Source organism: Rosa chinensis, chromosome 7 (assembly GCF_002994745.2).
Source record: "Rosa chinensis cultivar Old Blush chromosome 7, RchiOBHm-V2, whole genome shotgun sequence".
NCBI lineage: Eukaryota > Viridiplantae > Streptophyta > Magnoliopsida > Rosales > Rosaceae > Rosa > Rosa chinensis.
In genome coordinates, this window is record NC_037094.1 from 42,228,456 (window position 1) to 42,300,544 (window position 72,089).

A 72,089-nucleotide genomic window follows, 5' to 3' on the forward strand; every position below is an offset into this window, starting at 1 on the left:
TAGTTTTCTTTGATGATATTCTAGTCTATAGTCCGGATTTTTCATCTCACATGGCTCACTTGGAAGAAGTGTTTAAAGTGTTACAACAAGCGCAATTGAAGGTCAAATTAGCTAAGTGTTCATTTGCCCAAGAATCTGTACAATATTTGGGCCATGTCATTTCAAGAGATGGAGTAGCTGTGGATCCCAACAAAATTGAATGCCTCAAAGACTGGCCCAGACCACAAACAGTCAAAGGCCTTCGTGGGTTCCTCGGCCTAGCTGGGTATTACAGGAGGTTTGTTCACCAATTTGGGCTCATAGCCCAACCGCTTACATCCCTCCTCAACCATGACAACTTTGCTTGGACCGCAGCTGCAGAGGATGCCTTCAATCGCCTCCAGCTCGCCGTCACAACAGCCCCTGTCCTGGCCATGCCCGATTTCTCCAAGCCTTTCACGGTTGAAACGGATCCAAGCAGCATCGGCATTGGTGCGGTCCTGTCACAAGAGAAACACCCCATCGCCTATCTTAGCAAAGCTCTTTCACCAAAAAATCAAACACTCTCTGTGTATGACAAGGAAATATTGGCTATACTTTATGCAATTGATAAATGGAGGCCCTACTTCCTTGGCAGTCAATTCACAATCATTACGGACCATCAGACTCTGAAACACTTACTTGATCAGCGCATCTCCACACCATCATAGCATAAGTGGCTCTCCAAATTGTTGGGCTATGATTACAAGATTGAATACAGGGCCGGTCACCTTAACACGGTTCCGGATGTGTTGTCCCGCCGCCATGAGCTTTGCGGTACAAGCTGTCTCCACTCCAGTCTTCGACGGCTTAATCCACATTCAGCAGGCCTGCATAAAGGACCCTGAAGCACAGGCTATCATCACCGCTCTCAATCAAGGCCAGAAGACAAGAAAAGGTTTCACCTTGTTGAATGGTAAATTATGCTACAAAGGGAAATTATTTGTACCTCAAACATCTGAGTGGCGAGCCAAAGTGCTTCAGGAATTTCATGCTTCCCTAGAGGCGGGTCACTCCGGCTATCTCTGGACCCTCATCCACTTATCCCGCAATTTTGTGTGGCCGGGTGTACATCTTGATGTCAAGACATTCATAGCCGCATGCGATCAATGCCAGCGCCAGAATTAAGAGGCCATTAATCCTCCGGGTCTCCTCCAGCCCTTGCCGGTTTCGGAAGACATTTTCTCTAATATTTCCATGGATTTCGTGGATGGGCTCCCTCTTTCACAAGGCATGAATTCCATTCAGGTCGTGGTCGATCGCCTTGCCAAGTATGGCCATTTTATTCCCATTACCCATCCATATACAGCAAGCCAAATTGCCGAAGTCTTCCTCCGCGAGGTGTTCCGTCTCCATGGCATGCCCAAATCCATAGTCTTTGACTGTGATCCCATCTTTCTGAGTCGGTTCTGGGAGGCTTTCTTCAAGCTCCACGGCACTAAACTCTGCAAAAGCTCCGCTTATCATCCTCAGTATGATGGACAGACTGAGGTTGTGAATCGGTCCTTAGAGCATTACCTCTGATGCTTCGTCGCCGACAAACCCACATCATGGCACAGCTTGATCCATTGGGCTGAGAGGTGGTATAATACCTCCCACTCCACCATTCGAATGACCCCCTTCCAGGCCTTGTATGGTACTCCACCACCATCAATGAATCGATACCTACCTGGTACCACAGCGGTTCATACGGTGGACACAGCGTTGCGTAATCAGGATGATCTCCTTGAATCACTTCGCCACCACATGACTCTGGCTCAGAACAGGATGAAACAGCAGGCTGACAAGCACTGTACGGAGCGCGAGTTCCAAATTGGCGACTAGGTCTTCCTCAAATTGTATCCTTATCGCCAACGCTCGCTCATCAAGCGACCCTCTCACAAGCTAGCACCCAAATTTTATGGGCCCTTCAAAGTAATCGATCGGATTGGGAAAGTAGCATACAAGCTCGATCTGCCAGCCTCTTCGAAGATCCACCCCGTTTTCCACGTCTCGTTGCTCAAGTTACGCCTCGGCGACTCCGCCCCCACCTCTCAGACTCTTCCCCAGTTTGATGATAAGGGTGAAATTGTTTGGGCACCTGACAAAGTGCTTGATATGGCTGTCGTGCAGAAGAAAGGTCGCTCTGTTACACAATGGTTGTGCAGTGGAAAAGGATGCACAAGGATGATGCCGCGTGGGAAGAAGCTCAATCCATAGTGGCCCCGTTCCCTCAGTTTGGCAGCTGAGGTCGGCCTGCATTTTAAGGGGGCGGGACTTGTTAGGAGTAGCCCAGCTAATCCCCCTTTAATCTCTTTTGTATTGGCCCAATAGGCCCAAGTGTTGCTTAGCTGGAAGTATGCAATGGTGGTCCTGTACCATTGCTGTCTTCTTCTTCTTTTGTCCGGATGCGAGGTCATCTATATGTGTAGGCAAACTAGCCAAGGCTGATTATGAAATATGATGATTGTACTTTAATTTCTGTCTTTCCTTTCTTCCTTAATCTTGGCACCCAGCAAGAGGAGAGGGAGAAAAGAAGGCTTAGAGTGATTTAGATAGGTTTGATATGATTTTCCTTAATTGTTCCATGGGTTTAATCACTAACACGTTGTTTCTATGAGACCCATCATTGTATTGGAGGGAAATTACTTGCACCACTATTTCTTCAGTACTCTCTGTATCTTCTCTAAACCTCCAAAGCTTCAACCTTTTTGGTGAAATCTCATCTTCAGTATATGAACTTTCCAATCTGTCCCTGCTCAACCTAGCTGACAATCTCTTCAACCAACCCATTCCTCTCCATCTCTCTCAGTGCATTTCTCTAGAGACTTTGAATCACAGCAACAATCCCAAGTCAGATTTCTCAGTTTGGTTATTTGAGAGTGCTTGACTTGAGCAAAAACGATATTGAGGGAAACACCCTTGGAAGCTTTGCAAAAGCCCAATAGAGAAATTTTTTTTTATAAAAATAGCTCTTTGAAAAAGAAATTAAAAAAATAGTACGATTTGTCATTTATTTTAATTTTAAGGGCCCTTATCAAGTAGTGGACAAACAGACCGCTTGGATTGCACAGCGTGGATTTTCTTTTTCCTTAAAATAATTTTCAGAATTATGAAAAATTCATAAAATTGTAATAAATAGTTCATATGTCTGAAAAATTCTCACGGACTCTGCGCATTGCATAGTTTATTATCAAATCCATAAATTGAAGGTGTGTGTATATGCGTATATTGGGTTGACCATTTTCGACTTGTGTCTAAGACTACGTGATAAATAGGGTCAATTTTTACATAGTATCTAAGGCTACATGATAAATACATTGGCAGCGTCAAATTTCTCGATTATCAATTTCAATTTTTTGGCTCACACAAGATACTCATATGTTTACTGATGTGGTCTAACTTGTTTATTAGTTATATGAAAAAGTATATCTTCCATAACCAACAAGGCATGGATGAAATAAAATTTATTAAAATCGACCGTTGGATGTTATCATAAAATGAAGAAATGGCTATGGTCAAAATATCAGCTATTTTCGTCGTCGTTTGGGTCGCAATATACTAAATCAACCATAAACCCTAAATACCACATAAAACTAATACGATTATAACCGCTCATTCACAACTTCTTTTTTTGATCTGTCAGCTCTCATTCTCTTGTGGGTATGAACTATATCAATCAATGTAAAATTTTCAGGAAGTTTATCTCTTTGTGATTCAGTTCGCCTTAGGGAAATATAAGCATATAAATGGTTGACCGTTTTCTTTGATGTCGAAATAATGGCGGATCGGGCTAATTTTTTTACATAGTACATACTAATACACTATAAATATATGGGTACTGTCAAATTTATGGATTTCTAGTTTCTATTTTTTGGATCGCACAAAATTTTTATATGCCTACTAATGTAGTATAACTTCTTTATTAGTTGTGTTAAAAAAAAACCTTCCATAAGCAACAAGGTGGAGGAAATAGATTTTATTAAAATCGACCGTTGGATGTTATCATGATAAGAAGAAATGATTATGGTCAAAATTTCAGCGGTTTTCATTGTCGTTTGTGTCTCGATCTACTAGATCAACTGTAAATCCTAAATACAACGTAAAACTAATATGCTCATAACCGCTCAATCACAACTTCTTTTTTCGATATGTCAGCTCTCACACTCTCGTGGGCACAAGTTGTATCAACCAATGTAAAAATTTTGGGAAGTTTATCTCCTTGTGGTTCACCTCCCCTTAAGGCAGTATAAGTGCATAAAAGTTGACCGCATTGTTTTATGTCGAAATGATGGTGGATCAGATTAATTTCTTTTTATATAGTATCTATTAACATGATATAAATAGATGGGTAATGTCAAATTTATCGATTTTCATTTTTGATTTTTTGGATCACACAAAATCCTTATATGCCTACTAATGTGGTCTAACTTGTTTATTAGTTGTATAAAAAAACATTCCTTCTATAAGCAACAAGGTGGATGAAATATATTTTATCAAAATTGACCGTTGGATGTTATCATGGTAAGAAAAAATGATTACGGTCAAAATTTCATCTGTTTTCATCGTCGTTTGTGTCTCGATCTACTAGTTCAACCAATACCATATAAAACTAATATGCTCATAACTGCTCATTCGCAACTTCTTTTTTCAATCTGTCAGCTCTCACACTCTCGTGGGCATGAGCTATATCAACCTATGTAAAAATTTTGCAAAGCTTATGTGATGCCCCGGAAATTCGTAATTATTTTCCGAGGATTTTCCGGAATTAATTTTATAACAGTTGGACGATTTCGTGGCTTGTGGACGGAGCGGAAGTGTTTCGGACGAATTTTTATTCGAAAAGTATGGTTTTAGGGGGTTTGAAAAGGTTGACTTTTTATACGTTGGGATTCTCCGAAAACTTCCTTCACGAAAGTTGTAGAGCGCGTCGATACGAGTTTGTGGATATGTAGAACGCGAGAATCGGAGTTCGTATGAGAAAGTTATGGCCATTGGAAGGAATTTCCATTTTGGTATAAATAGAAGTTTCCCAAGTTGGAAACTTACTATTTTCATTTCTTCCATTTTCGGAAGTTACTTCTCTCTCTCTTCTCTCTCGGCTGCTACCTTCAGAATCGAAATAAACTGCCTGACCCGACCCGAACCCGGCGTTCCGACCCGGCTTTTCCGGCCAACTGCGGCGGTCTCCGGCCGTGAAACTTGACCAGCAGGGTCGTCTCCTCCGTCTGGTCGTCCCTCTGGTGGTCTCTATCGCCGATTCTTCTCCACGGCGGCGCTGCAAGGCGGTGCAGCCTTGTGTTTTCGGACCCGGCCGGAAAACACAACTCCGGCGACTTCATGGCTTCAACGATTCCTTGGTTGAGCTCAGAATAGCTTCGCTGATCGATCCTTGGTGGTTGTTTGGATCGATTCACGTGAAACTTCGATCAACTCGGATTGGATCACTGTTCACGGCTTGTGAGGTAGTTTTCGATCCCTTAAGCTTGTTTTCTGACTTCGATCCAGTTATGAAAGTTCACAAGCATGCTTAGATGAAGCTTTTTGATGTTGGGAGTTTTGTGAAATAATGAGTTTTTGGCCGGCGGCGGTGCACCACCGTCTGTGGTGGCGTTCCGGCGGTGTTCCGGCCACTTAAGGAACTGGTTTTGGTATTATATATGTTCTACTCGTTGATACGAGCGTTTTGATATATAATATGCAAATTTTGGAGTTCGTATGGAATTGTTATGATTTTTGCAGTTTCATACCGATCGATTTATTCGATCCTTGAGGATTTGAGCATCCGATCGACTTGTGATTTTGACATATCGATCGTATAAGTGTTCCGGAGACATTGGATGGTCTCGGATGTGGTTTCGCCTCATTTGGCGTCACCTTGGGAATTTTGGTTCGATTTAGGGTTTCGAACGTTATCCCTTATGATTCGTTGACTGAATGAGAGCTGTAATTCCTTAGGTACGTGACGTAGTACTCCTTGGACGGCTATTTTGTGGATTGGCTGCCTTGTCCTGAATTGAAGACGCAGCGGGAGTTTCGAGGTGAGTAATCTCACAAGGTTCATTAATGAATGGAATACCTGTATCGTTTGGTGAGTAAATCTCACGATATGTGTTATGAGTAGGATCGATATTTGTTATGAGCAGGATCGATATTTGTTATGAGTAGGATCGATATTTGTTATGAGCAGGATCTATATTTGTTATGAGCAGGATCGATATTTGTTATGAGTAGGATCGATATTTGTTATGAGCAGGATCTATATTTGTTATGAGCAGGATCGATATTTGTTATGAGTAGGATCGATAATTGTTATGAATAAGGTTGATATTTGTTATGAGTATGATTACCCTATCGTCTTGGAGTTATTAGGTTAACTATGACTATAGTTGGTATTAGTGGTTTTCTGTGTGGATGGATGACTATGTGTGTATATATATATATTATGGGATGTATATATATACATATATATTCATGTATTAGTGGCTTCGTTGTGAATCTCTGTGATGATCGCTTTCTATGTGATGACCAGCGAAATCTCTGTGATGATCGCTATCTATGTGATGACCAGCGAAATCTCTGTGATGATCGCTTTCTATGTGATGACCAGCGAAATCTCTGTGATGATCGCTATCTATGTGATGACCAGCGAAATCTCTGTGATGATCGCTATCTATGTGATGACCAGCGAAATCTCTGTGATGATCGCTATCTATGTGATGACCAGCGAAATCTCTGTGATGATCGCTATCTATGTGATGATTGGCGATATCTTTGTGAATCTATGTGATGATCCTTGAAATCTAAGTGATGATTAGTAGGATGATGCAAATCTAGGTGATGATCGGTGGAAATCTGTGCGATGATCAGTGTGATGACTGCTCGGTAGCGGAGCTGAATTGTTATTAAGTTAACAAAGATCGAGAGGACTGCTGTGATGGTTGGGGCTACCTACAGACGTCAGAGTGTGGGACTTCGATGACTACTTTGTCTTGAGCTGTTTGACTTAGTGTGACCTCCTGAACTAAATTATATGCAGGGGTTACTATGAATTGTTTTGCTTGTTTTGATATGTGATTGCCTTGATTTCTCCTTGATTGTATTGATTGATGGTTTGATTTACATTAAGAGCCATAGCGGTTATGAACTGTACTCTGTAGTGAGGATAGGAAGGTGATTCGTTGTTCTTCACCTTTGATGTCATGTTGATGACAAAAACTCCTAGGGGGGGGAAATGGGAAATGAGTGTGATGTTGGAATTCGCCGTAGTGCGTTAGGATGGCGTTAAACATTTCTTGAGGAAGTCTTGTTTGACCGAAATTTGTGTAATTGGATGCTAGGATTGACGTTATGAGCAGAAGGCTTTTGTGAAATTTGTGTAATTGGTTTTGAGTTACTCATACGAGCTTCATAAGCTTACCGGGTTTGTTGTGTGGAACCCGGTGCACTATTCAATGGAATGGTGTAGGGGTTAATCCTGCAGGTCGAGGAGATCGTGGCTGAAGCTGAGGTGACGCCTGTGCAGCTTTATGGTAGGAAGCTATCTTTGTGACTTTACCGTTGTTAAGGACTTCCGTTGTATAGTTACTCTGAGCTGCATTTACGTTTTATTTTGTTGTTGACAATTTATTTCGTAAGCATTGTAATATATAACTCTATGGAGCGAGTTTATATTAACTTTGAGGGTTCAGGGCATCAATATCTGTGTAAGTTAAAGGGAAAAAGATTCCAGGTATTTTGTATTGATGACTGGACGTTCACGCATATATAATTATGGGGTTATATATATCGATTTTCATGTGTGTAAAATCAGGGACGTGACAGTTTGGTATCAGAGCGTAAGGTGCATATTTGGTGACAATCAATACTCCTCGAGTGATGGCCCGTCTGCAGCGGATCCCCATCTGGTGCTCTTCGTTATTGATATAGTCATTGGGTATGCAATGAGTGTTGGAATGTGAGTCTTCAGGGTAGTGTTGGCTCAGTGAATAAGTTGTAGGAGCTTAAGGTAGCTTCTAGGAGTTATAGTCTTTTGAGGAATGAGGACCTTTAGATTTAACTCTTGTTTACGTAGGGGATAGAATTGTATCTTCTGACGTAGTGTTGCGGTTGATTTAGTCATAGCGATGACTTATACTTGTGTTTGAAGATTTTACAAGTATTAACCAAGGTTGCTATGCTCCTTAGGTTATGGATTCACAAGGAGGACGAGCTAGGGGTCGAGGTAGACCCAGAGGCAGGGGCAGGATTCCTCCTCCTGTTGAGGAGATGTTTGAGAACGATATCGAGGCATCGAATGTTGGGCTGCCTATCCCACCTGTTGTGGAGGTTGTGAATGTTGAAGATCCCACTCGTTTGTCGAAGTTGGCAAAGGAGATTTCGAGGTTGGGAGGAGTTCCATTCCAGGGAGGTACGGATCACATGTTGGCAGACCAATGGATTGAGAATATGAAGACTTACTTCGAGATGGTTGTCTGTGACGACATTGAGAAGAGGAAGATTTCCACATTTATGCTCCAAGGCGATGCACGGGTGTGGTGGAATGGCACACAGAGGGTGATGGACGTGTCCACCATGACCTGGAATGAGTTTGTGGAACTGTTCAGGAAGAAGTACTTTCCGCCTTCAGTGAGGGAGCAGATGGAAAGGGAATTCATCTCGTTAGTCCAAGGGACTAAGAGTGTGAGGGAGTATGAAGCTGAGTTCTCAAGGTTGTATCGCTTTGTGCGGCAGATGGATGCTGAGAGCTTAGCTATGAAGTTTCAGTGGGGACTGAATGCTTCAATCCGGCGCGATGTCGCTGTTCTGGAACTGAAGACTGTGGAGCTCATTTTCGTAAAGGCTATGGCCATTGAGCAGGAGAACTTGATTTTCCAGGAACAGGAGTCGGCTGACAGGGACCTTCGAAGGAAGGGAAAGGCAATTGTTGTGAACAATGAAGGGACAGATAATCAGGGAGGGTTCTGGAAGAGGCAGAGGACTCATCAGCAGGCGCCAGGTAGAGTGGCAGCTGCACCTGCTGGGGTTGCACCTAATGGGCAGGTGGCACCCTTAACATGTTATAACTGCAAGGAAGTGGGCCATATGGCGAGGCAGTGTTTGAAGCCGAAACCTAGGTCGTGCTATAATTGCGGACAAGTAGGGCATTTGGCTAATGAGTGTACCCGACCTCGGGGTATGAGACAGAGGGATCAGCAGAGGCAACATCCTCAGGGACATGCGAGGGTGGTTGCTATTGGCCAGCAGAATGCGGGGGTGCAAGGTACCTTATCTGCTTGAATTTAATCTTGTGTAGATGAAGTGCTTATCTGCTTGAATTTAATCTTGTGTAGATGAAGTGTGATAGTAGATTACCGCATCTCTTTGTGCTAGTGTAGTGATAGGTTTGCCTGACGTTTATAGTTAGACCTTTGTGTATGGTATCTTTTGGGAAGGGGTGGTCATTGAACATTTTGTATTGCGTGTTGCATACTTCACTTTTGTGGTAGTTGAAATTCTTTGCAACTCTGTGTGCGCGCAATACCATGTGATGATTCATGCGTGAGTTGATTTAGGCTAAACCTTATTCTAAATGTGTTTTGAGGCGGTAGGACACTGTGTGTAACGATGCATGCACCATTTCTTTTATGGTAGAATGTACCAGGGTGGCGATACTAGGTGGGCTACCCGTATCCATGTTCGAGCAAGGCAGGTGGTACTTGAGATGTGGGGACTATTCCTAAATGTACATGGATCACTCAAAGTGCGAGTGCAACCATCATTGGTGGTTGAATTTCATTCTGTATGGTTGACTAGCTCATTGTTGTGTGGAGGCTGTATGGAGAGAGCAATTCTTGTTGGGGATCGAGAATTGGATTTGAGCTTGGTTTATGCGTACTTTTGGGAGTAGTACGTTTAAATTTCGGGACGAAATTTCTTTAAGGGGGGTAGAATGTGATGCCCCGGAAATTCGTAATTATTTTCCGAGGATTTTCCGGAATTAATTTTATAACAGTTGGACGATTTCGTGGCTTGTGGACGGAGCGGAAGTGTTTCGGACGAATTTTTATTCGAAAAGTATGGTTTTAGGGGGTTTGAAAAGGTTGACTTTTTATACGTTGGGATTCTCCGAAAACTTCCTTCACGAAAGTTGTAGAGCGCGTCGATACGAGTTTGTGGATATGTAGAACGCGAGAATCGGAGTTCGTATGAGAAAGTTATGGCCATTGGAAGGAATTTCCATTTTGGTATAAATAGAAGTTTCCCAAGTTGGAAACTTACTATTTTCATTTCTTCCATTTTCGGAAGTTACTTCTCTCTCTCTTCTCTCTCGGCTGCTACCTTCAGAATCGAAATAAACTGCCTGACCCGACCCGAACCCGGCGTTCCGACCCGGCTTTTCCGGCCAACTGCGGCGGTCTCCGGCCGTGAAACTTGACCAGCAGGGTCGTCTCCTCCGTCTGGTCGTCCCTCTGGTGGTCTCTATCGCCGATTCTTCTCCACGGCGGCGCTGCAAGGCGGTGCAGCCTTGTGTTTTCGGACCCGGCAGGAAAACACAACTCCGGCGACTTCATGGCTTCAACGATTCCTTGGTTGAGCTCAGAATAGCTTCGCTGATCGATCCTTGGTGGTTGTTTGGATCGATTCACGTGAAACTTCGATCAACTCGGATTGGATCACTGTTCACGGCTTGTGAGGTAGTTTTCGATCCCTTAAGCTTGTTTTCTGACTTCGATCCAGTTATGAAAGTTCACAAGCATGCTTAGATGAAGCTTTTTGATGTTGGGAGTTTTGTGAAATAATGAGTTTTTGGCCGGCGGCGGTGTACCACCGTCTGTGGTGGCGTTCCGGCGGTGTTCCGGCCACTTAAGGAACTGGTTTTGGTATTATATATGTTCTACTCGTTGATACGAGCGTTTTGATATATAATATGCAAATTTTGGAGTTCGTATGGAATTGTTATGATTTTTGCAGTTTCATACCGATCGATTTATTCGATCCTTGAGGATTTGAGCATCCGATCGACTTGTGATTTTGACATATCGATCGTATAAGTGTTCCGGAGACATTGGATGGTCTCGGATGTGGTTTCGCCTCATTTGGCGTCACCTTGGGAATTTTGGTTCGATTTAGGGTTTCGAACGTTATCCCTTGTGATTCGTTGACTGAATGAGAGCTGTAATTCCTTAGGTACGTGATGTAGTACTCCTTGGACGGCTATTTTGTGGATTGGCTGCCTTGTCCTGAATTGAAGACGCAGCGGGAGTTTCGAGGTGAGTAATCTCACAAGGTTCATTAATGAATGGAATACCTGTATCGTTTGGTGAGTAAATCTCACGATATGTGTTATGAGTAGGATCGATATTTGTTATGAGCAGGATCGATATTTGTTATGAGTAGGATCGATATTTGTTATGAGCAGGATCTATATTTGTTATGAGCAGGATCGATATTTGTTATGAGTAGGATCGATATTTGTTATGAGCAGGATCTATATTTGTTATGAGCAGGATCGATATTTGTTATGAGTAGGATCGATAATTGTTATGAATAAGGTTGATATTTGTTATGAGTATGATTACCCTATCGTCTTGGAGTTATTAGGTTAACTATGACTATAGTTGGTATTAGTGGTTTTCTGTGTGGATGGATGACTATGTGTGTATATATATATATTATGGGATGTATATATATACATATATATTCATGTATTAGTGGCTTCGTTGTGAATCTCTGTGATGATCGCTTTCTATGTGATGACCAGCGAAATCTCTGTGATGATCGCTATCTATGTGATGACCAGCGAAATCTCTGTGATGATCGCTTTCTATGTGATGACCAGCGAAATCTCTGTGATGATCGCTATCTATGTGATGACCAGCGAAATCTCTGTGATGATCGCTATCTATGTGATGACCAGCGAAATCTCTGTGATGATCGCTATCTATGTGATGACCAGCGAAATCTCTGTGATGATCGCTATCTATGTGATGATTGGCGATATCTTTGTGAATCTATGTGATGATCCTTGAAATCTAAGTGATGATTAGTAGGATGATGCAAATCTAGGTGATGATCGGTGGAAATCTGTGCGATGATCAGTGTGATGACTGCTCGGTAGCGGAGCTGAATTGTTATTAAGTTAACAAAGATCGAGAGGACTGCTGTGATGGTTGGGGCTACCTACAGACGTCAGAGTGTGGGACTTCGATGACTACTTTGTCTTGAGCTGTTTGACTTAGTGTGACCTCCTGAACTAAATTATATGCAGGGGTTACTATGAATTGTTTTGCTTGTTTTGATATGTGATTGCCTTGATTTCTCCTTGATTGTATTGATTGATGGTTTGATTTACATTAAGAGCCATAGCGGTTATGAACTGTACTCTGTAGTGAGGATAGGAAGGTGATTCGTTGTTCTTCACCTTTGATGTCATGTTGATGACAAAAACTCCTAGGGGGGGAAATGGGAAATGAGTGTGATGTTGGAATTCGCCGTAGTGCGTTAGGATGGCGTTAAACATTTCTTGAGGAAGTCTTGTTTGACCGAAATTTGTGTAATTGGATGCTAGGATTGACGTTATGAGCAGAAGGCTTTTGTGAAATTTGTGTAATTGGTTTTGAGTTACTCATACGAGCTTCATAAGCTTACCGGGTTTGTTGTGTGGAACCCGGTGCACTATTCAATGGAATGGTGTAGGGGTTAATCCTGCAGGTCGAGGAGATCGTGGCTGAAGCTGAGGTGACGCCTGTGCAGCTTTATGGTAGGAAGCTATCTTTGTGACTTTACCGTTGTTAAGGACTTCCGTTGTATAGTTACTCTGAGCTGCATTTACGTTTTATTTTGTTGTTGACAATTTATTTCGTAAGCATTGTAATATATAACTCTATGGAGCGAGTTTATATTAACTTTGAGGGTTCAGGGCATCAATATCTGTGTAAGTTAAAGGGAAAAAGATTCCAGGTATTTTGTATTGATGACTGGACGTTCACGCATATATAATTATGGGGTTATATATATCGATTTTCATGTGTGTAAAATCAGGGGCGTGACAGCTTATCTCCTCGTGGTTCAGCTCCCCTTAGGGAAATATAAGTGTATAAAGGTTGATCGCTTTGTTTGATGTCAAAATGACGGTGGATCAGATTAATTTTTTTTATATTGTATCTATTAATATGCCATAAATAAATTAGTAATGTCAAATTTATCGATTTCCAATTTTGGTTTTTCGGATCGCACAAAATCTCCATATGCCTACTAATGTGGTCTAACTTGTTTAGTAGTTGTATATATACCTTCTATAAGGAACAAGGTGGACGAAATAAATTTTGTGAAAATCGACCGTTGGATGTTATTATGGTAAGAAGAAATGGCTATTGTCAAAATTTCATCTGTTTTTGTCGTCGTTTGTGTCTCGATCTACTAGAACAACCATAAAACCCTAAATACCACATAAAACTAATATGCTCGTAGCTACTCATTCGCAACTTTTTTTCTAAACTGTCAGCTCTCACACTCTTGTGGCATGAGATATATATATATATATATATCAACCAATATAAAAATTTTGAGAAGTTTATCTACTCTTGGTTCAGCTGTCCTTGGAGAAGTATAAGCGTATAAAGGGTTGACCGCTTTATTTGATGTTAAAATGACGGCAGATCGGTTTTTACACAGTACCTAAAAATAGCTATAAATAGATAGATATTGTCAAATTTATTGATTTTCAATTTCAATTTTTTAGATCGCACAAAATCGTTTTTGATTTATTTAAACACATCCAAAAAATTATTTCTTTTGGATTTTGTTTCTACACCTATCCATTCGGTCAACTAGAATGACTTCAATATCATCAACACTATAACACAAATTTTCAATTAGTCACTAAATACTACGAAGGCGCTTTTCATGGCCATTTTTCGTGGGTTCTATCTCTATTACGCATGTACTAAAACTCGAAGTATAAAATCTTCACAATTAATTATTCTGAACACTAAACTCATAAACTTATTAAGTTAATATGATCAGCTGTAGAAAAATTAATTTAATGATTTTTCTTTTCAAATATTTTCTTTACAATTAATATTTTGGTAACTAATGTGGTGTATTTAGAACATATTTGAAACCACTCTATAAAATTGTTGGTTAATTGTTGTTATTAAAATTGAAGAAACCACTCTATAATTTAGATAAATAACTATGATCAAGTCAACGTAATTTGTAAAATAAATTTGATATTTTTTTTTCAATTAACTTTTGAGGTAACAATTGATTTTTTTTTTTTTAAATGGGACAGAAATTATAAATAAAATAACATAAATGCAAAAAGTTTTTTTTCTTTTTTTTTGTCTATTAACTTTTGAGGTAACAAATAAAATTTAATAAAAAAGGGACAGAAAACAAATAAATAAATAACATAAAAGCTTTGAACAAAAAAAAGAAAAAACATAAAAGTAAAAAGAAAAAGAGTTCGTGGTGATTCGAACCTGAGAAGAGATAAGATGAACATTTACTTTATGGCTTAGCCACTACACCAACCATGCTTTATTGAAAATAATTATTCCTTCTCACTAAATCTTTAAACTAGTTTCTCTAAGCTGGGATAAATTGTCGAACTTGGGCTCGTTCTTTATGGATGGAGCTTCTCCAGAAGTTGGGTTTTGAATGGTTGGTTCAGAATCTTGATACAATTTTCCGGGAAAACCCAGCCCTGTTGCCAATTTAATTTCGGATCGATCACTTGATTCAATAAGCTTGTAGTCCTAAACCTATGTATTATATATCCAACTACCCATTGTTTCTAGTTTGGCATCAAATTGGCTGACGGGAATCGGAAATTGCATATTTATTCCAAGATCATTAGTCGTCCACTCAGTTTTATAATTATACCTCCTTGTTTTATAATCGAAAATCCTCTGTGTTTCGGTTGGAATTTTAATTGTACGTACCTCACTCAGTTTTATCAATTTAGCAGATGATCAGTGTTCAATCACATTTCTTGCTTGCTGAATTAGAGCGATGCCGTCGAGGACCTTGTGGAGAGATCAGAGTGATGCCGTCGAGGACCTTGTCAGCTCGGGTCAATTAGAGTTCATAATGCTAAACAGCAAAGCAGCTCTTACCTTTCTTCTTTTATGGGTCTTGATGCTTCACTTTTCTTTTTCCGATAGTTACGATTTTTACCTCTAGCGTGGTCCCTCTTTTGTTTTTTGTTTTTTTTTTTGTCGTTTCAGCAATGAAACTAACATTAACGACGATGAGATGGTAACAGGAAACGGACGGCTTGATATGCTCCACATCTTCAAAACCACAGGTCAACGGTAATCAGGGCCATGTGGATAACCACCTCGGGTGGTTTCCAGAATTTTCCTTACTTTAAATAAGGGCTAGCCTGACATCAATCAAAACTCAGATAATTATGGCTGACGGACAGTAATAGCACATTATGTGTACATCCATATATAGAGACTTCTGCTCTTCTATCATCTCACCTACCATGTTGCTACTTTAAGCAATATATCATGAAAGGAATGCCGTGGCGCCGCCCCAGTTGGTTAGCTGAGCTCTTAGTAATAGGTCATGTTTAGATGTGTTTCATTGTCCGCCTTTATTCTTGATGGAGGCCTCGTTTCTTCTCAAAAGGTACATAAATCCACATTCAACCCACATCACATAATCACATTCCAGCAGCAGATTTGGTGACTTGCTTCAGAGCAGTGGCGATCTCATCAGCTGTTGGAGCTTGCTCATTTACAATGGCGACCAGTGGGCTCTGAGGAGGAACAATGTCGTCTCTCAGATAGCTTCCTGATGTTCTTAGCAGCTCTTCAGAACCCTTTCCCACCACCCCTTTCATGATTATGGTCTTGTGAGTCCCTGCTATCATTTCTTCATAATCAGTGTCTCCACTTTCTCCAAGGAACACATACATGTTTGCGGCATTCAATCTCCAGCGTACGAAAAGGTACCTATTAACAATCAGGCAGAAATATAGTACACTATTAAATGGCAGAGCAGTATGTAAAGAAAAATGGAACACCATCCCCCAGCTGCACATAGCAACATTACCCGAGAGCCTGTGCTCGAGAAGCAAGGAGAGGAACAATTTGCATTCGCGTTGAGCTCCTGCAGTACATTGGATGGCAGCGTAGTTAGGCCTGGCAATTCAGCCCATGACCCGTTAACCGCCCATTAACCGCTGTGGGAGTGGGAAAATTCTGCTGGGTCTGCAATTAAGGCTATTAACTCCAAAGTTAGTATGACGTTAAATTTCAGTCATGAATGCGGCGATTATTACGACAATAACTACTCACAATGATTATGATTATAAGTGCGCAATGAATGACTATCATAAATACGCAATGAATGACGGTCGTAAGTACGCAATGATTAACTGTTATTAGTGCAACAATAATTGTCGTTATAAGTGTGTAAATAAATGCAGCCATCAAAGCAGAAATAATGGCGGCTTGTTCCCGAAGTAAGTCATCGCCTATATAAAGGAGGCTCGACGTCCAGGTAATCCATCGAATTCCAATTATCTCTACTCCACAATTAAGAAACGTACTGACTTAGGCATCGGAGAGTTTTCTGCAGGTACCCCCCCCCCCCCTTCTCCTCGAGCTGACTGTCAAACTCCAGGTCAACGCTCGAGGGAAGCTTCTTGATTGTTCCCAGGTCAGCTCCCGGTCCAGTCCGCATTAATTGTTGGGTCAAACTCCTCTACGGAATTTTTCACCTCCAACAAGTGGCGCCGTCTGTGGGAATAAAGGTGAATAAACGTTGTTGATCAGATTCAAACGGAAATGGGGGCAATTCCATGTCTCATGCTGAAAATGAATCTTCGCCTTGAGGAAAGAATCGAGGCGGCTAGGGCCCGAGGAAAGAATCGAGGCGGCCAGGGCCCGAGGAAAGATTCAGGACGGCCAAGGCCCAAGGAAAGATTCGGGGCGGCTAGGACGGCCAGGGCCCAAGGAAAGAATCGGGGCGGCCAGGGCCTGAGGAAAGAATCGGGGCGGCCAGGGCTCGAGGAAAGAATCGGGACGGCCAGGGCTCGAGGAAATATTCAAGGCAAGATTTGAAGCAGCTAGAGAATGGAAATTTCCTCTTAGGACGAGTGTCCAAAGAGAAAATTTGGGGGCATTGTGGGAGTGGAAAAATTCTGCTGGGTCTGCAATTAAGGCTATTAACTCCAAAGTTAGTATGACGTTAAATTTCAGTCATGAATGCGGCGATTATTACGACAATAACTACTCACAATGATTATGATTATAAGTGCGCAATGAATAACTATCATAAATACGCAATGAATGACGGTCGTAAGTACGCAATGATTAACTGTTATTAGTGCAACAATAATTGTCGTTATAAGTGTGTAAATAAATGCAGCCATCAAAGCAGAAATAATGGCGGCTTGTTCCCGAAGTAAGTCATCGCCTATATAAAGGAGGCTCGACGTCCAGGTAATCCATCGAATTCCAATTATCTCTACTCCACAATTAAGAAACGTACTGACTTAGGCATCGGAGAGTTTTCTGCAGGTACCCCCCCCCCCCCCCCTCTCCTCGAGCTGACTGTCAAACTCCAGGTCAACGCTCGAGGGAAGCTTCTTGATTGTTCCCAGGTCAGCTCCCGCTCCAGTCCGCATTAATTGTTGGGTCAAACTCCTCTACGGAATTTTTCACCTCCAACAACCGCCCGCTAAAAACCCATTTATTTCCGCCCGATAACTTAACGTGTTAATGGGTTGCCAACCCGTTAACAGCCTGTTAGTTAACGGGCGGAAACGGGTTGCCTGACGGAACCCATCGAACCCGATTAGAAGAGGAAAAAAAAATGATATATATATATATATATATATTTTTTTTTTGGAATTGTGAGCCCAATATGTATTAACTTTTGATTTAATGAAAATCAACAATGAAAAAGAGTTATAATGGGTAATGGGTTGGAAGAGGGTTTAAAATTTTTTTTTTTTTTTTTTTTTTTTTTTTTGAGAAGGGTTTTAATAGATAATGGGTGTGAAAAAGAGTTTAAAAAAATGCAAAAAATAAAAAATAAATAAAATCATTTTTATGTTAACGGGTCTTAACGGGTTTCAATGGCTAATTTATTGTTAACAGGTATTAACGGGTTTTAGTGGGTAATTGATTAGAAAAGAATTTTAAAATTATAAAAAAAAAAAAAAAACCTTAGCGGTCTTAACGGGTTCCAACGGGTAACCCGCGAACCCATCGGGCTCAACCCATTATAACCCGTTAAGATAACGGATTATAACGGGTTGAGCCCGTTAAGACTGCCAACCCGTTAAGTCCGCCTGTAACCTGCCCGTGACCGCACTGTTGCCAGGCCTAAGCGTAGTCCCCACATCCTGAGTTTCTGTCTTAAATCATCAACTTTCCTTGCCTGCAAAAGCAAACCATTCAGAAACTTGGTCCAAAAGTAAAACCAAGCCCTTTCTAAATTTCCCACACTCAGACTATCAAGTTTTATTTACCTTACTAGGATCCTTGATCAAGTATGAAATGCAATGGGCACTGCTTGATTTTATATCTTCTTCAATGTGGCTCGAAGATGTGGAATTCCATTCACCATCAGGGCCATTTAAGAGCCTTCCAAATGGTTTTCTTTCTTTAATCCTTCACAACCCCATCGGTAGTCAATGTGTGACGAATAATCTGGATCTGGGAAAAGTCTTGCATCTTCCTCTGTATAAGTACCAGGGTAGTAAACCTCACTTCCACTGCTACAAACCAACGCATTTGCCTGTACCCTCCCTGATGCCAGAAACTCTACTGTTTCTGATGTTGGCATAGCTGTTAGCAGAGCAAACCCTGTAAATCTTGCACTTTGAGAATCTAGTCTTACAGCCTTAAATATTTCTTGCACAATTTGAATCATTTTCTTTTCAGGAGCTCCAGATTTCAATTTTCTTCTATGTCTTAACAAGGGATATTTGCTTGCTACATTATCCGGCAGCTTATTTCCTTCTTCATGGTTTCTTGATCTTGCTTAGGACACGCCACGCTTCACTTGATCTTGCACCTCATGGTCACCAGAAGCTGCAGTCACATTTGTCGCCATCAACTGAAAGCCTAAGAGACATACCATTGAGGGACTCTTCAGCAGCCATTTCATCCTCTAGGGTGTCAGTCTGCCATTGTGGATCGATGTCTCATGCGGCAGGCTGATACTCTAGTCAAGTAGGTTTTTCCATCCAACCATTCTTTCTGCATTCAACCCATAAATTCTTTTCCGATAACAACTTCAGCAGTGCATTAGCAATTGATTGCTGATCATAAGGGTCAACAAGCAAACCATTACCAAGCGCCTGAAATTCACAACATGACATAAGAAAAGTAGAGAAGCATCGAAACGCACCGTTTGAGGATGTATAACCTAGTTTTCTGGTGCTTTGCCAACGTCACACATCGTTTCAGAACCTGATTTTCCGGTGGCTATTGATCTTTGATAGTGGCCATGACAGATTTAGAAAATTGAAGTTGGAGATTAAGCTTTGATGAGGGGATCCAGTCAAGGAGAATTTGATGAGCGAATTACTATATTTCGCAGATGCTGATGATTGAATTTTACAATTTGCAGAATTGAAAGATAAGAACTTCGGGTTCTTGATAGAAATTGGGGATGCTGAATTGCTGATGCAATTTTATTATCTTTTTTTTTTTTGGGTGAATGTACCGCTATTTTTGGATTGTTTTAGGCTAGAAAAGTTTGTCTTTTTTAAAGCAGCTCCAACAGCTTCTCTATATCTTGATTTTTCTCCATTTTAGAAAAAATTTTAGCTGTTTTGCTCCAACAGATTCCGTATAATTATTCCCAAAATGGAGATAATGATGGGGGAGAAAATAAAATTCTGTTCAAGTAAACCCTAATTTGTGTTTGGCCCAAACTCTAGGTTACTTGACCTAGTGGTAATAGGGTTAAATTAGAAGGATCTAGATTCCTATTCAATGTACGATTATTTTCCTTGTATGATTGAGATTCTATACATTGTAATCCTCTATATAAAGAGGCCCCTATTATCAATGAGAATACACAGCGATTTCCTGTCAATTTCAGTTTCTCTACAACACATTATTAGCATGAAGCCCTAACCCTGAAACAAATAGCCAAACCCTGATTAAAGAAGCTAAAAACCTTGAATCCGAATACAAAACCTTAAGCCTTTTCTGCCTCCACATCACACATTGAAGAACTCGATTCCAGGAGTCCAGAACCAGTGGCGACACCCCAAGAACCGGCCTGAAACCAACCGAACTGACCACCGAAAGCTCCATACAACTTGCAGCAAATATTCCACCGGTTCACCATCTTCCGGACCTCCAATTTCTACCAAATTTTGATAGCAAAAGCCTGTTGATCAGAAGTTTCAGGAACTGAAAGAAAAAGTCTAAAAATCGGCCTAAAAAGACGTGAACCGGCCACCTGAGCAGCTGCATATTGAACCGGCAGAAAAGAAGAAAAGAAGAAAAGAAAGGAAGCCCAGCCCAGAAGAAAAAGGGAAAAGAAGTCAAGCCCAAAGAAGAAGAGCCCATAAGCCCACAGACCTGACCTAGCCCACTGATACACCTGACCCACAACCACGTCAGCACAGCCACATCAGTTTGCCACCTCAGCGACACTGCCATGTCAGCACAGCCACATCAGCTGCCACGTCAGCATCGGGGACCCACTGCCATGTCAGCTCGGTCAACCCCCGGTCAACTACTTTCCGGCGACTTTTTCCTGTCAAATTTTCCGGCTACCTATTTCGAGGTATTTTTTACTAAACGTTCCCCTTTTTTTTTTTTTTTTTTTTTTTTTATAGCTTTTAAATTTAATTTCTCTTATTTTTCAGGGACTTGCAACCTCCCTTCTTCTACCCTCCTTTCTTTATCATAGGGGAGACCAAATTAAGCCGAACTGAGGGGGTTTGTGCTCACTCCAACCTTGGAGCTTGTAGAGTTCTCCAAACTTAGAGTTTGTTGAGATAAAATGATCGACCGCAAACATCATTGTTTCGATCTAATCCAACCCCTCTTGGAATCAAATTTCTTGGAAGCGACTACGCTCAGAAATTCCTAATTTCTTGAAAGCGACTACGCTCAGAAATTTTATTTGTTTTCGTGGTAGCCTTTTTCGCTCCGAAACTAACCCTAATTTCTTGTTCTCTTTCAGGATGAGTAACCTGAACAAATTGGACTTTGCTCTATTGGGAACAACTGGCTCTGAATATCACAGGTGGGTTCGTGATATCCGCTAGCATCTCAAGGCCGATGGAATATTGGATACGATTCTCAAGCCTAGCCAGGATGTGCTAACTGTTGAGCAAGCTCAAGCTTTGGAAGCAAATAGAGCAGCCTTAGAGGCAAATAAGGCTAAAGCCATCATCCTAATGACTCGTCATATGGATTATTCGCTCCAGTACAAGTGTATGAATGAAGAAGACCCCAGAAGGCTGTGGGTCTCACTCGAAGATAGATTTGGCAACGTCCGTGATTCCGTGCTTCCTGACCTAGAAGTGAGATGGCATAGCCTCCGCTTCTATGATTTCAAGTCAGTTCTTGACTACAACTCGGAAGCATTTCGCATTATATCCTTAGTGGTATTCTGTGGTAAAGAGATCACAAATGCGATGTTGATTGAGAAGACTCTCTCTACTTTCCCCGTCTCTGCATTGATAGTTGCTAAGAACTATCGAATCGATGTTACTGCAAGATGAATCACAAGGTTTCATGAGCTCATTGGAGTATGAATGTCGCTGAAAAGCATGACAACATCCTTGTGAAGAACTATAATTTGAGATCCGCGGGAACATAGCATATTCCGAAATCCAATTATAGTTGCGTCCCAAAGAGAGGGCGCCAAGAGCGAAACCCTAATCTTAGGAATACATTTGGACGTTCTGGTCCATATAGGTAATTTCTAAAATAGGCGAACACGGAACCGAAGAGGTAAACATGGAAAGAGAGAGGGAGGCAATGCCTCTGGCCATGTTGGTGGTGCCACCAACACTAAAAGCCATCTAAATGACGCTTTCAAAACGCCTCAATCAATGGAGTTTGAGCAAAGAGATGTATGTTCTTGATGTGGAGTGTCTGATCATTGGGCACACATTTGTAGAGCTCGTGAAGAAATTGTCACCGCCTACAAAACATATCGTGAAGCAAGAGAAGCTCACTATATGGAACTAGAAGATCAAGAAGATGATCTAGAGTGAAGGGTTGAAGACTACAAATCTGGCTGGGATCAATAGATCGCCAATTCTGTTTAAGTCTTTATTTTTCCAAGAGATGTAATAGGCAATTGCCATATATTTTTGTAGTAAATGCCAATGGTTTAACTTTTCTTCAAAGTAGGCTCACTCAAAGTAAGTGTGGTGTCTAGGAAGGTTCTGAGGTTAGTGGTACTTAAGCGAGCCTTACTCCACCGACATCTCTCTACTCACCTGGTCACATTTATTTTGGAATTACCGAAAGAAGTTAGACGACTACCATTGTTTTGCCTTAGCTATCATTTTGGATTAGATTTTGTTTAGTCAAAGAGGCAATGATGTAACTCCGTTGGCTTATGAATAAAATTTCTAGTTCTTTATGACTCCATTTTGATTCTGAGCATATGACTTTTATGACTATGATAGCTGGGCCATCAGTATTAATTCAAGGCTATGGAATAGATTGCCAAATGACACCTTAATTACTGTAACAGAAACTCTCTATGCTTCTAGGGCGAATCACACCTATGAATAGCCGCGGATTCCATGCGAAAACTCATGTAGAGAACAGAAATGAGTTCCTTTGCAATACCTCTAATGATTGCGAATAAAGGCGCATCTTAGAGAAGTTTATGTGTCTCTCTAATGGATTTTATGTCACTATTCGAGCTAATAAATCCAATAAAGTTACAAGAGAAGATCTCTTGGATTTAGACACATATTGGCTTTGTCACGATAGGATCGGTCATCCTGGTCATGATATGATGATCCGTCTACTAAAGACTTCACATGGACATCATTTCTTTTGAGCGAAACGAAGCATGAATCAAAAGTTGATTTCTGGACTAAGTGTGACCGACGCAACTACCTAGGGCACCGCCTCCGTCCACCACCAGCCTAGGGCTAGCGCAGTCCCTATCCATAACGCCATGGATAGCGTCCATCATGGTGATGGCGCCCCAGGTGATGTTGCAATCACCAACTTGCTTCAAATAGCATTTCAGACGCTCAGGCCTAACCAAAATACTCATTGGTTACTTCTAAAGCCTCTCGCTCGTTTTACAAAGCCCGTTCCTTAATGAAATTAGGACTAAGACTGTCCTATGCAAAGGAAACGAACATACTCATTCTGTTCTTACATAGAATCCATGGGGATTCTGTGGATTTATTCAACCAACTTGCGGACGCTTAAATATTTCATGATGCTGGTTGACACGCAAACACGCTGTCACGTGTTGTGCCATTATCCACCTATAAATGCTGCTTATGCTACACTCCTAGCACATATCATATGACAACGGGATCACTCCCCAGATCATCATATTCAGTCAATTGGATTTGACACTGCTAGAGAGTTTAATCAAAAGACTTTCGATGGATATTGCAATGCGACTAATGTTGGACATCATGTTCCCATGTACACACCCAAATGGTCTTGTGGAAACGACTACGATGATAGTCTAGACATTGGTAATGCACACCAATCTCCTTATATCCGCTTGGGGTGATGCAATATCGCATGCAGCTATGCTAATTCGTCTATAACCCATCGCCACTCAATGTACCTCTGCGTTACAGCTAGTGACTGGGTACAAGTATTGTACTTACGCATATTTGAGTGAGCCATTTATGTGCCAATTGTGCCGCCACAACGCTCTATGATGGATCCTTACAGACGAATGGGCAATTACGTTGGATTTGAGACTCCAACAATCGTCCGCCACTTAATGCCCTTGCAAGGCGATCTCATTACCGCTAGATTTGTGGGTTGTCACTTTGATAAGGCAGTCTTCCCGTCGTTAGGGGGAGATAAGAACACGGATGTTCAACATGAATGACAAGAATTGTCGTGGACTGTGCCCCTACTATGTCTCATCTCGATCCCTGTTAAAGTGACGAGATCACACAAATATGCTGCAAACAAGCCTGCAAGGAAGGACGTCCCTACGAGAGGACGTAGCCCCACCCTACACGGAGGTAGGCATGGCACCAACGTCAAAGAGAGTGGCACTCTGGCGTTACAGGCCATGGCCCCAGCTAGGATGCATGGGAGGCCCGTAGCTTTGAAGGACACTTTCGCACATTCCAATCCTTTGATCATCAAGACTCAAAATCAGTCTCGTGAGAATCTTCCGGGTTAGGGTTATCGTTAGGGAATGCCTCAATGTCAGAACGTATTCTTGAGAATATAGAGCTCTATGAAAATTACACTAGTGTACTTGAGACATGGGATAGAAACTCCATCATAATTGATGATGTAGTTGCGCATTTTGTTGCGCATGAGTTTGTTGAGTCAGATAATATCGAACCACGCTCCGTTGATGAATGAATGCCAACGTAGAGAGATTTGGCCTAAATGGAAATATGCGATCCAGGTTAAGATGGATTCTCTAATGAAGAGGAAGGTTTTCGAGCTAGTGATGCCAACACCTCCAAACATAAAACCTGTTGACTAATGGGTCTTCGTTAGAAAGCGTAGTGAGAAAAAGAGATGGTAATCTCGCCTTATGGCGCAAGGCTTCTCATAAAACGCCCTGAAATCGACTACGATGAGACATATTCTCTCGTAATGGATATCATTGCACTCCACTACACTGTCAGTTTGGTAGTTTCCGAATAACTGAACATGCAGCTTACAAATGTGGTCACCACGTATCTCTATTAGGATCTAGATACGGAATATACATGAAGGTTCATAGTGAACTTCATTTACCCAAGTCAAGTGGCTCTAGACCACGGAGCGCGTTTACAAAGAGGTTGAAACGCTCGCTAAATTGACTACTTGATTGGGAAGGGATATGCCCACGCGTTTCCATAACAAGATTCGGATTCCATCGCGGTTCATGTTGGACATGATCTTTATTAGAAGCCTTTAAAGAGTTAAGGGAAACCGTTGAACACTTGAAATCCGATATTGAGATGAAGGATTATGGGAGAACACGATTATGTCTCAGTTTGGAACTTGAGCATCGTGTCGATAGATGCTTAGGCATTTTGACAAGGTCAAACCTTCAAGCACCCCCATGATCGTCCGTAGTCTTGATCCTGAAAAGGACCCTCTTCGTCTGAAGGATGATGACGAAGATGTGCTAGAGGCAAAAATGTCTTACTTCTTACTTGAGTACAATAGGCGCATTATTGTACTTAGCTTAATGCACAGGACCGGACATCTCGTTTGCAGTGAACTTGTTAGCTAAGGTATAGCTCTGCGCCAACTCGACTCCATTTTGATTGGTGTAAAAGATATCTTTCAGTACTTGAGATGTACGATTGATATGGGCTTGTTCTATCCCTACAGAGAGAAGATGGATTCAGACCCATCACACACCAGAAACGCCGCCAATGTTGTGTTCTCTATCCCCATCCCAAAACGATATAAGTGTTTTGGAAGGTTTTGCTGATGCTGGGTACCTCTCTGACCCACACAGAGGTCGCTCCCAAACTGGTTAAGTGTTCATCGTGGGAAAAGACCGTAATATCTTGGAGGTCTACAGAACAGACCGTAGTCGCTATATCTTCGAACCATGCAGAGATTATTGCTCTTCACGAAGTGGTTCGTGAATGTTTATGGATTGGATCCATAATCACGCATGTTCGAACAATTGTGGTTTGAAGTCTACCACAAGATGAGCCTACGAGCATTTAGGATAATGCTGTTCATTTTGAACAAATGAAGCAAGGCTACATCAAAAGCGACAACACCAAGCATAATCAGCAACAACAGACTCTCCTCAAATACCAAAGTGAACTAGGTTCGATCTGAGGATAATGCGGCAGACTTGTTTACTAAGTCATTGCCCAAATCCACGTTCGAGAAACATTTGGCAAGAATTGGCTTGCGGAAATTATCTGAGCTCCCATGATCGTAGTCATCAGGGGGAGACACAGACATCAGGGGGAGATGTCTACATGTTCACCTCGAACCGTGAAGGGTGCGTTGTGCATTTTTTCCCCTTCGACCGAGGTTATTTTTGTCCCATTAGGTTTTTGTTACTCGGCAAGGTTTTTAACGAGGCAACGAGAGAAGCACCGCGTTTGGGCAACACAAGAGAGAGTGTTCAGGTAAACCCTGATTTGTGTTTGGCCCAAACTCTAGGTTACTTGACCTAGTGGTAATAGGGTTAAATTAGAAGGATTTAGATTCCTATTCAATGTATAATTACTTTCCTTGTATGCTTTATCGGGTCTCGGCTTCCCTTGCAGGTCTCGGATGACGTCAAAACTGTGGTCTATTGGGGGTAATAGACAGATTATTGCCCCCCACTAATTTCTTAACTGTGGTTAATTAATCACTGAAATTAGAGTTTTGATAAGTCTTATGTTGTTTTGAGTTTATTAAAGTACAATAATCTGTCAATGATAGTTAAGTGAAGGGTTCCGACTTAAAACAAAGACATTATTTGGGGGCAGTAATGTGTCTACTGCCCCCCACAAAACCATTAAAACTTGCACCAGTTAAGTGAAGGGTTTTGACTTCGTATGAAGACATTATTTGGGGGCAGTAATGTGTCTACTGCCCCCCACTAAGCCATTAAAACTTGCATCAGTTTCAAGGATTCACAGTGTATTGCACTTTATCACAAACAAATCAACAAGAAATGATTACTGTCTCCTAAGAAAGACATTATTGGGTGGCACTAATGTGTCTACTGCCCCCAATAGACCATCAAACATTACACCGCTTCCTATGTTTCACAGATTATAGAAGTTATTCACACTCAAAACAACAGATAATGTCTAAAAACCCACATTTTGAGGGTCAATATTCTGTCTACTGCCCCCACTAGACTGACACAAACCACACAATTTTTTTCATTTATCGACTACTGCAATTTAACACTACATTTACTTTGGAATAGCAGTTTTCAGTCCGTCAATAAATAAAGCAGTCATCATTGGCCCCCAATACAAAGTCTACTAGGGGGCACTAATGTAACAACTTTTATGGTTATGACTGCACAATAGCAGATAGCAGTTTTCAGTCCGTCGTCGATTCCTTCAGAAGGTCAACCCTGGCCTCGCCGAGCTTCTAAGAGACGAGGACCATTGGCTTAGCGTCGAGCCTGGCCGAGGAGAGCACGACGAAGAGTTTCGGCGACGCGATGGCAAGAGCAGGCGTCGTGGGTGACCTGCTGGAGGGATGGAGGGAGGGAGAGAGAAATCCGACGTCGTCTGGAGAGAGAGAGAGAGAGAGAGAGAGAGAGAGAGAGAGAGAGAGAGAGAGAGAGAGAGAGAGAGAGAGAGAGAGAGAGAGAGAGAGAGAGAGAGAGAGAGAGAGAGAGGGGGGGGAGGAGAGAGAAATCGGTGAGGGAGGAGAGGGTAAAAAGTCCCAAAATAAATAAAAAGAAGAAAAAAGGAATTACTTGGGTAAATGAGAAATAATCCCTTAGAGTGTTTTGGGTAAACGGGGTTAAAAAACAGTTAGTGGAGCAAGTGGGCAAATTTTAAGCTAAAATTGGGTAAATGAGCATTTTCCCTAAAATAAAAGATCAAGCACAAAAAGAAACGAAAGAACCTCAATTTGGGTTCAAAAAAATTAAGGATCAAACTTGCAAGACGAGTACGCGACATATCCTTCAAGCTTAGAATAGACACAAACTAAGACTTTTGCATGTTAGATCGCCAAACAAAAAACGTTGTGGTCACAACATATTCATTAATTTTGTCTTGGATGCAGTTTTCAAATTTCTAGTCTTTTACATAGTTTTTCATTTGATTGTAGTTTTGGAATTAATTCGTGAACCACACAATTTTTTGTTTTTCCTTTTTTTAGTTAAAAAAAAAATTGCAATTCACTTGACTACAATAATTCTTTAAAAAAATAGAAAATATGTTTTAGGAAATCAGAAATTGGGAGAGAATGATCTGTACTTTCATTGACAATAGGGGTCTTTTTATATAGAGGATTACAAGCATAGAATATATATAAGTCTTACAAGGAATCTGTATCGTACAATGATTAGGATATCTCCAAAGATATTTGTAAGACGTTACCCTATTACAACTTGGACAAATCGCTAGAGTTTAGGTCAGACACATAAATTAGATGTCCTCAAACAAAAAAAGATTAATTTTTTCAAAAACAAAAATATTTGCAAAATCCCATAATTAAATCCCTTCACTCAAAAAAATTACCCAAACAAGTCATACAAATAATCCACTACTTATATCCCTTCACTTCAAGATCCCATCATCTCATAATCCCTTCACCTTAAAATTCCATCACCTTGAAATTCCTTGAAACCTTCAAATCCCCTATCCAAACACTGCCTAAAGGAATAACAACAACAAATAGGAGCAGAGATGCTACCTAAAACTGGTGACAAAACCTGAGTCTATTCCTTCCGGTAGCCAATACTCAAAAGGATTTGCCTGATTTCACCCTAGCTATTTCGATATATCTGAAACTTAATTTTCAAAATACAGTGGCTTTCTTTGCAAATCGCAATTTCTTCTCGATGAAGATTGAAAGGGGCTTCAAAATGAGCTCTGTTTACAAATTTGTGTTTTCTTTAAAGACTTTTTAGAGATGAAGGACGACGGAGAAGACTTTTTAGTCATCGAACCTTATCTCCTTGATGCACGTCCCTTTCTCCTTCTCCCGTAAAAATCCCTGTGGTAACTTGATCAATCACAGTTTCATCTTCCCTGTCGTATGAGAGTTGACGGGGTCAAGTTCACCGCTGACCTCGATCATTGCTTTTGTTGGTCTAAAAAGGTTTTGGTTCGTTGCAGACAAAATCCTTACAGAATAAATCTTAAATCTTGGGTTAACTTGGATTTATACTACTTGAATTCGGAGAAATTTTTAGGCGTTACGGTTGAACCATGTCAGATTGCCACATGGTGTGATGCTCCACTAAGAAGTTACCACATGGATTGAAACATATTGGTAAATTCAATCGCAGAAAAACCAAACAATATTTAGGATTTAGGGTATAGAGTTTTAGGGTTTAGGGCTTAGGTAATAGAGTTTAGTTTTTGTTTCACTTTGTTTCGTTTTACTAAGTTGAATTTACCCTGGTGTGAGTTGTCAAAAAATTTCATGTGGCAACTTCTTATTGGTGCGTCAGACCATGTGGCAGTATGACATGGTTTTACTGACGTGCTGCTCCATTGCTTAGGTTGTGAAGTCAAATATATATGCCAATTTAGTGTTCAGAAAGAACAGTTCAGAGTCAGCTATTACATCAAATGAAGAAATGATAAACTTTGATGTTGCAAGATCTATTCATCGATCTTCATTCCCAAGGCTGTTTCTTGGAGTGTTTTTGTCCACCGATGTTACCTAGGAAGAACTACTACATCTGATTGCTGGATCTGTAAGTTAAAGAAGAAGTGTATCTTGCTCTTGCAATTCTTAGCCCTCGTATACTTGTTTCTCTGAGTATCATGATGTATGTTTAAGTTGACTGCCGAGATTGGTCACTTGGTCTGGTTTATATGTATCTGATTGATTTGGATACAAACGTATGTTGCTCAAAGCCTTAGAATGATAGAAATGAGAAATTGTTGTTGAATCATAGGGGTTCCTGATGTTTCTCTGTACAGTATTTTCTTCTCCCATGTTGGAATTATGAGTAAATTTCCTTGTTTGAATAGAAATAGAAACACACACACACACACATATATATATATATATATATATATATATATCAAATATTCAGATATTCCTCCTTTCCTATTGTAAGATGGTAACTTGGTGTTGCAATAGGAACAAGCAACTTGGATCCAGAGTGAGTTTTGGAACAAATAGAAAAAAAAAAAGAATCAACTACGAAACGATACCGTATTCACTCAGATACCACGGCAAGCATTGGAGGCACAGTCCCACTCCAAGATAAAACCAAACCTGTACCTACCTAGTGCACATTTAGCCAGCTTATGAGCTTGTCTATGAGCATGAGTGAAGAAACAACCATGTAAAGAAGATAAAGAGTGGGAATCGAAGTGTCCTCACCTTCGCCTTGAATTGCTTGGACAAGCTGGAGACAATCTATTTCAAAAATAACTGGAACCAACCGAAATTGTTCCACGAAAGCCTCGATCAGCACACGTACGTCCAACCGAGCACAAGCACTAGCACTAGCTGCTGCATACCACATTATATTGTAGAAAACGTAAATATCAACATAATGAAATTGAAAGAAACTAACATGCTGACTTGTTGAGGTGAAAATTTTCTACTAAACCCTAGAGTGTGCTAGGCGCTGCAAAACATATAATGTATAATTTTTGAGAGCCTTGAACACCAATTAGAGTGTTAAAGAAGGTACGAATTGTTTACCAATTAGATTGAGCGAGTGAACACCAATTTGGAGGACAGCGACTCTGATCCTGTGAGACACTCTTTAGAATTGGTCAAGGAAAAGCCGGACGGTACTAGTATGAGCGACTTAATTGGGTGTCTTTTTGGGTTATATATCCAAGCACTGCACCTTGGTGTTGCCTTTGAATCAAGTATTTTAATTAATTTTTCTTCAAGAGGGCAAACAATTTGCAAATGGGCCGGGGTGTTGAAGAGGAAAGATCCCACATTGGAAAAGTGATAAATAAAATATAACTTATAAGTGGGTGGATCTCACCCAATTGTACCGAGACCTTTTGTGATTAAAACCCAACACCTATCAGGTGGTTAAGTTGGGACAGTATCGGTACAATGGTGGGCCACGGGCCACGCTTGTCGCTGTTTAACATGGTATCAAAGCGGGTCGCCCTTCAATACGTTGCCATCATGGACCCGGATATGGGTTCATTCATTAATTGATTCACCAATCTCCTCTCCAATCATGGACCTAGTTTGGGTTCATTAAATTGGCCATCGGAAGTTTCCGATTGGATTATTGCCAAGTGTCCGATGTGGGCTTGGATTGTTATGTGATTGGTCAAGTCTCTAATGTGGGACTTGTGACCTGATTTCCAATGTGGAATCGAGTTTGTCAATTAATTCCACGTGCATACCTAGAGCTAGGTTGCACGTGAGGGGGCGTGTTGAAGAGGAAAGATCCCACATTGGAAAAGTGATAAATAAAATATAACTTATAAGTGGGTGGATCTCACCCAATTGTACCGAGGTCTTTTGTGATTAAAACCCAACACCTATCGGGTGGTTAAGTTGGGACAATATCGGTATAATGGTGGACCACAGGCCACGCTTGTCGCTGTTTAACACGGGGTTTAGTGTTAAATTTCATGTTTGAGGTGGTACTAATTATTTCCCTAGATATAATTAAATTTCATGATTTTTTTTTTTTTTGAGGAGAAAGGAAGATATATTCCTGTGATCGAAAATATCATACGCCCGTACAAGGTCAAGCTAGGAGATCCGAAGATCACCCATTACATTCGTTGCTCAAGTAGTGCACTGACTACACATTAAAATGACTACTAGCCTAGACTACTTCACCTTGATCAATAAGAAGCTACAACACCAAAGAACCAGTACATCCGCCTAAGACCTTCTTGGTGTACATCAGTATTGACCCGTGGACACATTGTAACAACCCAAAGAAACAAGGTATACAGGGCCAAGGCCCACTGCACCCATCAGTAAAGATGAAGCTTTATTGCACAAAAGAAAATAACATACAAAAAAATAAAATTGGGCCCAAAGCAAAGCCCAGATCCAAGCACTCGAACCCTAGCCCAACTCCAAGTTGCAGCAGCCACCACGCCTCCACCACGTTGATGAGACCCTAGCCACCGCCACGAGTAGACGTCGGTCGACCATCCACCCTGCCATCATCGCCAGCACGCCGACAAGAAGCACCACCTCCCCCAAAACACCTCCTCCCCGCATGGTACCGAAGCAACCATACCAGATCGGAAGACTCCGATCCAAAACGAGCCCGTCGAAGCCCTACCTCACGCCGTCCTGCCAGTTGCCGCTGTCGATCAAGGGCAGAGAATGCCGAAACCACCAGTCTGCCACCGCTAGAGCCTCCCAATGATCAGAAGACGCAGACCCACCACAGGCTTGCAAGCTTGTCAAGGTCCAAGCCACGCCGCCGCAGCACAGTCTGAGAACGACCATCAAAACATCCCCGCCCGGCCGCACTCACCGTTTATCGACAAGGCTAATAGCCTGGTGCGGCACGGGAGCCGCCGGACGAGAGCCTCCAAACTTTCCAAAGGAAACCTAGCCGCCCTCTGAGAGAGAGAGAGAGAGAGAGAGAGAGAGAGAGAGAGAGAGAGAGAGAGAGAGAGAGAGAGAGAGAGAGAGAGAGAGATGGTTTGGAATATGAACTATTTAAGTTGAACATATATGGAGCTTTTCCGTCAAATTTTTGAGAATCCATTAAAAAAAAAAAATTCATGTTTCAACAAGATGGGTGGATGACAATTGGTGCCATAATCAAAAGCACCGATGATATTGTGGTGAAGGAGAAGAAGTAGATGGAGCGTTTTGTGGAGGAATTGTATGTCTCACCAAAAAAAAGCAAAATGTAACTTTGGTATCCATGGCTATAAATGTGAAGACACCCAGCTCATAAAATTTCATAAGAAAATTTGACCAAACAATCTCAAATACTCAAACCAAGAAATTAAGCTTTCCCATGGAAATATAGATACTTATTTGGCCGGTCAATCCCCGCTGTCAATAAGCTAGCTAGCTTCTGAGACATACACCATGCACCTGCCAATATTTGCCATTCTTGTTTCATTGCATATTTGGCATCTAAATCATTTTGTTCTTCAATGTATCCTCTCTTCCTCTCTAATTGACGAAGATTTGTTATTCTCAATAATTTTCTCGTAAGAATTGTCGTTCATAGGGAGAAATCATTAGGTGTTATTGACAGCAAGTTCACAAAACTGCCATAAGCATATGCAACCCAGAGTAATCGGTTAGTGTATCAAAGATGAACCCAAGCCAGGCCTATCAAACCATATAAGTCAATGCATGTGCATATATATAGCTAGTTATAGCACCTAAGCTAACTTAACACATGCAATAATATCTTCATGGGAAATTCTAGTGTAGTGGTGGGTATCTCATACCCACATTTACAAAAGTGAGAACAAATTGTTGTTGTCAAAGTTGTAATTTGAGTCATACTTTATGTAATCTTAATTCTAATAATGGTAATTACACATCTTACGACATTTTACAAGTTTTTGAACAAATTTGTTGTCAATGTTGTAATCTTAGTTCTAATAATGGTAATTACACCTCCTTACGACATTTTTACAAGCTTTTGAACAAATTCGTTGTCAATGTTGTAATTTTTGTTTAACTATATGTAAATAATGTAAATGAGTATAGTAACTTTTGTTCTCAATGTTGTAATTTTGGTTCAAATGCTTGTAAATTTTTGTTCAAATAGTTGTAAATGAGGGTATCTCATACCCACCAGTACACTAGCTTGTCTCATATTTCCATTTAGAAATCTTGTTTAAAGATTCATCCATCTCTAATAAACATGGCAAGCCACCCAAATAACTCAGTGAAAGTAGTTGAGGTTTGTAGGGTGGCCGGCTCCAACTCCAGGGTCACTGGAGTCACAAACACCAGATCTGTCCCCCTCTCTGACCCTAGTTGACCGACTCCGGTTAAGGTTTGAAACCACACAATACCTCTACTTCTATGAAACATCTCCCACTGAATCCTTACTTCCCGAACTCAAAACCTCTCTCTCTCTCTCTCTCTCTCTCTCTCTCTCTCTCTCTCTCTCTCTCCAACACTTACTTCCTCTTGTCGGGAACCTACTTAATTGCCCCCAAGACTCCTTCAGTCACGTCCAAGGCTACACCATTACACTCATAATAGCTGAGTCGTCCGATGCTGAAAATTTTGAAAGCTATGTCTTTGTTGAAGCCAAAAAAATACCACCCTCTTGTTCCTCAATTGGTTGTGTCTCAAACACGAGCCACGGCCATGGCGTTGCAAATCAGTCTCTTTTTTGATCGTGGCTTTTCTATCGGAATAACCTTGCACCGTACGTACCATGCAATCTATAATGGAAGAACTATAAACTCATGCAGTTGTCAAATCATTGGCTTACATAAGCAAACATGGCTCATCATCTTCAACTACTACTTTGCTCCCGGCGCAGCCCAAACCATATTATGAAAGAGCAATCATCCAGGACCTTACTCGGAGAACCCTATTCGAGCCAAGGCTTAGAAAGACTTTTTTGTCAAATTATAAACATGAATTTGTTCACTGAAATAAGATCTTAACTAGAAAAACAAAAAATAGAGGATAAAAATGAATAAGAATTTAGTTTGATTAATATGCAAAAAATATACACATGGCTAAGAAATTACTCTTAGCCTCCAACAAGAGTATTACTCACAACCCATCACCAATACAATAGCATATAAGTTTGCACATAATAAGAGACATGAGAAAATAAAGGAGAGGAAGAGAGAGGAGGAATTGAGGCCCAAAGCCTTAGCTACCACTTAAGGGCTTCTCTATGAATTCCCCACTTTGGTGTGTGCCAAAGTATCTCCAAAAATAATATGTCACATGTAATATAGAGGTGGAGAAGTGGGAGGAGAAACCAATGTCATACATCAAAAAGGTGGCAGTGATTGTGACCCTAGATGCTTGTCATGCCACCACAAGGCGGCAAAGCCGTTCAAAAGTGGTGTAATCGGGGCAATTTGTTCCCTCATCTTACGCCAAAGGAAGAAGATGATGTTGTGTTTCCTTTGAGGCATGAGTTTATTAGGGTCGGATGACGCAAAAAGCTCTAGATCCTGATTCACGGTTTTTAATTGTCATTTTCAAGTCTTGCACTTTTAGTACTTATTATGTTAGAAAATAACTTTAGTTGCTCAAGTGATGTCTCAAATAACTTAGCTTAAATCGTAAATAGCTATAACTTTTAATTTATGAAAGTTGCTTTTTACCAACTTCTATAAACCGTAACTTAATTGTGTAATTCTTGAAATAAATTGTCAAACACCTCTTGGTACTTAACTAATAAGTCACAACAGCTTTTTGTACCGCTTAAGCTATGTCAAACTGGACCTTAAAGTATCAGACTATCAGATTATAATTTAGAGAAAAATTCAGTCACCGTCCCCAAACTATGCTGCCAAGGCCAATTTGATATCCGAACTCTCAAAAGTATCAATGTGATACCCAAAGACCTATTTTGATATCAACGTGATACTTCCGTCCAAAATCTCTGACGGTGCCGTCAACTTGATGACGTGGTAAGGGTAAAATTGTCTTTCTTTACTAATTAATTATAAAATAAATAAAAAATAAAAAAAACAAAGCAAAACAGATCGAGCTCTCTCTCTCTCTTCCTTTCCCAATCTGATCCTCTCTCCTTTCTATCACTGGGAATGGATTTTTGGATTTATGAAGAACAGCCGAAATGGAGAAATTTTTTTTGATCAAAAGTGTTTGTGGCTTATGAAGAACAGTCGGAGTAGCGAGAATCGCTGCCGATGTCGGTGACAAGGAGGAGACTCTGGGCCGGAGAGCTGAGGTGGAGGTGGACGGAGTACTGGTCAGAGCCGGTGGAGGAGAGAGGAGCGGTGATAATCCGGGTATTGAATTAGAATCTGGGAAAGAAACAGCATCTCTTAAAAGCAAAACACGCAAATCCTTCTTGCTTCCAAAATCAAACTCCCAACTGCTCAAACCCACCCATCACAGAAATCAAGCTCCATTCTAGAAACCTTAGCAGCATAGTTTCATGGAAGTACCACAGAAACCTCGATCTGTCAAATAATTCTCTCAAAGGCTCTGTCCCAGGTTGGTTCTTGTCTCATCCAACCTTAGTCGAAGTCAATCTCTCCAAAAACAAGTTCGGCGGCAGCTTCGGGTATGATAACGGTTCGGTTTCCTCAGCCCAGAAGCTCATCTCTCCAGCATCCTATTCTATCTTCACGGGATTAATCACTGTGTTAGACAAGTTCTAGTCGTTTAGTACCGGAAAAGATAAGAGAGTGACCAACCTGGAAGGCAGAAGAAGCAGTCCCAAAAACAAAGCCCTTTGGAAAGCTGCCTCTGTTAATCTCCGACTCAGACTCCGATAAACACCCAATAATCACCTGAAAAGCAATAAACAAAGCAATGCCTCTCTGCCACCCCATAGCTTCTCTAGGGGGTTTTAGAATGAAGAATTGGGGAATTATAAGAAGGTAGACTGAAAAAAGATTGGAGCTTTATATGAAGATGCTAGATTTATAGTGAGACTGACAAATCAAACCACAAATTAATGTGAACTGGGTAGTTAAGGAAAGAGGCATAAAATGGTGGGTGGGGAATCCCAAAACGGCCAAAGAGAGAAAGATGGTAGCTTTTTCAATTTATGGGGAAAGTAGCAAACATGGAATGAGGTATATATTGGGGAGTCCTGAGTTCACACGTTCCCATACCAGAAGAGACATTTATATACAGCTGCTGCAATGCATTCATGAGGCTTTGAGAATTAGTCCCCCATTTATTCCCCTCAAATTCTTGAACATTTCGTTCAATAATTTCAGAGGTATAGTCGGCTCAAAAAAGTACCAAAAATTTGGGAAAACAGCTTTCTACGAGACTTAACCTTTACATAAGAACAGCAACTACCCAAACCAAAATAAACCCATAAGTGAGTCAAACGATCAAAATCTGAGTGACCCATTACATTTTGCCTCTTCCCACCGTTTGTTGCCTCTGGTTTTTGTTGTTTCAATGTACAGTAACTATGTTGTTGTGTTGTCCAATTGGATTTATATAGTTAACAGTTGAACCCAAGAACCCATCCCTTCTTATTGATTCTCGAAACGAGCTGCCGTAATTTCCTTATGGATTTGAAGATCGAATTGCAGTGGGTTTGGTTGAGGTGGAGCTGTAGAGGTGTTCATCAATGGCAAAATTGGATGAGAAATAAGGAAGAAGAGATAGAAATTGGAGAGGATCTTGGCAGCGTTGGTGATGGTTTGGGCGAAGGAGAAGGAGAGGAGAGAGAATAAGAAGGAGACTGAGGTTGAAGAAGAAGCAGAAGCCATTTTCTTTGATTTCTTGAGCGGAGGAAAAGGAGAACAAGAAGAAGAAGAAAAAAATAGAAGAAAAAGAAATGAAAAGAAGAAAAAAAAAATTAACAAAAAAAAGGGTAAATTAGTCATTTCATTTTTTTGAGGGACCCATGTGCTTGCCACATCATCAAGTTGACTGCACCGTCAGAGATTTTAGACGGAAGTATCACGTTGATGTCAAAATAGATCTTTGGGTATTACATTGATACTTTTGAGAATTCGGGTATCAAATTGGCCTTGGCAGTATAGTTTGGAGACGGTGACTGAATTTTATCACCGCTCCTTATCATTTTCCCATCAAGAAAAAGACAACTACACATTTTTTTTTTAATTAAAATAAAAAAATACCAATTGCCTAGTCTTGAAGTCTTGATGTAAGGCAAAAAAAAAAAAAAACCCATTTTTTATTTGAAAAAGGAAACAGAAGATTACGTTAGCCAGCGGGAGGTAATTATTCAGCATTTACAAACGTCAAGGTGCATCCCCCTCTGCCGCATCTCTCTGTTTCTCATCTGCAATTGATATCAGGGTTAGGTTTTTTATTCTTCCATGGAAGCAGCTTCTTCTTGTTCTTCAACCCCAATCCAATTTAAAAGGTGCCACTGCGAACCCCTCTGTTTCTGTTGCCACTACTCTTGTTCCTCCTGTCTTTAGGGTTTCAAGGATTATTTCTACTTGTTATCATGGACTTATCATCATCCTCCCACCCGCAATCCAACCTCTCTTTGGGATTTTCATCCCACGCGCCGTCGTCTCAAATCGCCGATGACTCCATCGCACTCCCCGTAGCCCCATCAATCCCGCTCCAATTGCTCGAGCCACAGCCGGAGAGCCACACAACAACAACAACAACAACTAATGGTGAAATTGGCGAAGACGACGACGACGACGACGACAGAGACGTCGAGGAGTTTCGGATATTGGGGCATTCCATGTGCTTGAAACGCCGCAGGGACAGAGAATCCTCCTCCTCCTGTTCCTCCACCACCAATTCCAAACGCGCGGCACTCTCTGAACCTCCTCCACCACCGGACCTTGAGGCCCGGAGGACTGCTGTCCGGGCCTGGGGTGACCAGCCTCTCCGAGTTGCCGACCCCGATGTGTTTGGGATTATGGACAAGGAGAAGCAGAGGCAGTTCAAAGGGATTGAATTGATTGCCTCGGAGAATTTCGTGTGCCGGGCAGTAATGGAAGCACTTGGAAGCCACTTGACCAACAAGTACTCCGAAGGAATGCCCGGTGCAAGGTACTACGGTGGTAACCAGTACATTGATGAGATCGAAACACTTTGCTGTAAGCGTGCTTTAGCCGCATTTGGTCTCGATGCTGAGAATTGGGGTGTCAATGTGCAGCCTTATTCATGTACATCTGCCAACTTTGCTGTGTACACTGGATTGTTATTGCCCGGTGACAGAATAATGGGGTTGGATACCCCATCTGGAGGGAATACTAGTCATGGATATTATACCAGCAATGGGAGGAAGGTTTCCGGAGCATCAATTTTCTTTGAGACCTTGCCTTATAAGGTCAATTTACAAACTGGGTATATTGATTATGATAAGCTCGAGGAGAGGGCGCTTGATTTTCGCCCCAAGATACTTATTTGCGGTGGGAGTTCGTATCCCCGCGAATGGGATTATGCAAGGTTTAGGCAGATTGCTGATAAATGTGGAGCTGTGCTGCTTTGTGATATGGCGCAAATTAGTGGCCTTATTGCAGCAAAGGTGTGCATATTGCTAGTCTGTTTCTGCTGCCTTTGGAAACAACATGCATATGTTCTTGGTTGTGATAAAAACTGTGTTTTATTTTCGCTCTGTCCATCTGATAAGCATGCTCCATTGTTTTATCAAGATGGAGGGTATTGATGAGAGTTGTGTGTATATTTTCCTGTGCTCTTTATTGGTCTTGAAGTTATATTCTTATTAGAAGTATTAGTGCAACATTTGAACTCTGGGATGAGGGTGTTTCTCTTTACTTTTGTAGGCTGTTAGTCCTTTTATGCGTCTTGTTACTGTTTGTTGTTGACATTCATTTTGTTGAGAAATTAAAAAAATTTCTCTGTGATAGGATTCAGGAATGTGTAAATCCTTTTGACTACTGTGACAAATTGGATTCAGGAATTTATCTCTTTATTTCGGCAATTCGGGCATTCTTCATTATCTGCCTAAATCCCTTTTTTTGTTTTGTTTTTCAGGAATGTGTAAATCCTTTTGACTACTGTGACATTGTTACTTCTACTACTCATAAAAGCCTTCGGGGTCCCAGGGGAGGTATAATTTTTTATAGGAAGGGTACAAAACCAAGGAAGAGGGGATTTCTTTTAACTCAAGGAAGTGAAAGCGACCACTATGATTTTGAGGAAAAGATCAACTTTGCCGTTTTTCCATCATTGCAAGGGGGACCGCACAATAACCACATTGCTGCTCTTGCCATAGCTTTAAAGCAAGTGGCTACACCTGAATACAAGGCATATATGCAGCAAGTGAAGAAAAACGCACAGGCTTTAGCATCATCTTTGCTGAGAAGAAAGTGCAGGTTAGTAACTGGTGGCACAGACAACCATTTGCTACTTTGGGATCTGAGGCCCCTAGGATTATCAGGTATAGTCTTTTCTAAAATATAAATAACTAATGATTAATCATGTGTGGCTTTGCCTTTTGCCTTTTGCTTTCTGTTTTCTGGTTTTTCCTTTTGCCTTTTGTTAAAATGAAAGAAAAACGAGAATGGAGTGGTCTGGTAACATAGACATTAATATCAGATGCTGGTGTATATGTCAGAGTAGGATGTGTCTGTTATCTAATTACTCTAGTGTACAGTATCTGAGCCATATGTGCACAACCTTCATATACTATGGTAATATGTGCTGTTACTCAGATCTTAACCCAAACCATAAAGTTCTAAGAGCCCAATGAAATTCCAAGAGAGTTCATATCAATTTGTGTTGGCACTATAGTTTATTTTCAAATTTGATGAGACTAGGGATCATAACTTGTCACACTTAAAGGCACATTGTTTGTTCTGTATGCTGATTGTGTGTTTTTGATTTGGATATATGATGGTTGATGTTGATGTTAATAGATTCATGACCAGATCATATAAAAGTATATGCTATAAGTTAACATGGATGTTTATAATGAATTAGGAATAAGGCGAGGTGGGTTTTATATTTTAATTATGATACTGGGAGCTAGATATGTGTTTCAGATGCACATTTGAGCCTAAGGCTCGTGCGTGAATGTTTTGTGAATTAGTGTAAGCCTTAGATTTCCAGACTTGAGGACAGCATGTGAAGAGTTAAAAGCTTGAACTTCTGTTGCCTGACAATTTCTTTAGGGAGTGATTAGTGGAAAAGCAGGTTCCTATTCATTTCAATGTCAAATGTTTTTACAACATTTATGCATGATAGATTTAAAACTCGGAAACAAAGTCTGATGTCGTGGACGTAGCATGCCTATCTCAATTACTCTTTTCAAAATCACTTTATTAGACAGAGACTGACGAAGAACCAAGCACACTTGCTGCAGTTTCCCTAATGAAAGACCACTTCTTTTTTTCAACTCATGGCTCTTCATCATGATCCCTGAAAATAATCCACCAGAGATTCATTCTCAAAAAAAAAAAAAAAAACACCAGAGATTGGCTCATTCATATCATTTAATTTTCTTTGAATGCAAAAGAAATATTGATTGATACTCAAAAAGTCTGAACAAAAGCTAAGAGTTAACAAAGATGTCAATGCTGTGGAGGAACATAAATACTGACTGGTCATGGGGAATAGAGGATAGGGTCATTGGTGACTTGACATCGAGGTTATGGGAGGAGAGCGTGGGGGTGTTAATGTAATTTTCTTTTGGCTCTGTTTTGTCTGTTTAGGGATGGGTGCACTTGGAGTTTGTTAGGTTGAATAGTAGCTCCCTTTTTGGACTCCTGCACCTTTTTCAGGAGCCACTATAGTCTTTTAAGCATATTGGTTTCTGGGTCTGTGTCTCTAAATTGAGCTGGAGACAGAATAGTTACTGTTAGTTGTTAAGATTGTGTTTGGTAGAACCATTAAAGACACAAGTCGTGGTCATGTTAATTATATGGCATTAGTCACAAATTTGTGATGTTGGACCTCTGGATGAATGACCATATGCATGTATGTTGTATCTTGTTCTGTACTATTATTGTATTGTATGCCTATGCATAAGAATTGAGATTGGGAGGGTTATTTCTATACTATTATTTTGGTAATGTTTTCCTAATTTGTATATCTTATGTTGTTTGACTTGTTTCTTTGTTTATTTACCTTTTTATGCTTGTAAGTATTTTTTTTTTCTTCCCCAAAATTAATTTCTCTGCTTTGATGCCTCTATACTCAAGTGTTCTGCTAATGTCCTTTAGGCAAGAGCTACGAGAAGGTATGTGAAATGTGTCACATTACTGTCAACAAGATCGCCATTTTTGGTGATAATGGAACTATTACTCCTGGAGGAGTGAGGATTGGTGAGTTATATGTTGCAATTTGTTATAATTTAAGCTTGAACGTCTACTATACTGTTTTCTAAAAAGGTCTCCATATTGACCCATCAGGTACCCCCGCTATGACTTCAAGAGGTTGTTTGGAGGTGGATTTTGAGACAATTGCTGATTTTCTCCTAAGAGCTGCACAGATTGCAACTTTAGTGCAAAGGGAGCATGGGAAGTTGCAGAAGCCTTTTCTGAAGGGTCTTGAGAGCAATAAGGATATTGTTGAGCTTAGGACCAGAGTTGAAACCTTTGCTTCTCAGTTTGCAATGCCGGGATATGATATTTGAATTGAGTAAGACTGACAGTTTATGACTCAGCCGGTCTGCTGCAAATACCAAATCTGAAATAGTCTGTCCTTGTACGGACATCGCAGAGAGTGAGTGTCATGTGAGAATTATTTGGTAACTTCTTGTTACCTTGATTTTGGTGAAACAGGGAATGCATCTCCAAATCATTGGATGCATGGTGATGCAAACAATCGCAGGATTCTAGGCCAACTAAACCCTTGCATAACATTTTTGGATATGGTATATCCAGATTGAAATCACCTTGGTATTGTTTAGTATAGTGAATCCAATGTCGAACAAATTTGATTCCTTATATTGTTTTCATTTTCGATAAATAAAAGAATTACCTTGTACAGTGCATATAACTGTTTTTCGTTTTGTTTTGATGAATTCAAACAATCCTGTGGAACCGCAGATTCAGATATGTCAATATTTGCTTATTGTGATGTTAAGATGGCGTGGCTCTGTTGGTTGAGAATTAGCTTTGCTTTTTCAGCATCCGTTTTTGACCAGGAGGGTTACAATTTTTTTGTAAGGGTTTAAATTGAGGTGTATCTTCAGTGCTGCGAAGCTTACATTGTTAAGAGGAGTTTGGCCTCAATTTAATGTTCTCCTGAGAAGACTATTACATCCTGCTATGGGCAGTTACCAGCACAAAGCTAATGTCAAAGTATGTGGATTCTAAAAGCTGTGCTGGAACTACTTAGAATAATATAGAAAGAAAATATCTTGTACAAGCATGCAGGATTCTCTCTCTTTTTCAATTTTTACATGGAAAAAGGTCAATTTGTTTTCTCCCAAGGCGGGGTAATGAAACACTGTCATCTTACATCCGAAAGGGATTTATCCCACACTTAATTTGTGTCCTCCACTATATATATGAAAAGCTTGTCATTATCTCTAATCACTTCGATACAGTCTATTTCTGCTCCTCCTTCATCCGTTAATATTACATTCTCTGGATCAAACCCAAACTTTTCACCTGTTTCAAATGATCAGAACATTAGAAATTTATTGCTGAATCTTTCAGTTATTTAAAGATTTCTAGGCATCCAACTATGACACTTTCCAGCATGAACATTACTGCTTGTGCAGAAAATGAGGATGTAAAACACTGGACCCAATAAACTTTTAACTATCCGGGAATGAATCAACAAGTGTTTTAGAAGTAACACCAACATCGAAGAATTCTAGTATTCTGGGTCTATCAAGAGATTTGCTAGGTTCAACTATCAACCCCGCTCATAATTTTCTAAAAAGAACAAATCGCAAAAGTTCTACTAGAATTAACACTGACAATTTCAGATGCGCCAAACTTGTTGATAATTAATGAACTACAACAGAATAATATTACCATTTGTTTCAAGACATCTTTGATCAATGATAGTAGAAAAATGATGAAATAGACAACCTTGATAGACAAGAAAACGGCTTGCCAAAGAAAGTTAAAACTCATAAAAATCTTGTGCTGCTAAATCTCTAGGCCGGGGAAGCAAAGTGTCATACAATACATCATGGAAATAATTTAATTATCATATGTCCTACTAGGCTTCTTTGAATTGAGAAAGTTTAAAATATCTTAGCAGTTGATGCTTGATAGCATTAAGAAATGTACCTGCAATATTTTTGAGCTCCTCTAGTGAATGAGGCAATCTAATCAACCTCCCGGCTTCAGTGCAACAGGTGTTTCTCCTCGTCACAGGATGACCTCTATATATGCTCACTCTTGGAAAATTCACTCCATTGGATTTTTTCCAATCAACATTTTTCTCTCCATCATTTCTGAACAAAAGCACTTCATTCAGGGTAGGGTCTGGCACTGTAATCCGGTGTCCAACCTCTCGTTTTTGCAGCATATCGCTTAAGGTTTGTGAAGGAAATAAGTAGTCATGTGAAACATTGGTGACATCTGCTCCATTCATCACCAGCAAGTTTACCATGTCTACGTTGTTTTCTTCCATGGCTACTTGTACTGCTGTTTTTCCGTCGAAATCCTTTGAGTCAACATGCAATTCATGCTTCAACAGTTCCTTCATCACAGTCAGATCGTTTCTTCTGGCAGCTGTGCATAGAAGATCACCGGAAGTGTAGGGATAAGAAAAGGCAGCATAATAGTAGAGGGTCTTGAATATGGAATGGTGCTTTGCTGCAATTGCTTCCCATATTGCCGTGTTACCATTAGTGTCTGCCATTTACGTCATATAAAAGCTGATGAGTGTATAACAGAGAATTGTGGCTAGCTGATATGTTTCCTTCTTGGGGAGGAAAATATTTGAGAATGATATATCAATTAATTACCTCTTACATGTATGTTACAAGCATACTTGAGAAGTACTAAGACACATTCTTCATGCCCGTTTGATGCTGCCACATGCTGGTGCATTATAAAGAAACACCTAATTCAGTTGTCCCGTCATGTTTTCTTATTGGACAGTGCCATCTGTTTAGTCACTGCAGTTCCTAATATGCTCATTTGTTCAAGATGGTATTACACTGTTTGATTAATGACAGTGATGAAATAACAAACGCTACTTGATTAGGAAGCTCCTTTGGCCAAATACATGATGAAAGTTAAGTTTCAAGATTTTTTATACTCTATCAGTAAAAGGCTCTATTTTGTTGTTCTGGGTTTCTCGTTTTGTTTTTTTGTCTGCCATTAGTTAAAAAAAACAATTTAAATAGCTGAGGCTAGAAATCAAAGAAATATACCAGAGGTGTTCTTCCTTTGGAGTCTCCAATGTCAGGATCCAACTTTGACTTGAGGAGCTCTTCAAGAAGTGCAGCATTCCCTTTGCTGGCAATAGTCAATAAGTCAAATGCTAAACTTGGATCACCCATGGCCTCATCTTCCCCACTCTCAGCCAATATTTCTCCAATTCTCAGATCCTTGAGCTTTTTGTGATGCTGCGATGCAACATAGACAGGCCTTAGACCATTTTTTTTCCCTTAAAAGAGAAATAAGGACGAAAGTACGAAACATTGAGGAAGCTTGAAATATAATGCCATGTTTACCAACCTGCTTGAAATTCTTAAGCATTTGAGCATTGTCTTCTTGTTTGATCTGCATTGCTTCTATTAGTGCAGTGGTTTTGAGTCTCAAGAGTTGTGAAAGTGTTTTTGTCCGATATGTAAAGCTTTGAGGCCTCCAACAAAGTGCACCAACTTCCCGGCAACAAAGTGCACCTACTTCTCCAAACATGTCCCCAGATTTCAAAGTCCCGACGACTAGCTCTTTATCCATCTCACAATCAATGATTTCCACTTCTCCAGAAACAATGATGTATATATCATCGGGTGCTTCGTTTTGCATTACAACATCTTCTCTTGGTGGTATGTACTCTGCCTTCATGTTTGCAACCTGGTCGATCATCAATAATTTGGTTATATATGCTGTTAGATTACGTAAGTCCTGATTGGTGTTTCAAGATTTTCTGTTCAACTATTTAAGCAGGAGATTCAAGTTTCCGCACAAGACCAAAGTAACAATGAAATTTTAGAGGCCATTTTACAATAAAAACACCAAAGTAAAAGAAAAAGGCAAAAGATACATGTTTCTGTTTATATCAGATATTACTTGTGTCTCAGACTATGAATCTAAGCCATTATTTTCCCAATGAAAACCAATGTAATATTACAAGTGGGATGGAGGTGTGTGTTAGCCTACCAGAATTAGAAGTATTTCCCTTGAGACACCCTTGAAAAGATAAACTTCTTTTACTGTTGGCAGGAACAAATGTTGACAGATGCTTTTACAAATTGACTTGGGGAGCTGTTCAATTATTTGCTGCTGGTTCAAGCTCTCAGCCTTAAATCTCAAGCAAATATAGGCCAGAATTTGATTCTTCAACCTTGGAGGCAAGCGATTGCGGTCAACAAAGTTTGATGCTGCTTCAACGCTGTTTCTCTGCAAAACAAAAACAAACAAACCCCAATTGACATGGATCAAATAACATTTAAACTGATTAAGGACAATATTCGGTCTCTAGCTAGATATCTAGTAGATGTGTACGGTATTCTCTGCAGACTGAACTCAGCTGATTTCACATTCATACAAAGAGTCCAACCAATTAATTAATGGCCTTGATTGACAGGATGTGTAACATATGGAAATTGCCAAGATGAATTGGTATATGAATTTAAAGAAAGTAAGTACTTACAAATTCCATGGTACGGCGAGTGCCTTCAACAACTAAGTTTGTCATGTTGCCAATTAGGTAAGCAGTAAGGCCGAGGTTGAAAAGCATGTATAAAATGATGAAGATCATTTCCATGGTGTTCACTGCATGGAGGTCACCATAACCAACGGTGGACATGGTGGTGATGGACCAGTAGAGGGCTGAAATGTAGCGGATCCACAGACTCGTCTCTCTGAAATTGGGAATAACAGCTCCAATCCATGTCCTCCCTTGGTGCGGGTATCGGTCTGCTAGCAGGTAGTACAGGCACCCAGCACAATGTACTGTAAACAGTGTCACCTGTACCAATATCAAACTTCACCAATATCATCATCATCATCATCATATATTCCTCATGACATTCTCTTCAAATCTTAACTAAGACTAGATGCATTGCAGAGACAATAGAGAACTTATCACCGTAGCTTGAAGTTATTTACAGTACGCAAGTGCTTTAAGGTTTTGTCATTTTACAGTAAGATTTAGACTGGTATATATGTTTTTAATTTTCATCCAATGATTCAAGCACTTACGTAATAGTTACACACATACATATAGATATAAATATGTAGATAGGACTACTTACAGATAAAAGCCTGGCGCATCTGACCCAGAAGTAGCTAAACCTGATGTCCTTCTCAAGCCTGCAGCGGGAGAGAAAATAATTAACATGCATGTGACTGAATGAGTAAGTTTGAGGCTGCTTGCTCGCTGAATATACCGACCTTGTGAAGAGTTGCTTTGCTCGTCTCAATCGCCAAAATCGGAGCAATCCCAAGAGAGAGTAGGAGAGACCGAGTTTGTGTTTGCCTATAATCTCGAAGGGGAGGGTTGATGCCAAATCCATAACAAACCATGTCGAAAGATATCTATTTTGACAGTTGCAATAAAAAGCCTACAATTAAAACAAGGAAAAACTCTCCCTACAGTACCCAAACTATCACACTATGCAATTTTAGATACATAAACGAATCCAATATAATTGTAGCCGAATGAAAATGCTCATGTGACACATATTTTGAGGGTCAAAATATAAAAGCGGTGTAATTATTTGCTAGCACCATTTTACACCTCACTATGTGCCACGTAACTACGTAAGTATACTTAACGAGTTATTGAGTGAAATTGTCACGATGAAGTAGTTCAAATCCAACAAGATTTGTTTTTTCTTTTTTTGAATCAGAGAAATTGTATATTTATCATAAGCTATAATATGCCGTTACATATCGTTCTGTTGTCATTTAAGGTTATAGACAGACAAGAAGCTAGTGGTAGTACCTACAAGTGGTACGCATTATACATTCAAATATGTAGAGGTAGCAAAAAATGGAGAGACTTCTCTTCCTCGAGAAACCCTAACACCCTAAGATCGGTTTGTTTCTGACTGAGTACTCGAGCTCGTTCGGCGGCGCTCTGACCGGTGTTGGCTTGCGGCCTCGCCGACCTTGGGATCTGCAGCCGGACGGGTATTCGATCCGGTAAGTTCAAGGGTGCTTCATGGATGGTTGCGCTCGAGGTAGATCCAGACAGCGTTCGGCTTGTATCTTTCTGGCAATATCCCTCGGATCGGCGGCGTAGTTGCGCTAATCAAGACCGGCGACATGGTTCTGAATTGACGATGGGTGTAGACGGTGAGGTACTGGTCCGGCAGGATTCGGGATTGGGTCTTTACAGTGTGCGCTGTGATTGCATTGGGCGCGGTGGTTTGGGTCGATGTGGCGGGGTGTAGATCGATGTGGCAAAGACAGTGGCAGAGGCGTTGGGCTTGGTGCGTACGACATGGTGTTAGGGGATGCTGGGCCTGGACCAAGCCTGCTTGATGGGCTCTGGAGTTGGACTATTCCATTTGGATGCTCTTGGGCTTACTATTTTGGGCTGGGGTGTTTTAACTCTAGGCTCATCCTATGTTTTTAGTTTTGTCTAATTATAATAAATTTTTAGTATTTAAGAAACTAGACACCGATGTGCACTCTATGTATCTCTAGCGCATTTGGAGTAGTACCAAAAGAGGGTATTTGCTATCCAACAAGATTTGTTAATAGAGTTTAGGTCAAAAAATTGCATTCCATGTTAATGCAAATATTTTCGGTGATAAGTCCTCTTATCTTTCCAAAAATAAATAAATAAATAAAAGAATTCTACCTTTTCACACTCGTTTTTACTATTATTTACTACCCTGTCCTAATTCTAGTTCGTTGCAACAAATTTTAACAATTAAATTTTAGCTCATAGCACACACTTTTGCGTATGAGCTGATTTTTTTTCCAGTATATCTTGCTTTCATCTATAGAGTTTTTTTTTTTTTTTTTTTTTCTCTTTTCTTTTAAGCAGAAGATAACAATACATTTTGTTAGAGGGGAATATTGTAGATAGTGGCCCACTACAGAGAACGATAGAAAGAGTCACTACTAAAATAACTATACCTGCTCTACTGGTATAGCATAGTTTATAACGACGCTTTTAGGTGTAGAACTAATTTTGTTGATTTAAAAAAAAAAAAAATTTAGGGAAAATGAAGATATATTTTTGTGATTGAAACATCAAACGACAGTACAAGGTCAATTTAGAGTGGTTCTTTACATTCGTTGCTCATATAAGCACTGACCGCACCCTCTTACATTTGTTGTTATTAATTTTGTTTAAATAAGTTTTTTCTGGGACCATTTTTTGTTTAAATGAGTTGATTCTTCATCCTCCTTTGAAGTGGCGAAAGACTTAACTAAACCCTCTAGTGTCCAAAGAGAGGAGCAGTTTAGGCGAAAAGATGGTACTAATTAATATGGCCTACCTGTAATTAGGAGATATTAGGTGATTAATTTGGTTGAGAACACGCCCAATTTGCCCAAATCGAGTATAATATTAATGCATGCATGGATTGATTGATTCAAATTTGCAATCATAACCACGTGGCTGGGGCCGGATTAATAATCAAATGCATGACATACCATAAAAGTGACCACCACAAACCCACCACAAAACTTTAATTTGTTATCCTCATCGATCAAGTCAGTCCTCTCTATCTTTTCCTTCTGTATCCATTGCAAGTAGGCTAAGAACAAAAAAGTTTGCCTCTTTTCTTTTCTCTAATAAAAAGTTTATTTGATACTTCTCATAGCTAGCAAGGTATGAATTTTCCAAAAGTTTATTTTCTTTTTTATTGTAGGAGGATTATTGATGTTTTCAAATTTCAATCAAAGAAGAAAGAAAAAGAAATTAGAAGTAAGGAAGTGACCTTGTAGCGATCTTATTGGAGTCGAGAACAAGTAATTGAGTTCTGGGATCAATATATGCGACGAAGAATGTCAATATGATATCGATGCCGAAAAATAGATCAACAATGTAGTCTGCTAAGTAGAGAGGCTTGCTGCTTTTTCCCGACGACGACATGAGAAAAGCAACCTCAAACGGGTATACCCAGGCTGAGTAAGCCACCAAAAGCACCATAAATGTCTCCCAACTCCTGCAGATATGGGAATTCGGTCTCGTTAATTATACTTGTTATATATGCATGTCTAATCGGATGGTGGCAGCTAGAGCCTAGAGGTACCTGTATCTGGAGTCCATGGGTAAAATAATCCAGCCTTTTGAGTGCATTTGAGTCGGCTGGTTGTAGCTAGAGGCACCCAAAGGAGGAAGTATAAGCTTTGAGAGGTTTCTCAAGTTGAGATCCGACGACGATGATATGTTTGAGTACATCATTTGATCATTATTCTTGTAATTGTGATGTTGATCATGAGGTGGTTGATCTTGATCATGAGGTGGTTGATCACCATCAGATGCTTCATGACGACCTTTGATCACCTGCTGCCCATTTTGGCCTAATTTCCAGCCACAAACCTTGTTCTGCATCTTGTAGTTAATTATATATATGAGCTAGCTAGCTAGGCACACCAGCTTCTGCTTTTTCTGCTTCTTCAGGGTGATCTATACATATTGGCTGGCCAATTAAGATAGATTACTACTAGAACAACGAACTCTCAGCACCAGATTTCTAGTAGAGTGACCTTAACATGTTTCGACTTCAAGTAGCATATATGCAGCTGCAGGGAGAGAGAGATATGTGAGTGGGGGCAAGTGGGTTCTGCAAGAAGTGAGTGAGCGAGTGAAGTGAGTGATGATGATGATGAAGAAGAAGTTAATTATTGAAGGTGTGGCGTGGGAGACTAGAGACTAGAGACCAGATATCTCCGCTCTCTAGTAAAGTAAACCAAACAAACAAACATCTGTAGGATAGGATATGGCAGTACGTACTAGCTAGTAGGGACCCTGGGTATATATATGATCTGGTCCATAGGTGTGTGATTGAAATACGGACATGTGAAGCAATATGGAGCACCTGATGATGAGTTGAGCTTGCTGATTCAGAGTGCATTTATATCGTGATAAGATGTCTCAACTCAACAAATCATGGTGGGGGAACGTACTACGCCTCTATACCCTACACCGCCCCTCTGCAATGGAGTTTTACATGTCTCAGTTTCATTCATATTGTACTGTACTTGGTTCACATACGATTATTCCTAGTTTCGACTCTTACACACGGACTTAATTTCAGTATTTCACAAAGCATATATGTATTATATACGTAGGCCAATTCTTAGGTGCGGCTGCCCAATCAAGTCTCAGAATTTTTTATCTTTGTTCTGAAATTATCCCTGATTTTTAAATATGAAATATTCAAAATACCCTCCTGTTTGAGCAGTGATTAGGGGTCATCATGGGCCGGGTTAGGGCCGGCCCTACCTTAAATTTTAGGGCTAAGGGTCGGGCCTGCCTAGTCAAAGTCAACAAAATTTAAGGTCGGGTAAGGGCTTAAATATGCTAACCCTTACTCGCCCAAAAAACCCGATCTATTAGATCCGAAAGGACCGACCTTCCAAATAGGGCCGAAAAGGGCCTTATTTTGTTTAATAAAAAAAAACTTACATTTTTTTTTCTTAATGGTTATATATGTAATATAAGACATTATTTTTAGTTGATCATATTTAATATGTGTGTGTAATTCCATTTATTAATATTAGTTAAGGTGGTTATATTCAATTAACTATCTCTCTAAATCTCCTAATATTAATTGTTATGTAACAAATAAAATAAAAACTAAAGAAAACAAAGCTTAATAAATCAATTAAGCTTAAATTGCATATTATAGAAAAAAGAGAAACATAATTAAAAAATAGAAAATTATTAGGGCTTACTCGGGCGGGCCTAAAGGGCCGGGCTTGTCCCTAAAGGGTTCAAACGGGCCGGGCCGGGTTTCATTCTCATGGTCCATACCCTTCAGGCCGACCCACCCTAATGCAAGGGTCGGGTTGGACTTCGGCCCTACGGGTCGGGCGGGCCTAATGGTCAAATGATGACCCCTAACAGTGATTGGTCAGCCGCACCTCCACGTGGTGCGGCTACCCCACAAGAATCACTCTATATACTTAATATATTCTATAATTATTGGTGTCCTTTCACAGGACGATAATATATACTCGAATATGCCAACAATTAGGTTGATGTTACGTACATGGTCCAAGTTGTTTGATATCACAACCATGAAATGTAATGAATGCATTTGCTCAAACGAATGAGTGTACCTCAAAAGTTGAAGCATCTCCCCATCAGAAACTATTTTTGCATGTAACTATCACTTAATAGTATTGGACAACCTTCCGTCATTATGTAGCTAGTATGATGTGTCTCTAACCTGGAAAGCAGTGGTCCTCTTTAGGGTTGTATAAGTGTTCACACTTCTTGCAGAAAGTTTGTTGAGAAGTTAATATCGCATAATTTATTAATTACATATAAGAAAAAAAAAGCATGAGCACAAGCTAATGGCATTCTTCCAATTAGAGGTAATCTAAATAATTAATGACATAGTTTCAAAAGAAAGATTTCTGTTGCATTCCGCAGTTTCATCAATCAAGTCTTGAAGGTAGCTGCACTAGCCTTTTTTTTTTTTATATAAAAAAAAAGGTGGTTTAAATGTTGTAACAGAATAGCTCTATATTAGAAAATTCGAGGCTTGCACCTCCTCGTTTGAGCTTGGGGCAATAGATTGTTTTTTAAAAGAACTTTTTTTTTTTTTTTTTTTGGGTGGGTGGTTCAGCTTCCCAAATTATCTTGTTTTGTCAAATATTAGAACTACGTGCTAAGTCATTCACCGGTGGAAATTGGAAAATATTTATGTGTCAGATTTTCCCACATAGAGTCATGGTCGTAGTTCAAATGAGAAAAGTTCAAAAAGACCGTATTTGCCAGCATTTGCACCGTATTTTTTGGAAGTCCATGTTTTATGACCCAACAACGTCGTTCCTAGCACTTTAAAAAAAAAAACAATGTGCATGTTAAATATTGGGGAGTGAAATTTGCACTTTTCAAATTGTCTTCACTCTCCAAATTGTAATATGCAGTCCTCGCCACTTTCTAAATTTAATATATTCTATGTTTCTTACAAACCCATTTCTTGTTCAATCATCTCTTAGCTAGTTCCTTCCCCAATTCAATTTTGGAAGTCCATGTTTTATGACCCAACCTTGTTTTGGAACTAGTTATTGTCAGGCTAATCTTCATGTTTCTAAAAAGAAAGCTTCTAAGTCATTTCACATTAAATGGCAACCTCCTGATTCTCATAAGGTTAAACTAAATTTTGATGGTTATGTGAGAAATGATGTGGCTTCTACTGGCTTTGTGATTAGCAATAAAGATGGTAATCCACTCATTGTTGCTTCAAAGAAAATTGGTTAATTAGGGGTTTTTGTTGCTGAAGCAACTGCTCTTTGAGATGGTTTAAGTTCCGCTCTTTTGAATCATTTTACTCATGTTTGGATTGAAGGCAATTCAAAAGTGCTCATTGACTTTCTGCTCAACAGGATATCAACTCCTTGGACAATTAAGCTGTTTGTGCAAGATATTCGTCTCTTGGCTGATCAGTTTCAGTTCATCCAGTTTAGGCATATTTTTCGAGAAGCTAATTTTGTTGTAGATAAGTTAGCTGACCTTGGGCATGATATAATTAATCCTGGAGTATGGTTTTCTTGTCTCCCCATTTCTATGTCCCCAGCGTTCCATGTGGATCAGTTGGGTGAGGGTTGTGTTTGTGGTTGTTCGTTGTAGTTTTTCTTTTCTTGTATAAAAAAAAAATCATCTCTTATCTACAAAACTAACAGATATCTAGTTTAGAAGAATATGTGATGGAAATTTGAATACTACTTGAATATGGAGAAATGATTATTAAATTTTTTTATACACATGGCGGCTATTGCTGGTTCAGGGTGCATTCTTACACGGAGCTTGTTGTTGTTATTGTTGTTGTTGTTGTTGGGTCTGGGTTTGAGTCCCATACTGAGTCTGACTCTTCTTCAACTCATCTCCAGGCACAAGGATAAAAAGCAGTGTGCCTAAAGAAATTGAACATTTTTTTGCTTTGAATCCTCATCAATATTTGAAGAGCACACTAATGCTTGCTGCATGTGATGTAACCATCTCTCTGCCTCTTCTTGAGTAACCTCATAGCAGGATCCCTTTAAAATAGATGCAAAGTTTCAATCTTTCTCCAAGAATTTGAGCCAATTGTAAGAACAAATCCAAAAAAAAAAAAAAAAAAACACCTCTTCTGTGAGAGTAGAGAGGCGGCCCTCCCATTCTCTACACGAAAAGCTCGAATTGGTTCTGAATCGTGTCAGTGAAACGTCATCAACATATCTATATCATGAGTTTCTTTTTTATGAGAGACCACAAGTTTATTTATTGAATTAGATGAGAAGGAATGACAAATAGATCTAAACTTGTAAAATAAACCATTTCAAAGTTCAGGCATCTTCATTGGAAAATCCATGTCCGACATTAAGGTCCTTTTTTGGGTTTTTCATCAATTGATATTCACCTGCCTTTAGAGGAGGATGACTAGAGTCTGGAGGAAAGAAGGTCCCTGATGGGCATTTACAGAGATATATAAAAGTCTGTAACTTTTACAGGGAAGAGGATGACTAGAGTTTGTAAGTTTTAGTTTCAATAGTTCTTAAATGGGTGCGGCTGTTGTCATCCTACTAACTACTTTGTTCACTCTACATTTTCTTCTCACCCTACATTTTTTTTAAAATTCTAAGTTTACTTTGCTCACCCCTTTGCAGTATCTAAAATACTCTTTTCCAATATAGCTTACTACGACATCCGAAAACTATGCAGGTTCTTGTTCTCTTTACCTAGCAGAGCTAATTTCCATCACAACTCAGAATTAAAGAAACCCACTTCCCTTCAGTATTAGCAAGTGGGCAACACTGAATCAATAATTTGGTTCCAACTTTCAAGTAAACATCTTTATCAACAAAACCCAAAGTACCATAGATAACTAAGCAAAGCACACTTTCCTTCAATATTAGCAACAACCTCCATTTTTATACTCATTCATAGAGGCACTATAGCAAACACCCTTCATGCACATTTCCTAGCAGAGCTAATTTCCATCACGACTCATAATTAAAGAAACCCACTTCCCTTCAATATTTGCAAGTGGGCAGCACTCTGAATCAAGAATTTGGTTCTAAGTTTCAAGTAAACATATTTATCAACAAAGCCCAAAGTACCATAAATAACTAAGCAAATCACACTTTCCTTCAATATTAGTAACAACCTTCCGTTGTATATTCATTCATAGAGGCATCATATCAAATACCCTTCATGCACATTTCCTAGCAGAGCTAATTGCCATCACAACTCATAATTAAAGAAACCCACTTTCCTTCAATATTGGCAACAACCTCCAGTTGTATACTCATTCATATAGGCATTATATCAAACACCCTTCATGGCTTTCATGCACATTTCCTACAGAGCTAATTTCCATCACGACTCAGAATTAACAAAACCCATGTTCCTTCAAAATTAGCAAGTGAGCATCACTCTGAATCAAGAATTTGGTTCCAACTTTCAAGCAAACATCTTTATCAATAAAACCCAAAGTAGCCATAGATAACAAAGCAAAGCGCAACAAAATTTGACAGCAAAAGGAGACAAAACTTTGAGCTTTCATGGAAGCAGTTAGAAAGAGAACAAGAACCTACATAATGGGTGCCATCGTAAGCTATAACCGAACCCCACTTAAACCCATAATGGGGCCAATATACATATCGGTGCAGTTTGCACGGTGCAGATTCTAAAGCAGTAATAAATGAAAAGGGTAGGTCAATTCGACAGCAAGTGATTAATTTCAGAGTGAGAGTGAGAGTGAAGGGACAATGCCCATGTGTAATTTCAATTCTATGATCATAAATAAAGAAACATGAAAACAAAAATGCAACTACCTCATTTTTAGGCTCCAAGTAGCGTTCATATGATATATTTTGAGGCATAAAAGTTGTTGGCATAACACAAAACTAATTGAAGAAAATGAATGCTAAGAAAGAATTAGGGTTTAACGATGAAAGAAAAGATTAAAACTAAAGTTTAAGTACGTGTTTTGTAGGGTGTAATCTCAAAAAAAAAAAAAAAGTAATTTTATAATAAGATACTTTCCGTTATTGTAATTTTATATTTTTTATCTTTCAATAAATCAAAAACTTGTAGGTAGAACAAAATAGTTAGTAGGGTGGTAATTACACTAAAATCTATTGAGTCAAGGCTCCATCCTACTCATTGTCTAGAGCCTTGACCTTTTTATTATATTAGTAAAGCGTGTATATAAATAATCGTATGTATCGACTTGGCTTTGTCCAGAACCAAGAGGGTATTCTGGCGGGCGCGTCTAGCTATTTAAACGAGAATGTCGTGTCGTATAGCGAACTAGCACATAGCTTTTTAAGCACTCTAAAAAACACATAAAAACAAAACAAAAAACTCATAATTGTTCAAGTAAATCCAAAATATGTGTATGACCCAAACTCTAGGTTACTTGCTCTAGTTGTAGGGTTTATGTTACAGATATCCTCAGAGATATTCGTAGAGATCCAATCATTATACGATTATGTTTTCATGTACAACTCTATCTATATGCTTGTAATCCTCTATATAAAGAGGCCCGTATTATTAATGAAAGCACAACTCAATTCTCTTCCAATTTCAGTTTTCCTAAAACACGTTATCAGCACAAAGCCCTAACCTTGAAACCCTAAAATCGTAGCCTTCAAACCCTAACAATCACCGATCCCCACCTTGAAGCTCTTGATCCTAGGAACTCAGAACTGGCCAAAAAAGTACTGAACCGGCCCCCATAAGAGAAAAAGGATCCTTCCCCGGTTCTTAATCTTCTAGACTGCCATCTACCGTCAAATTTGGTCACAAACAACGCCTTAATTCCCAAATCCAAGAACCGAAAAAATAACGCCCAAAACTAGCAGGAAAGTTGCCGGACCGTCCCGCAAAAGCACTGCACATTCTTGAACCAGTTAGACTTCCAGAAACAATCACCTGCACCTATTCTTTGTTCTTGCCAGCCCAGCCCAAGAATAAGAGAAGAAGAGACGCGACCCGGCCCAGCCCATTGCTAGAAAAGAAAAGAAAGAGAAGGAAAAGAAAAGAAAGGGAGCTGGCCCAGAAGAAGAAAGAAAGAGAAGGAAAAAGGAGTGGGCCCTAAAAAAAAAGAAAAAAGAAGAAAAAAAAGTTGGGAGCGGCCCACTTGTTGGGCAGAAGAAGAAAAGGAAAAGAAAAAAGAAGAAATAGCCCAGTTTTTCAAGTTTTATCCGAGGTATATATGTGTTGGAGACATCATTGAGTATGAAAGTGTGTGCAAATTTGTATATGATGTTCCCTACTCCCAATTGTAGGAGGTCAAGTTTTAATATAGGGAAGTGAAGAGTGTCGTACCCAAAGGATTGGGGGAAACTCAAACCTAGCTAGATTCCCGGAAAAGCCTAGAAAAAAATGCAATCTAACTTTTTACAAGTTCACAACCTTAGCCCTTTGGAAGTTAAAGATTACAAGGATGATATTAACAATTATGGTAGTAAATGGTTTGGTTGATTTTAGTTTTACGATAAATTAAGTTGCACAAAAATTAAACTAAGCTAATAAAAATGTGGAGACTAAATCAATGAGAGGAGTAGAGACTTAGGCATCACACCTAACCTTACTCATGCACAAAATGTAACCCATATTTGATGTAGCAACATGCTTTGACAAATTTCCCCTTAGTGTTTTGGTGAAGCTACTAAGAAACCAACTAATCATGCAACTCAACAAACTTTGGTGAAGCTAAGTTAAATTACACAACCTTAATCCCATTTATATTTCATTAAAACACAAGTGGGCTATAAACCGCAAGCCTAACACCCCTTAGAGCAATTAAACTCAAGGTTTATGCATTAAGTTTAAAGTAAGAAATTCAAGCAACTTAACAATTCCCGTAGGAATCATTAAGCCACCACCTAAAGGCTACTCATGCTCATGGATTCAAGAAGTGGTCAAGTTCAAGTTTCCAATTCATTAGTTTCCTAAACATGCTTTCTAGGTGACTAAGCTAGCTAGCAAACACATTTAGTAAGCATTAAAGTTTAGAAGCCCATAGATTCAAAACATGCATAAACATCAAAACACATGAAAATTTACATTATTTGCACATAAGCCCTAGCGTCAAATCTAACTACTCACAACACATGTTATTACAAGTACAAGCCATAAACATCAAACTAAAGAGAGAAAAAAGGGAAAAGGAAGAACTACCCACGGGTTTGACTCTTGGTGGAGTCAAACCAAGATGTCAAAGATCCCACCTAGCTCTCTATATGTAAAATGATGAGAGAATTGCCTCAAGGTATGAGATTTTCAGTTTTTACAATCCAAAACACCGTACATATCCACAAAACTCAAGAACAAGGGCTTGGATATGTGAAAGCAAGTGTTGTGATTGATTTAGAGTGTGTAGTAACCTCGGTTTTGGTGAAACCCAAGTGCCTACACACCTATTTCTCACACAAACTTAAGCAACTATGAACTAGAACTCAAAACTAGAGAGAAACTATGCTAGAACTAGAGAAAAGAGAGATTTTGGTGTTGCAAAATGAGAGAGTAGAAGGGTGAACGGTTTTGGGGAGAGAGAATGACCTATTTAAAGGCCAAGGCAATTCAAATCAAGGGTGGAGATCAAAAGGAATGATGGGCTAGATGTGATTGACAAATGTCTAAGCACAAAATGTGGATCTAATTTTTAACTCCACATAGAAATAACCTAGAAAGCCCATAGATATTTTGGTGGAGAAGAAAAAGTAAGGGTAGAAGGGTCATTGTGTAGGGGAATAAGGTAATAAATGGGAGACAAAGGTATAAGGTGTAAGAATTGGACCACTTGTCATCTTTCAACTTTTAAATTTCAAAATAACCTAGACCTAAAGTCTTTCCACCTAAAGTCTCTAACCCTAATCAGCTCTTTTCTGTCCTCCACACATGTTCTCGCCAGGCCAACTAAGCCGGAAATGTCCGGAATTCTGCGTTGACCACCTTTGACCCATTTTTTTGTCTGTTTGCACACTTTCTTCTCCTTTCTTCCTTCAATTGAATCTCCACTGAGAATTCGGAATTGACCTTTGACTTATTTATATCAAATGTTCCTCTATGAGTTTAGATTATCCAGGTAAAATTTCAGAATTAGTTTGCAGTGGTTTGGCTGGAAATGCTGCCGGAATCCGTATAGATCCGGTTTTGCAGTTTTCGTCTTTTACTCAGAAACTTGGGACGATTTTTTTGAAGGTCTTCCACTCCGAACTTGCTCTTACACTCTTCATATGAAATTATCCTTAGGATGTCTAGAATAGATCTGAAAAGTTTCAACTCATTTGGAGTTCATTTTATCAGTCTGCCGCTCCTTCTTCCTTGCTTAACTCGGTTTCTCCTAGCCGGAGTAGGAAAATGTGCTAAAGTTGGGTTTTTAAGGCATTTCCAAGCTTTTCCATTATTTCCTAGCATGATAAGGAAAAAATGTAAAAATGTAAAAATGTAAGCAAAAATGTAAGATTAGGGGAATAATTATTAGGTAATTATGGACCTAACAGTATGTTTTAAAAGTTCCATTTTTTTATAGAGTTTATTCAATTTTCTCTTCTTTTTCTCGGGGACTTGCAATCTCCCTTCTTCTACCTCCCTTTTCTTCTTCATAGAGGAGACCAAAAGCTGAATTGTGGGGGTTCGTGCTCACTCTAAGCTTGAAGCTTGTAGAGTGCTCCAAACTTAGAGTTTGTTGAGAAGTTATGATCGACCACAAACACATCATTGTTTCGATCTAATCCAATACATCTTGGAATCAAATTTCTTGGAAGCGACTACGCTCAGAAATTCCTAATTTCTTAGGAGCGACTACGCTTAAAATTTTTATTGTTTTCATGGTAGCCTTTTTTGCTCTGAAACGAACCCTTTTTTTCTTGTTCTCTTTCAGGATGAATAACCTGAACAAATTGGACTGCTCTCCATTGGGAGCAACTGGCTCTAGATATCACAAGTGGGTTCGTGATGTCCGCTAGCATCTCAAGGCCGATGAAATCTTGGATACGATTCTAGAGCCTAGCTAGGACGTGCAAACTGTTGAGCAAACTCAAGCTTTGGAAACAAATAGAGTAGCCTTAGAGCCAAATAAGGCGAAAACCATCATCCTAATGACTCGTTATATAGATGATTCGCTCTAGTATGAGTATATGAATGAAGAAGACCCCAAAAGGCTGTGGTTTTCACTCAAAGAAATATTTGGCAATGTCCATGACTCCCTGCTTCCTGAACTAGAAGTGAGATGGCATAGCCTCCGCTTATGTGATTTCAAGTCAGTTATTGACTACAACTCGGAAGCACTTCACATTAAATTCTTAATGGAATTCTGTGGAAAATATATCACAGATGCAATGTTGATTGAGAGGACTCTCTATACCTCCCCGTCCCTGCATTAATGGTTGCTAAGAACTATCGAATCAATGTTACTGCAGGACGGATCACAAGGTTTCATGAGTTCATTGGAGCTATGAATGTCGTTGAAAAGCATGACAACATCCTTGTAAAGAACTGTAATTTGAGACCCGTGGGAACATAGCATATTCCGGAGTCCAATTATAGTCGCGCCCCTAAGGGAGGGCTCCAAAAGAGAAACCCTAAATTTGGGGACAATTCTGGACGTTCTGGTCCATATTCTCGCTCTAATGAGGAAGGTAACTGCCAAAATATGCTGACACGGAATTGAAGAGTTCAACGTGGAAAGAGAAAGAGAGGCAATACCCCTGGCCATGTTGGTGGCTCCACCAACACTAAGAGCCATCCAAATGACGCTTTCAAAGCACCTCAATCAATGAAGTCTAAGCACAGAGATGAATGTTCCCAATGTGGAGTATCCAGTCTTTGGGCATACATTTGTAGAGTTCGTGAAGAAATTGTCACAGGCTACAAAGCGTATTGTGAAGCAAGAGAAGCTCACTATATGGAACAAACGATCAAGAATATGATCTAGAGTGAAGGGTTGAAGACTTCAAATCTGGCTGGGATCAATAGATCGCCAATTCTGTTTAAGTCTTTATTTTTCCAAGAGATGTAATAGGCAATTGCCATATTTTTTGTAGTAAATGTCATTGATTTAGTTTTTCTTCACATAGGCTCATCCAAAATGAGTGATGTCTAGTAAGGTTTTGAGATAAGTGGTATTTAAGCGAGCTTTGCTCCATCGACATCTCTCTACTCACCTTGTCATATTTATTTTGGAGTTACCAAAAGAAGTTAAACGACTGCCATTGTTTTGCATTAGTTAGTAATTGGATTAGATTCTCTTAAGGGTTAAGAAACAATGATGTACTCCGTTAGCTTATAAATAAAATTTTGAGTTCTTTTCATTATGACACCATTTTGATTATGAGCATATTACTTTATGACTATGATGGCTGGGCCATCAGTATTAGTTCAAGGACCCATAGCCCAATTTCCCCTTGCCAAATGGTACCTTGATTACTATCACAGAAACTTTCTACGCCCTTAGGGAAAATCGCACCCTATGAATAGCCAACAGATTCCAGGCAGAAATGCATGTAGAGAACGGAAAATAGTTCCTTTGCACTACCTCTAATGATTGCGAATAAAGACGCATCTTAGAGAAATGTATGTGTCTCTCTAGTGGATTTTATGTCATCACTATTTGAGCTATTAAATCCAATAAAGTTATGAGAGAAGATCTCTTAGATTTAGACACATATTGGCTTTGTCACAACAAGATAGGTCATCCTAGTCATGATATGATGATCCGTCTACTAAAGACTTCATCGGGACATCCATTCTTTCGAGCGAAACGAAGCATGAATCAAAGTTGATTCCTGCACTAAGTGTGACACCGCCGCCGTCTACCACCAGCCTAGGGCTGGCACAATCCCTATCCACGACGACATGGATGGCGTCCATCATGGTGATGGCCTCTCAGGTGATGCTACAATCACCAGCTTTGCTTCAAATAGCGCTTCAGATGCTCTGGCCCAACCAAAATCATCATTGGTTGCTTTTAAGGCCTCTCGCTCGTTTTACAAAGCCCGTTCCTTAGGGAAATTAAGACTGAGACCGTCCTATGCAATGGATATAAAAATACTAATTCTGTTCTTACATAGAATCCATGGGGATTCTATAGACTGATTCAACCAACTTGCGGATGTTTAAATATTTCATGATGTTGGTTGATACGCAAACACGCTGGTCACGTGATGTGCCATTGTCCCCTATAAATGCTGCTTATACTACACTCCTAGCACATATCATATGACAACAGGCTCACTCTCCAGATCATCCTATTCAATCAATTGGACTTGACAATGCTAGAGAGTTTACATCGAAAACTTTCGATGGTTATTGCAATGAGACTGATGTTGGACATCATATTTCTATATACACACCTAAATGTAGGGCTGGGCATGGGCCAACGAGCCGGTTACTGAGTGATACCGAACCCGATCCCGAAAATATATTTCGGTATGGGTCGGGACGGGATTTTGATTTTCCAAAGGTGGTACCGACGGTACCGAAACTGAACAGGTTTGGTACGGGCCCGGGTCGGGTTCGGTACTTAAGCTTCTTTTTTTTTTTTAATGAAAAAATGATCATTCTCTCATTTGGAACTGGAAGGCAGTCTAGGTTGGCTCTAGCCATGAATTACAGCCAACTGAACAACATGAATTACAGCCAACTGAACAAAAACAAAGCAAGCAAACACCGATTTAGAAAGAAATAGACTGTCGAAATCCATATACAACTCAAATATCAATTTTTACAAATCCCGATCTCAACTTTTACAAACCTGGATCTCAAGAAAAGAAAAAATTAAAATTACCCCGCATAATTGCAGATTTGCAGATACAATTTCTTTCATAGAACATGCATGTCAAACCTAGATCTTAAAAAAGATATTAAAATCGATGGGAACAGATCTGGAAGGCGTTCCTTGTGCGCGGTGTGGCGATTGTGGTGCCACCGAGGTTGACCGAAGATGGCGGTGGGCCGAGGATGCCAAAGTGCAGTGGTGATGTCTTTGAAAAAGAGCAGTTGAATACAGGGTGAGGAAAGAAAGACTGAATAAAGGGTGAGGGAAAGAAAGCCACAGATAGGTGAAGACTGAAGAGTGAAGACGGAGAGAGGGGGGGGGGGGGGGGGGAGAGAGGGGGCAAAGAAAAGTAGAAAACTATAAAAGAAACTGAGAGGAATAAAGGGCCACAGAGAGGGAGGGAGTGTTGCGAAAAGGGGGAGCTGCACGTGGTTCCATGACCCATATTCCAAGATAAGACAGACAAGATATATATATATATATATATATGTTGAAGGATATCGACATAATGTGTGCCTCTTCAAACTAGGGTTTAGAGTTGTAATAGGAAAGTACCCTAGGTATACTAATTGTATTCCGATTCTGTTACTTTTTGTGTACTCTGTAAACTCCCTATATAAAGGGCTCCTATTATCAATAATAAACACAATTCTATTCTCCTACAACACGTTATCAACACGAGTTCTAACCCTAGCTTCAAGAAAAAAAACTTTTCTCTCTGCCGCCAACCCAAAAACAAAAAAAGGAGAGACCGACTAACAGCAGCGCCCCCGTGCCCACGTCGACGCCTTCCAGCCATCCCAGCAGCCCCAGCAACTTGCCGCGCACCACTGCTGCCCCGCAACACCTGCTGCCAGCAGCCCCGCGCCTTGCCAAACCCAGCAGCCCGACCTGCAGCCATCCCAGCAGCCGCGCAGACCTGCAGCCATCCTAGCAACCGTGCCGACCTGCAGCCGAGCAGCCCAGAAGCCTCGTTGCCGAAGCTGCCTGCCTATGCCCCTGCAAAGCCCGCCCGCCTGCTTGTCTTGCAATAGAAAGAAAGAAAAACCAGAAAAACCCAGAAGAAGAGAGAAGAAAACGTGGAAGAAGAAGAAAGAAAATAAGAAAAGCAAAAGTGGGCCCAGAAGAAAGAAGAGAAAGAAAAGAAAAAAAATAAAAGAAAAGAAAGAAGAAAGAGAAGAAAACGTGGAAGAAGAAGAAAGAGAATAAGAAAAGGAAAAGTGGGCCCAGAAGAAAGAAAAGAAAGAAAAGAAAAAAAAGAGAAGAAAGAAGAAGACCCGGCCGGCCAGAAAAAGAAGAAAAAGAAAAAAAAGAAAGAAGAAAACAAGGGAAAGAGGAAAGCCCAAAGAACAACAGCTCAGAAAAAAAAAAAACACGCCTGCTCTAACACGCGCGTGTCCTCAACCAAAGAACAATCACATAAGTTTTTATAATTAAGGTTGCTGCTTTCTTGTATTTAAATTCCTTTTATTTTCTACAAATATTGGAATATATGTTGCCAAATGATTTTGATATTTAACAAAGCGGAATTGTGGGGATTCACGCTTAACGAACTAAGAGTGTTCGTATGAACTAAGAGTGTTCGTATGAACTAAGAGTGTTCGTATGAACTAAGAGTGTTCATAATTATACGAACTAAGAGTGTTCGTGTGAACTAAGAGCATTCACAATGCTTGGACTAAGAGCGTTCGTAAGCATCAAATTGTGACCATATTAAAACATCATTGTTGGTCTAATCCAAAAGAGATTCTTGGAAATTGATTTCTTGGTAGCATAGCTCGGAAATCCTATTATTTTTAGTTTTCGTGGAAGTTTAGCTCCGAAACTAATATATCTTCTCTTCATATTTTCAGGATGTCGAATGAACCTAGACTCGACTTTCCCATGCTTGACTCAACAGGCTCGGATTACCACAGTTGGGTAACCGATGTTGAGAATCATCTCACTTCCAAGGGAATATTACCCATAATCCAGGCACCTAACCTGGATATTGAGTTCAACCGAACATCTACAAAGCATGCTCAAGCAGTTATCTTGATGCGACGCCATATGGACAAGGCACTAAGATCGGAGTATATGTCGATCAAGAATGCAAGAGAGCTATGGGTAGCGCTAGAAGAGCGCTTTGGCAATGTCCAAGATTCCTTCCTCCCTGACTTGAAGGTTCAATGGAACAATCTGCGCTTTGCTGACTTCAAGTCTGTTGCTAAATATAATTCAGAAGCTCTTCGCATACAGTCCATGTTGAGGTTTTGTGGACAACCTGTCACAGAGCAAGAGTTAATTGAGAAAACTCTCTCCACCTTCCTTGTTTCAGCCATTGTGGTATCAAAGCAATACCGTACTGAAGTCAATGCTGGACGGATCACGAGGTTTCATCAGCTTATCAATATTATATCTGTAGCCGAGAAACATGATAACATACTCGTGAGGAATTATAATTCAAGGCCCATTGGAACTAAGAGGGTTCATGAGACGAATTATAATGCACCCAAAGGAGGGCGCAAGGAGCGGTACCCTAAGAATGGGGGACATGAGGGACGTATGGGCCCATATAACCGCCCTAATCAGGAAGGAAACCGCAAGTTTGGTGTGGATACACGTGGTGGTAATGCCACACGTGGGAGAGGGGGTCGGGGTATCCCTAGCCGTAATGGTGGCTTAATGGGTCGTGGTGGTGGCACCAACCCTCCTAGGGAACGCCCGCAACGTGTACAACGTGCACCTCAATTAAAGGGAGGCAGCCGCAATGATGAGTGTCATCGATGTGGATCAATTGAGCATTGGTTCAAGCAATGCAAGGCAAGTGAGGAACTAGCTGCAAGCTACAGGGCATATAGAGACATGAGAGAGCAAGAAGTGTACCTTGCAGAAGAAGAAGAAGATGGTGGAGATGTCAATCTCACCATAGAGGACTTCAAAGCTGAAGATGAAGTGCACATGGATGCAACAGACTTTGATTAGATTAGTCCTTTTATTTTTCCAAGAACTTTTGTAATGGCAATTTGCCTTAGTCAATAAATGACAATTGTATTAACTCTTTCTTATGTGGCAGACCCAATAAAATGTGATGTCTAGGAAAGTCATTGAGATTCTTGGTACTTAAGAGAGCCTCGCTCCACCAACATCTCTCTCTACTTTCCTGGTCATATTTGATTGGAGTTACCAAACGGATAGAGTGACTACAATGTGTCTTACTTTGATTTTATTTTGGATTAGACTTTGGAAACCTTGATGTAATCATTGGCTATTAATAAAGTGTCAATTCTTTTACTTAATGTCTTGGACATACCTTAATTCGAACTTTATTATATAAGAGCCAATGGTTTTCATGTGGAAACACATTATGAGAATAGACAGAGTTCCTTTGCATCACTCTAATGACTACGGACGTGAACGAGTATTAGAGAAACTTATGTGTCGCTCTAGTGGGTTGTATGCAACCACTATATGAGTTATTGAATCCAACTATGTCATGAGAGACGACTTATGGGATTTTGACACATATAGGCTTTGACATGATGATCCGTGTATTAAAGACTTTACACGGACATCCATTTTCAGAACGAAGAAAAGTCAGAACCAAGAATTGGTTTGAGGAGCTGCACATGCGCCTCATGGCGCCATGATTGTGCAAAGACAGGCCATACATGGCCGGCGCCGCCTACCCCCTGCGGCAAATACATGGCATTGACGCCATAAACTCCTCTCTCTACTTTTCAAGTCTATTGTGACACTATGGCTTCACCAAAACCTTCATTGGTTGATTATAAAGCCCATGTTTCGTTCTGTAAAGCCTGTTATTTAGGATTGAGACCATCCTATGCAAAGGAGATTGAGGAAATAATTTCATTCTCACAAAGAATCTAAGGGAATTCTATGGATTTGATCAACCAACTTGCGGACCATATAGATGTTTTATGGTGTTGGTTGATACGCAAACACGCTGGTCACGTGTTGTGCCATTATCCACTCGTAATGCTGCTGTCACGCCCCTGATTTTACACACATGAAAATCGATATATATAACCCCATAATTATATATGCGTGAACGTCCAGTCATCAATACAAAATACCTGGAATCTTTTTCCCTTTAACTTACACAGATATTGATGCCCTGAACCTTCAAAGTTAATATAAACTCGCTCCATAGAGTTATATATTACAATGCTTACGAATTAAATTGTCAACAACAAAATAAAACGTAAATGCAGCTCAGAGTAACTATACAACGGAAGTCCTTATCAACGGTAAAGTCACAAAGATAGCTTCCTACCATAAAGCTGCACAGGCATCACCTCAGCTTCAGCCACGATCTCCTCGACCTGCAGGATTAACCCCTACACCATTCCATTGAATAGTGCACCGGGTTCAACACAACAAACCCGGTAAGCTTATGAAGCTCGTATGAGTAACTCAAAACCAATTACACAAATTTCACAAAAGCCTTCTGCTCATAACCTCAATCCTAGCATCCAATTACACAAATTTCGGTCAAACAAGACTTCCTCAAGAAATGTTTAACGCCATCCTAACGCACTACGGCGAATTCCAACATCACACTCATTTCCCATTTCCCCCCTAGGAGCTTTTGTCATCATCATGACATCAAAGGTGAAGAACAATGAATCACCTTCCTATCCTCACTACAGAGTACAGTTCATAACCGCTATGGCTCTTAATGTAAATCAAACCATCAATCAATACAATCAAGGAGAAATCAAGGCAATCACATATCAAAACAAGCAAAACAATTCATAGTAACCCCTGCATATAATTTAGTTCAGGAGGTCACACTAAGTCAAACAACTCAAGACAAAGTAGTCATCGAAGTCCCACACTCTGACGTCTGTAGGTAGCCCCAACCATCACAGCAGTCCTCTCGATCTTTGTTAACTTAATAACAATTCAGCTCCGCTACCGAGCAGTCATCACGCTGATCATCGCACAGATTTCCACCGATCATCACCTAGATTTGCATCATCCTACTAATCATCGCATAGATTTCAAGGATCATCACATAGATTCACAAAGATATCGCCAATCATCACACAGATAGCAATCATCACAGAGATTCTGTCGGTCATCACATAGATAGCGATCATCACATAGATTTCGCTGGTCATCACATAGATAGCGATCATCACATAGATTTCGCTGGTCATCACATAGATAGCGATCATCACATAGATTTCGCTGGTCATCACATAGATAGCGATCATCACATAGATTTCGCTAGTCATCACATAGATAGCGATCATCACATAGATTTCGCTGGTCATCACATAGATAGCGATCATCACATAGATTCACAACGAAGCCACTAATACATGAATATATATGCATATATATACATCCCATAATATATATATATACACACATAGTCATCCATCCACACAGAAAACCACTAATACCAACTATAGTCATAATTAACCTAATAACTCCAAGACGATAGGGTAATCATACTCATAACAAATATCAATCCTACTCATAACAAATATCGATCCTGCTCATAACAAATATCGATCCTACTCATAACAAATATCGATCCTACTCATAACAAATATCGATCCTGCTCATAACAAATATCGATCCTACTCATAACAAATATCGATCCTCCTCATAACAAATATCGATCCTACTCATAACAAATATCGATCCTACTCATAACAAATATCGATCCTGCTCATAACAAATATCGATCCTGCTCATAACAAATATCGATCCTACTCATAACAAATATCGATCCTGCTCATAACAAATATCGATCCTACTCATAACAAATATCGTGAGATTTACTCACCAACGATAAAGGTAATTCGTTCATTTATGAACCTAGTGAGATTACTCACCTCGAAACTCCCGCTGCGTCTTCAATTCAGGACAAGGCAGCCAATCCACAAATTAGCCGTCCAAGGAGTACTACGTCACGTACCTAAGGAATTACAGCTCTCATTCAGTCAATGAATCACAAGGGATAACGTTCGAAACCCTAAATCGAACCAAAATTCCCAAGGTGACGCCAAATGAGGCGAAACCACATCCGAGACCATCCAATGTCTCCGGAACACTTATACGATCGATATGTCAAAATCACAAGTCGATCGGATGCTCAAATCCTCAAGGATCGAATAAATCGATCGGTATGAAACTGCAAAAATCATAACAATTCCATACGAACTCCAAAATTTGCATATTATATATCAAAACGCTCGTATCGACGAGTACAAGACATATAATACCAGAAACAGTTCCCTACATGGCCGGAACACCGCCGGAACGCCACCACAGACGGTGGTGCACCGCCGCCGGCCAAAAACTCATTATTTCACAAAACTCCCAACATCAAAAAGCTTCATCTAAGCATGCTTGTGAACTTTCATAACTGGATCGAAGTCAGAAAACAAGCTTAAGGGATCGAAAACTACCTCACAAGCCGTGAACAGTGATCCAATCCGAGTTGATCGAAGTTTCACGTGAATCGATCCAAACAACCACCAAGGATCGATCAGCGAAGCTATTCTGAGCTCAACCAAGGAATCGTTGAAGCCATGAAGTCGCCGGAGTTGTGTTTTCCGGCCGGGTCCGAAAACACAAGGCTGCACCGCCTTCTACCGGCGCTACCACCGAGAATCGGCGCTAGAGAACACCACAGGGACCACCAGACGGCGGAGACGATCCTGTCTGGAAAATTTCGTCGCCGGAGATGGCCGGAGCTCGCCGGAAACGTCGGGTCGGATCGACCGGGTCCGGGTCGGGTCAGACGGTTTTCTTCGATACTGAAGGTATCGACCGAGAGAGAAAAAGGGAGAGAAAAAATGAGTTTCCGGAAATGGAAGGAAATGAAAATAGTAAGTTTCTCTTTCGGGAAACTTCTATTTATACTAAAATGGAAATTCCTTCCAATGACCATAACTTCCTCATACGAACTCCGATTCTCGCGTTCTACATATCCACGAACTCGTATCGACGCGCTCTACAACTTTCGTGAAGGAAGTTTTCGGAGAATCCCAACGTATAAAAAGTCAACCTTTGGCAACCCCCCTAAAACCATATCCTTCAATTAATTATTCGCCCGAAACACTTCCGCTCCATCCACGAGCCACGAAACCGTCCAATAGTTATAAAATTAATTCTGGAAAATCCTCAGAAAATAATTATAAATTTCCGGGGCATCACATTCTACCCCCCTTAAAGAAATTTCGTCCCGAAATTTAAACGTACTACTCCCAAAAGTACGCATAAACCAAACTCAAATCCAATTCTCGATCCCCAACAAGAATTGCTCTCTCCATACAGCCTCCACACAACAATGAGCTAGTCAACCATACAGAATGAAATTCAACCACCAACGATGGTTGCACTCGCACTTTGAGTGATCCATGTGCATTTAGGAATAATCCCCACGTCTCAAGTATCACCTGCCTTGCTCGAACATGGATACGGGTAGCCCTCCTAGTATCGCCACCCTGGTGCATTTTACCATAAAAGTAATGGTGCATGCATCGCTACACACAGTGTCCTACCGCCTCAAAACACATTTAGAATAAGGTTTAGCCTAAATCAACTCACGCATGAATCATCACATGGTATTGCGCGCACACAGAGTTGCAAAGAATTTCAACTACCACAAAAGTGAAGTATGCAACACGCAATACAAAATGCTCAACAATCACCCCTTCCCAAAAGATACCATACAAAAAGGTCTAACTATAAACGTCAGGCAAACCTATCACTACACTAGCACAAAGAGATGCGGTAATCTACTATCACACTTCATCTACACAAGATTGAATTCAAGCAGATAAGCACTTCATCTACACAAGATTAAATTCAAGCAGATAAGGTACCTTGCACCCCCGCATTCTGCTGGCCAATAGCAACTACCCTCGCATGTCCCTGAGGATGTTGCCTCTGCTGATCCCTCTGTCTCATACCCCGAGGTCGGGTACACTCATTAGCCAAATGCCCTACTTGTCCGCAATTATAGCACGACCTAGGTTTCGGCTTCAAACACTGCCTTGCCATATGGCCCACTTCCTTGCAGTTATAACATGTTAAGGGTGCCACCTGCCCATTAGGTGCAACCCCAGCAGGTGCAGCTGCCACTCTACCTGGCGCCTGCTGATGAGTCCTCTGCCTCTTCCAGAACCCACCTTGATTATCTGTCCCTTCATTGTTCACAACAATTGCCTTTCCCTTCCTTCGAAGGTCCCTGTCAGCCGACTCCTGTTCTTGGAAAATCAAGTTCTCCTGCTCAATGGCCATAGCCTTTACGAAAATGAGCTCCACAGTCTTCAGTTCCAGAACAGCGACATCGCGCCGGATTGAAGCATTCAGTCCCCATTGAAACTTCATAGCTAAGCTCTCATCATCCATCTGCCGCACAAAGCGATACAATCTTGAGAACTCAGCCTCATACTCCCTCACACTCTTAGTCCCTTGGACTAACGAGATGAATTCCCTTTCCATCTGCTCCCTCACTGAAGGCGGAAAGTACTTCTTCCTGAACAGTTCCACAAACTCATTCCAGGTCATGGTGGACACGTCCATCACCCTCTGTGTGCCATTCCACCACACCCGTGCATCTCCTTGGAGCATAAATGTGGCAATCTTTCTCTTCTCAATGTCGTCGCAGACGACCATCTCAAAGTAGGCCTTCATGTTTTCGATCCATTGATCTGCCAACATGTGATCCGTACCTCCCTGAAATGGGACTCCTCCCAATCTCGAAATCTCCTTTGCCAACTTCGACAAACGAGTGGGATCTACAACATTTGCAACCTCCACAACAGGTGGAATAGGCAGCTCAACATTTGATGCCTCCACATCATTCTCGAACATCTCCTCAACAGGAGGAGGAATCCTGCCCCTGCCTCGGGCTCCACCCCTGCCTCTGGGTCTACCTCGACCCCTAGCTCGGCCTCCTTGTGAATCCATCACCTAAGAAGCATAACAACCTGTGATTAATACTTGTACAACTTCCAACTACAAGTATAAGTCAACAACATGACTAAATAAACCACCTTACTACGTCAGAAGATACAATTCTATCCCCTACGTAAATCTTGAGTCAAATCTAAAGGTCCTCATTCCTCAAAAGATTATAACTCCTAGAAGCTACCTTAAACTCCTACACTTGGTTCACTGAGCTAACACTACCCTGATGACTCGCAATCCAACACTCATTGCATACCCAATGACTATATCAATACCGAAGAGCATCAGATGGGGATCCGCTGCAGACGGGCCATCACTCGAGGAGTATTGATTGTCACCAAATATGCACCTTACGCTCTGATACCAAACTGTCACGCCCCTGATTTTACACACATGAAAATCGATATATATAACCCCATAATTATATATGCGTGAACGTCCAGTCATCAATACAAAATACCTGGAATCTTTTTCCCTTTAACTTACACAGATATTGATGCCCTGAACCTTCAAAGTTAATATAAACTCGCTCCATAGAGTTATATATTACAATGCTTACGAATTAAATTGTCAACAACAAAATAAAACGTAAATGCAGCTCAGAGTAACTATACAACGGAAGTCCTTATCAACGGTAAAGTCACAAAGATAGCTTCCTACCATAAAGCTGCACAGACATCACCTCAGCTTCAGCCACGATCTCCTCGACCTGCAGGATTAACCCCTACACCATTCCATTGAATAGTGCACCGGGTTCCACA

General features: G+C 40.3%; 2 protein-coding genes and 1 pseudogene across 2 annotated transcripts; 1 reads left to right on the top strand and 2 right to left on the bottom strand.

The window, feature by feature from the left end:
- Window positions 1-15,375: 15,375 nt before the first annotated feature.
- Window positions 15,376-19,588, bottom strand: LOC112175250 (annotated as a pseudogene).
- An 18,081-nt stretch (window positions 19,589-37,669) lies between these two features.
- Window positions 37,670-42,365, top strand: LOC112180751 (serine hydroxymethyltransferase 7). The gene is made up of 4 exons (XM_024319318.2): window positions 37,670-38,901; window positions 39,372-39,777; window positions 41,561-41,662; window positions 41,750-42,365. Exons 1-4 carry the CDS (start codon window positions 37,861-37,863, stop codon window positions 41,971-41,973), a joined length of 1,773 nt encoding a protein of 590 aa, XP_024175086.1. The 5' UTR covers window positions 37,670-37,860; the 3' UTR covers window positions 41,974-42,365.
- A 283-nt stretch (window positions 42,366-42,648) lies between these two features.
- On the bottom strand, window positions 42,649-50,471 carry LOC112180750 (potassium channel AKT2/3). Its single transcript, XM_024319315.2, has 11 exons — window positions 49,696-50,471; window positions 49,381-49,608; window positions 46,874-47,017; window positions 46,735-46,792; window positions 46,131-46,448; window positions 45,638-45,877; window positions 44,990-45,331; window positions 44,683-44,877; window positions 44,272-44,347; window positions 43,589-44,158; window positions 42,649-42,955 (listed from the first exon to the last, which is right to left on the bottom strand). The coding sequence occupies exons 1-11, from the start codon at window positions 49,995-49,997 to the stop codon at window positions 42,828-42,830; spliced, it is 2,601 nt and encodes an 866-aa protein (XP_024175083.1). The 5' UTR covers window positions 49,998-50,471; the 3' UTR covers window positions 42,649-42,827.
- Window positions 50,472-72,089: the final 21,618 nt, after the last annotated feature.

Coding starts and splice junctions, on each gene's coding strand:
- LOC112180750 (XM_024319315.2), bottom strand. CDS start 49,997: ATGCAGAACAAGGTTTGTGGCTGGAAATTAGGCCAAAATGGGCAGCAG. Junction 44,159..44,271: donor TTGTAACATACATGTAAGAG/GTAATTAATTGA, acceptor CGTAAATGGCAG/ACACTAATGGTAACACGGCA. Junction 42,956..43,588: donor GGAGCTCAAAAATATTGCAG/GTACATTTCTTA, acceptor CATTTGAAACAG/GTGAAAAGTTTGGGTTTGAT.
- LOC112180751 (XM_024319318.2), top strand. CDS start 37,861: ATGGACTTATCATCATCCTCCCACCCGCAATCCAACCTCTCTTTGGGA. Junction 38,902..39,371: donor GTGGCCTTATTGCAGCAAAG/GTGTGCATATTG, acceptor TTTGTTTTTCAG/GAATGTGTAAATCCTTTTGA. Junction 39,778..41,560: donor GAGGCCCCTAGGATTATCAG/GTATAGTCTTTT, acceptor AATGTCCTTTAG/GCAAGAGCTACGAGAAGGTA.